General features: G+C 35.8%; 1 protein-coding gene across 3 annotated transcripts; it reads left to right on the top strand.

The window, feature by feature from the left end:
* Positions 1-24,255: 24,255 nt before the first annotated feature.
* Positions 24,256-67,480, top strand: LOC106637235 (3'-5' RNA helicase YTHDC2). 3 transcript variants are annotated; one of them, XM_014349948.3, is made up of 7 exons: positions 24,256-24,552; positions 24,989-25,182; positions 63,100-65,227; positions 65,909-66,295; positions 66,446-66,696; positions 66,897-67,240; positions 67,306-67,480. In XM_014349948.3, the coding sequence occupies exons 1-7, from the start codon at positions 24,359-24,361 to the stop codon at positions 67,312-67,314; spliced, it is 3,507 nt and encodes a 1,168-aa protein (XP_014205434.2). In that variant the 5' UTR covers positions 24,256-24,358; the 3' UTR covers positions 67,315-67,480. The 3 variants fall into 3 exon arrangements, with proteins under 3 accessions (XP_014205434.2, XP_089448022.1, XP_089448018.1); XM_089591896.1 differs by having other exon boundaries at positions 24,486-24,552; positions 63,234-65,227; XM_089591892.1 differs by lacking the exon at positions 24,256-24,552 and having other exon boundaries at positions 24,563-25,182; positions 63,234-65,227.
* The last annotated feature ends 4,609 nt before the right edge of the window (positions 67,481-72,089 follow it).

Below are 72,089 nucleotides of genomic sequence, written 5' to 3'. Positions count from 1 at the left end.
TTACTCGAATTTATTTTTCTATCTTTAGGGCCTTTATTCTTATCTTTAGATGAGGTATCAATCAAATTTATTTTACTATCTTTCAAGTCTTTATTCTTATCTTTAGATGAGGTATCAATCAAATTTATTTTTCTATCTTTAGAACCTTTGCGTTGGATACGCTGTTTGTGGACGAGTCGAATTTGTCCAGCACATTTTTCTATCAAATTAAACAGGTCTAACATATCTTGATTGCGATGTGCATCTCCTCCCAGATATGCAACGGTTTCATTATTTACGGAAAATATGGCCTGGTTGTTTTTACGAGTTACTACCACCTCGTCTAGTTTCCCTAGATCGTCTTCAATCTTTTTATATGCGTCATTTAGCATATTGAGGGCATTTTGACCTAAAATTAACAGGGAATAAATGGGTAAAAGTATTTTATATTTTGTTATCGTGTGCGTTAGGCTATTAGTTTTCTTGTGGAAGTGACACGGAGATCGGGCGTAAGCAAATGTGAAGGAAAATGGCGCTAGCATCATGTGTGACATGCATAGAGAAAGAATTAAAATGGCCGATCAACATCGTTTACTACGACGCGCGCCACCAGCCGCAGCATGAGAGGACGCGCACACTCAGTTCAGCCGAACGCAAGCCATAACCAAGACGCGCATCCCCTCCTCGCCTCGAGGCGTCCCCCTTGGCGGTGACTGGCAGGTTCATCAAGAAACGCGCTTCCTTTGTCACGATGCGGGCCTCTCCCTCACATAAACAAACGCGTGCCGGCTCTCTCGAGTTCTGCGAATCTCCGTAAAAACAAAGGAAAGCCTTCTAATCAAGGGAATCTCAATCTTGCAATCTTAAGTGAGCTGTCTTGCTCCATTTTAAGGCAAGACACCAATTTTTGTCTTTAGAGATTTTAAGCGAACGTGACCCAACGACAACAACACCTCACGCAATTACCGAGTCCTCAAAACAATATCTATTTCTAGTACTTACTACTGCTCACTCTCTTCTTAACTTCCTCTCTTCTTACAGCTCCGCCCGAAGCCTCGATAGTAGGAGCGACGTCCGTATCTCGAGGCGATTCGGCCGTTGTGCCTCCATCTCGATCCCGATCCGCTGCCTCCTGGGGCTGTTCTTCTGCCGCTTCGGTGGTAGTCGGGGTGAGGGGACTGCCAAGCTCTTCCATCTCGCAGTGCTCGCTGCCCGATATAGAGCTCCCGGTTGCTTCCGCCATTACGTTTCCCGCGTAAAAAAACAGGTGAAAAAGGAAGCACACAGAGAACGCGCGACAAGCTCAAGCGCGGAGCGGAAAAAAATAAAAGAGAAGAAGAACACAAGACGCGATCGAACAAATTTCACACCCACACTACCAATTAGGGCCCATAACCTGTTAGCAGTATGGGATTAGGCGGGTGACTTGGCGAATAAAACACAGTGCAAATATCGAATCGAACTTAAAAACGTTTATTTGTACTATCTTAAGGTTTGACTATCTTTACACTTTACTATCTTGAGTACAATGAATAAGCGAACAGAAAAGGTAAAAGAAAAGCGAAGACAGAGAATGCGTGTGTACAGACTGGCTGACTGCGCGAGAGTGAACGAAAATGAAGTTACTAGACGCTGAAGTGCAGCGTCACAGCGTCTCGTCTTCTTGCTGTTGCGCATGCGTAATAATTCAGTTACGAGCGCCAACAATACATCTAACAATATATTTATCCTCCTTCACGAAGCTCTTCGATGATAGATCAAAATTTCATTGTCAAGACTTGTATTTCCTGCCGACTTTTCAGCTATTAATAAGCGTAAGCGATTTACTAACTCATTAGGATCATCCCAGTGTGAATAATCTACTTGTTGCATTATTCGAGCAGTATAATAATGAAGTAGCAGCGATCCACCTTTTTTACGAACCGTGAGATCGAACATTGGAGCAATCATTTTAATAAACTTATTACTATTATAGGTTCGTATAGCTCCGTTTTTTTAAAACCCTTTTCTGTGAACATTTGACATTTTTAATAATACGCAGTAATTTTCAAAATCCTCCTGTGTCAACAGAGATTCATTAGGATGCTTTTTGATGAGTAGCTCCATTAATCCCGGAGTCATTGGATACTTTAAATCATCTATTTTGATATGATTATTTTCAAATTCTATTCGCGAATCGACAAGTTTTTACAACTCATTTTCTTTCCGCAATCCATACTTTAATTCTAATAAATCTTTCTGGTTTTCATCAAGTATTTGTAAATAAAAATTATTTAATGAATTCTTACTAATTTGCACTGAATCAACTAATTGATTCTGAATAGCATTATTTCAATCAGTATCATCATCACTTTCACTAATGGCAGACTCGAATGCTATTTCACTTTCACTAAACTTTTCTCTGTCTTTTGGATGCTTTTCTTTATCAACTTTATTATTTTCTTCATCATTTTTATTATAAAAATAATTATAAGTAACAGAATTATTACAATTATTTTTTCGTTTTTTTGTTTCGGCAACAATTTCCATTAGAGGGTCTGTAATTGGTTTAAAAGTTTCACTAAGCACTTTTTCAGCCTCATTTTTCCCAAACTTCAATAGTCTACTTTTTTCTAACAGCCTCACGTGCCTTCACTAACTGATGTAGAACGTCTTTCTCTTGTTCATACATAATGATAATGATGCTGACGATGATAATGATGATGCTTCAATGTCTTGCGACTGACTGTAATGATTGCACTAGGTAAGTCCTAAATGTACAGCAAAATTATCAAAACCTTTTCTGTAGCAACCATTATTCATTTGCTTATCTTTGTTTATAACAACAAATCAATGTTTATCATCATTCCAGCAATTAGTGCATAAATTTTTTAATTGGATGTATGGCATATCTGAGTTTACATGGTCATCATACGCATGCTTGAAATTAACTTCTTCTTGACGGAATAACACTAAAAAATTGACGTTATCCCTTACAAGATGCTTTGGGACTTGAGCATATGACTGAAAAAGATAGAAGCAGTCAACATTTTTGTGTCTACCCATACAAAAAAAGGCCTTTACATTGTCTTGTTTTTTACAAGCTATATCATCAAAAATCATTATAGAATTTGGTAAAGCATCATCGGGCGAAACTACAGTCTCATGTTCGCTGAAAGGTAAGTATTTCACACCCTCTATAGGCTCCAATAAATCTTTTAAAAACTTGTATTTTGGCTGATGCAGCGATTTAGAATACACATACACATTTTCAAACTTAACACCATTGGGATGCACGATTGAAGCCAATAAGCTATAAGTTTTACCACAATTAGATGGACCGCAAAATACTGTGCGAATACTATCGGGGAGTAGTTCACCATGTCGATTTGAACGCTTTTCTCGTTTTACAATAGCGTCAAAATTCGGAACTTGTAATTTTATGGATTGTTCTTTGAATTCCATGTCTACTCGGTATGAAGGATGAGCGACAACTAATCTTTTAATTGAATAGTATAACGCTTTTATATTTTGAGCTCTTTATTGTAACGAATTCGTCTACTATAAATACATTATTTGTTTTCTCGAACGCTTAGTCATAATTCAACCTCTGAAGACTAATCATCATCATGTATCATCATTATCATGCATCGTAAGAGAGGACGAGGTCTTGTAAATAAAATCATAAATTCTTTACCAGTAGAGCTTCATTTGCCTGGATATCAGTATTGTGGGCCTGGTACTAAGCTTGCTAAGCGTCTTGCTAGAGGAGATCCAGGAGTTAATCCGCTGGACGCCACGTGTAAAGAGCATAATATAGCATACTCAAAAAATCGACAAGATTTAAAAGCCAGACGCGAAGCAGATAAAATTTTAGCTGATAAGGCTTGGCAAAGAGTTAAAGCTTCAGATTCAAGTATTGGTGAAAAAGCAGCAGCTACCTTTGTGACTGGCGCTATGAAGCTTAAAAGTAAATTTGGTATGGGGCTAAAGAAGGAGAAGAAGAAGAAGAAGAAGAAGAAGAAGAAACATTGTATTAGCAAAAGGAAAAGAAAAAAGAGTAGCTTAAAAAAACAAGGTAGTGCTTTAAGTGCCATTATTAAAGCTGCTTCACAAGACATGAATACCAATAGCAAAAAAGCTCAAGATGTTATTAGTAGTGCTTTGAAAGATGCTCGTACTGCTGTTAAAAAATCTGGTGGTAAAAAGCATGTTAAAATGTTCCGCATATTACGCCTTCCTACTCAAATTGGCGGAACTCTACCTCTGATACCCTTGTTTGCTGGTTTGAGTGCAACAGGTGCTATAGCCAATGGAATAGCAGGAATTATTAAAAGCATCAATGCTACTAAGTCAGCCAAAAAGAAGCTAGCTGAGAGTCAGAGACATAATCAAACCATGGAAGCTATTGCCCTCGGGAAAGGTCTTTATCTCAGACCTCATAAAACTGGATTAGAAGTCTATTTAAAGCCTTACGTTGGAACAGGTTTAAAGAAAAAAAAAAACAAAAAAAAAAAAATCAAAAAAAGTTCAAAGCAGTAAAATTACCTGATTGAGCTCTGATCAACATAGATTTGATGAAATATTCTAAAATCTTAAAAATCCCACGTTTTCGTGGAGTATTTATGAGAAACAATTTACCTGCTGATGGCCCGCGGTTTTCTGAAACAGCTATAGTAAATCTTGATGATAAGAATGGACCTGGAACTCACTGGGTAGCTTATCGAAAACGTGGTAATTATGTTGCATATTTTGACAGTTTTGGAGATCTTCAGCCACCTATTGACTTTGTGTTATAACTAAAAGTTGATAAGGTGAAATATAATCATAAGCGTTATCAAAAATTTAACTCTTACAACTGTGGTCATTTGTGCTTAAAGTTTCTTTCAAAACAAATGTAACTTTCTTACATCAAGAGAAACCTCTTGGTTATACTTTGACAACGATGGAAGAAACATTAACATTAAGCCTTTCTGGTACTTCTTCTGTTTTAGAAGCACATGTATTTTCCACCTATTGAATTATCGCCAAAACACAGCTACGTTCTTGGCTTAGTAGAACTTTTGTCATTCAACTTAATTCCAAACATTGATGAAAATTGTAATAAATTTTACGTTGACAATCAAGTTATTGTATTACCAATCGGTAGTTATGAGATCGAAGATATTAAGTCATTTTTAATTGAAGTATTACAACCTCGCAACATAACTCTTGATATTACGCCAAACAATAATACGCTTCGAAGTGTTATCAAGTGCAGCCATACCATTGACTTTAGACCTAAGGATTCCATAGGTCGTCTATTAGGTTTCACTCAGCGAGTTCTTAACAATAACACCACTCATATTTTAGACTTACCTGTAGCTATTTTAAAGATAAACGCATTAAGAGTTGAATGTAACATTACGAGAGGAGCTTACATCAATAGCAACAAAGTGCACACGATTCATGAATTTTTTCCAGCAGTACCACCAGGATATAAAATTTTTCAAGTTCCTTCACAAATAATTTATTTACCGATTATTGGATGTATTATTGATCATATTCAAGTACGTATAGTAGATCAGGACGGTAATTTAGTTAATGTTCGTGGTGAAGTCATAACTATAAGATTGCATATAAGACCCTCTTCATAATGGGTATCATTTATAATCAAACAAATCATACAGGTAGCTCAAAATGCACTCCAGCACTCAGTCAACGACGAGCTCTCAAACCGTTGAGACGTCAGTCCATAAAAGCATCGAGTCATCTAAGAAGACAGCCAATACGTCAAAAATTAACTCATCAAAACATTCAGTTTATAAAAAGTCTCGGTTTAAAAATAAGAAACCCTGGTGGAAAATAAGTTGGGTACTTTTTTGTTGTATAAAAAATGGACGAGATTCTAAGTATTCAGTCTCCAGTCAAATTTGATAAATCTATTGCGCACTATGAGATTCATGCTCATCAGCCGTATGCATTTTCAACATATGGTAACAGCGATGAAATTCGAATTTCAATTCAACATCAAGATCTGTGTCTTTTACCATCCAGAAGTTCTTTACATGTTTATGGAAGATTGGTCAAAGCAGATTGAAATACAGCAGTAACAAACACTGCTTTGATAAACAACGCAATCTGCCACTTATTTGAAGAAATAAGATATGAGATAAATGCCATAGAGGTCGACAAGTTCAAAAATGTTGGATGAACAACCCTTATGAAAAATTGGTTTTCACTTCGTCCTGATCAAAAATTTATGATAAATGCCGGTTGGCTTGGTGTTGAAGAAGAAGCTGATGTTCTTACTTATGATAACAGCTACTTTGATATCATGCTTCTACTGAATATATGATTTTGGGTTTTGCTGAAGACTATCGTAAAATAGTTGTTAATGTAAAACATGAGCTTATACTTACAAGAGCAAGAAACGATATAAATGCCGTGTTGCAAACTCCAGTTAATGCTAATGCTGCTGATCCCGCGGCCGTAAAAACTTGGGAAGACTTTAAAATAGTAATATTGAAGCTCGAGTGGCTTATGCCATATGTGGTAATGTCAGATTCTCATAAAATTCGTTTATTAAATTATCTGCAAAAAGACAAGTTTATACCTATGAGTTTGCGAACTTGGGAATCATATGAGTGTCCCCTGTTACCCAGCTCATCCAAACATATATGGACAGTTGAAACATCAAATTAGTTGGAAAAGCCTCGTTACGCTATTTTAGCCTTTCAAACTAACTGTAAGAATTTAGAAAAATGTAAGCGCTAGTATGTTTGATCACTGCAACACAAGAAATGTGAAACTCTATTTAAATTCACAATATTATCCTTATCATGATATGAATCTTGATATAACGCGTAATCAGTATGCATTGCTATATCATATGTATGCCAATTTTCAAAATTCATACTATGACAAAGATTGTGCACCTTCACTAGGCAAACATCACTTTCTCAATCGAATACCTTTAATCGTTCTCGATTGTTCGAAACAAAACGAGTCATTGAAAAATGCTCCAGTAGATGTGAGGCTAGAATTTGAGTCGCATACAAATTTTCCTGCCAATACGTCAGCTTATTGCTTAATTTTGCACGACCGTATAGTTCAATACAGTCCGATGAGTGGGGATGTCAAGAAACTTGTGTAGATATAAAGTTGATTCAGGGCTTTGCTAGCATTATTTTCAACCACAATGGATAAAGGTCGGAGCAACAGCTGGAGTAAAGAAGAAGCAGGAAACAAACGACGACAAGAAGAGTGGGAAAAATTTATGAGAAGAAACGAGAAGAAAGACATAAAAGTTGATGAAACAAAATCTGCGGAAAAATCGAAAGATAAAGACTGTAAAATTGTTTGAAAATTAATATGTTTAATAAGCTTTACTTTAATAAAAATGTCACATAAACCGTGTACGAGTAATTTTACAACTAATGTTAAGTATCAAAAAATCTCAACTAAGGATGATGATGATAGAAATAAGAAATCTGGGCTGAAAAACTTCGTCGATAAATATTCAACCAACAAAGGATCTTGTCCTAAAAATCAAGGTTACGAAAAAATAAAAAAGCAATAAAATTAAATACTATAATTGCGAAAGATGGAGTATTTTGTGGACATGCAAGGTTTCAAGAAACGGGGTAATGATTATGTGCTCAAAGAATTGGCTATCCTCCCGCTCAATACAAACGATGCAGAAGCCCAAGTGTTTCTTTTTAAAGCACCCTTCAGCTGGCGAAAATTACCTCAAAAGTATAAACATGAAAATTTATACCTTGAACTTTGCTATCATGGACTAACCTGGAACTCGGGAAAAATTGAGTATACAGAGATAGGAAATATTTTACGGGAGAATCTTGAAAATGCTATAAAGATACATGTCATTGGAGATTTAAAAAAAAAGTGGCTTGAAAGATTTGGCTTTAAGGTCACTGATATGACAGGCTATCTACCGTTCGAACTCCCAAGATTAGTTACTACTTGCGTACATCACAACGGAGCCTACAAATCCATGTGTGCTCTTCATAATGTGAAGCGAATGAAAAAATTTTACTTCAATATGGAATGGGTTGATGTTGATGATGATTATGACGATGATAATAATAATAATAACATAGAGCTATAAGAATGCATTGTATTGTATTTTAAGAACACCATGTTTAACAAAATCGTTTTGTAAATCATGTACATTTTTCATTTAATATAAACTGATTTTAAAAATAAAACAAAAAATGTTTAACAGTTATTTCCCTACCACTCCACATCCAACATTATCATGCAACGCGCTCGCTAACACAAAAAAAGTTTTGTATGCATATACCTACCACGTGCACAAGCTGCACACGGTTTCGCACATTCAAACAGCGCGCGAAAATCAGCGCTGCAGACGACTTACGCACATTGCATTGAGCGCAAACTCAAACTGCGTTGCACGTTACCAGCTGGCGCACGCGGCGCTACAGGCGCTAATGCACATTGCGCATAAACTCAAACAGCGCGCGCAAACTCAAGCAGCACTGCAGCTGGCGCACGCAACCTCAAGCAGCGCACGCACAAGGAATGGGAGGAAGCCACAGCTCCTGCTCGCCCATTGGCTGCAGCAGGGACCACTCCACCCGAAAAGAGGGGCTGCTCGCCGCGGAGAGGGAGTGGGCCGGAATCGCCATAGCTTATCTACTGTAGTCTTAATGAAAATAACCTTGGTCGAAGTAATGTCATGATCGAATGAAGAATATTATCACGTTTTGTAACTGACCGTTTAGACTTTTCTATATTACTAAAAAGTATTGCATCGAAAAAGTCTTGCAATGATTTTGGCACATCAGAATTAATTTCGTCTAGAAATTCTTCAGCAGGAGGGTAACGGTTTGATGTACTAGTTATTGAGAGGACATCGGTTTTTAAAATTTGAACCGCCGTAGTTAAAATGACATTTTCTTCAAAATTGCTAATTTTCTGTTCTTCTAAAAACCACTTCCTGAAAATATTTTCTGTACTAGAAATTCCATAGTACATCACAGGCTGTTTGCCTACGCTGTGTACTATAAACATTTTTTCTTTGTAGTGAGCTTTCAATCTGTCGAATAAGGTTTTTCTGGAAACTACATCATCAATGAGTACATCAATTTCGTCGATGTAGAACTGAAATTTACCACTATTTTCAATATGCTCGCATACTTTTTCTACAACTTCATTAATTTGACTGGTGTCTTTACGTATTTTAGGAGGTTCTTTAACACGCGCAAATAAGAAACGGCTTCTACATGTTGCATGATACAAGCACCGAGGATACCCGAGACGTTCACGTTGTCGTAATCTTTCTATCATAACTTTATCATTTTCGTCATTACTTCTACTGCGAAAATCAACATAATACTGTAGTACATTCCCGTTCGTTATTGTGTAAACAACGCCTTTTTTTTATCGGCTGGTAAAGCACAAATAAAACAGCAATCTTGGAAATTAAAGTCACTCGGTTGGCCAAGAGCATCAATCTGGGCCGGGAAATCAAGCATGTCTGTTTCTGATGGTGCCGAAATAGCGTCAAAATCATCTTGCTGTAAAGTGAGTTGAACATCAATGTCTTGGGTTACTTTCCTTTTTTTTTAAGGTGGTTCTGCTTTTTTTTTTTTAATAACTTCTCCTACATTTTTCGTGCAATTTTAAAACTTTTTTCCCTTCCCACTCATGCCAATAGTTATCGTCTCTCATTTGACTCTTTGCTATAAAACTTGATATCTGTTTTTCTTTAATGTCAGTTAAATCATCTAAATAAAACATCTCTTGTTTACATATCGAGCATATCTCCAATTCTTTGGATATACTATTCATGATGTATGATACGTATTGTAATGATATGTATTTGACAACATTGAATAGTGAAAAACAGAATGTAAAACTGAAATAACCGCTTTTTTTACTTATATGTAAAATCAACAGGGCAATGTCTCAAAGAAAGAGCGCCAATATATGATCCACGTATTCTGACTAATCTCGCAGGTACCCCAACGGAAAAAGTTAGTGTAAAAAAACTAGCAAACCGTAACTTTCTGTGATGTAATGTACAGTTTGGTTGGATTTCGGACCACAGTTACAGTTTGTTACGTTTTATTATAGTCAACTACAACCCAACACATTGTCTTACGATTCGTTACATTTTATTATAATTCTAAAAAGACACTTGAATCTCGTGAAAAAGCAACTGTAGTAAACTCTAATAAACTGTAAGGAAGTGTTGTCACCTGTAATGTTTTATAACAGCTTACAGTTTTTTGCAGTTTATTGCACTTTTTTATATTTTATTATCATTGATAACTTTTAGACACATTTCCTTACATTTTCGAATAAAATTTGCCTTAAATAAAAAAAAACTTGAGTAACTATTATAAAAAAGTGTAAGTGTAACAGCATGTGGTAAATCATATTAAGAAGTAAGAAAATGTAAAAAAACGTAACACAACATAATAAAGTGTAAGAAACGTCCGAAATCCATGAGACTATCACAGTTCCTTACATTTTCTTACATTTTCTTGCGGGTTACGGCATATTATTACACATGTTCACTTTTTCTAACATTTTGTTACGTTTTCAAATTTCCACTGGGGTATAACTCTAAGTAACCATAAGATGAAATTGTTTATGAGCTTTCGTGGACCACTCACAAATTTTTCACGGTGTCTGACTGCTCAGTCAGTTAACTCAAAAAGGATATACGAACGTGGAAAAACTATACCTGTTTTCAATATACCTATTTGATTGAAAAAATAGTCGGCGATACTACTTTAAAATTTCTGCTGCATCTTCGGCAGCAACCTCACTCCACTGTTGCGACCTGTGACTGTTCAGGCACACTTTCGAGAAAAACGCTGTCGTCAACCCCAGTTTACCAGCGAGCTTGATCACAGTAACCTAATAGCACAAGGAAAAGAAAATTATTGACATCATGACAAACAAAAGTGCATAAAGCTACCGTTCTGGAGATACTACACACTACCCGCTCGTCGGACAAGGAGGTTCGGGAGTTTTTTGAGAATCACTGAGAGAAAAAAAAAAGTAGATAATTAATGTCTGATGCATATCAGATAGCAGAAATGTTTTAAATATTATTTTACCTCGCAAATTTTCAAGAAAAAACATCATTAATCTCGTATTACGTAAGCGTTTCTATGATATTTGATGTAAAACTATGGATGTTGGTAATTTTTTTAGAGTACAAAATAGTTTATGTAGATAGCGTAACACTTAAAAAAGACACTCGTATTAAAAATAAGCCCCTTGCCAAAGATTTAAAAAAGAAATAAACTACGTACTCAAATCCCGGCCTCGACAAATCATGTGAAAATCACGAAAAAATCATACGATTATCTTATGATGATCACGTGAAAATCACGTGATTTTCATGTGATAATTTCGACCGAATAATCACTTGAAAATCACGTGATTTTTACGTGATTTTTGTCATGAGTACAGTAAAAAAATCCAATTCAGATTCAGATACTTTTCTTTGTTTATTCATTTATTCACCACTTCTATATATACTCAAATAAATACAGGCTAAAGAAGACAAGTTTTCAGAATAATTAATAAAAGCATGAGAATTGTCTTTTAATTTGGGCTTATTTTAATTTAAAATATAAAATAACATAGTAGGCCAACTATTTGATAAATAACCAACAGATTACTGTAAAGTAAGTTCCAAAAAAATATTTTGATAATTATATTTTTCTACACATTCTAATACAACATTATAATTTAATTTTAAACTTATAAGTCTTAATAATAGGCACATGTAAGATGTCCGTTCAAAAAGGGAACTACGCAAGATTTTTTATAAAAAAGCAGTCATTTATTTTTTTAAGTTTTCTAAAGAACTTATTACTCATTTAATTTTGGATGTTGAAAACTTAAGATAGTAGATAGAAAATGGACGACAGCAAGTACTGAAACGGGAAATGTAGCCAAAAAACATTAATTTTTTGGGGTTTTCGGGTTCTTTGAATACTCATTTAGAATTCAGTTTGCCATGATCAGAATATTAAATTTACTGTAGTCGTCAAAAATTCAGTAAAAGAGACAATGAAGCTGTAAAAAGCGTCTTATGTATTTCGGGATAAGGGTATATAATTATATTATTAGTTAAAACCACTATTTTTTTAATATATACATGTTTTATTGTTGCCAGTTACATTTTTCATCTTGTATTTATTCAAAATGACATTTTTTGATTTTCTTTGTCAACAAAATTTTTTTAATGATTTTTGTGTTATTATTTATTCGTCTTCCACAAGTCAAATCACAGTCCTTAAGCATAAGCGTTTCATAAATAAACGAAAATTTTTATAACACATGTTCTCTACCACCAAAAATTGAATACATCTCTTTTTCATGTGTATATTTAGTTACGAAACTGTTTTTAATTATCATTTTCTAACTTTTTTTAACGAATAAATGATCAATCTCATTAAAATTACAGGTACAATGCTTTGGAATAGTAATAATACTGTTAACAATACCATTTGCAGTTTACTTTGGTTCGTACTCAGTATTAAACATTCAAATACCACTTAAAACTAAATCAATCTCCTTACTTTAAACTGCAAAAGTGTTCTTATATCTATTATGCAAGCCCTTACTGAAGCTGTCTGCATATTTATTGCTCCAGAATGCTACAGAAAAGTCTCAAAGAAAATTTGTGTCTAAATCTAATTTGTTGAATGTGTATCAGCCATTGTAGGCGTTACCAATCGGATGATAACATCATAGCTGGAGAGTTCAAGGGTTTTAAAGAATTTTTTTATTAAAAATTATTTTTTTATCTGCAGTTTTTCAAAAAGTGTGCAAAACACTTTAACTCTTTAGTTTTGGTGTTATCATCCGGATGATAACGTTTACTAAGGCTAATATACCTTTAATAAATCAGATTTAGACAAAAATGTTCTTTTGCAAAATTTGAGCTGGCCTATAGTCTGCAGGAGAGTCTGCACAATTCTAGAGTAAGAAATGTGCAGACGCATGTCTGCAGACTTATTTGCAGACAGCTTCTGAAAGGGAGTAGTGAATTTTACAGTTGTAAGTTTCATAGCATTTATGCAAGTATCACTAGCTTAACCTTAAACATTTTATTCGTAGGAACAGTTAAAATACTACCATTTTCAGGTGGATTAGCTTAAACTTAGTTTGAACATTTTTTTTGTTTTTGATTGTACTTGAAACTTAAAAATTTTTCTTTTATACCACAAACGTATTTCAAGATCTCTCATTACATCATTAAATTTTACTGTTGTACGTTTTTTTGCGCATAACATTTATGCGGCCACCCTTGGCTAACACTTCATTTTTCCTAAGATCTCTTATGATGTATTTTAATCGATCAATTACCTTGAGTATTTCTTGGATTTTTTCTTCCTTAGATATAAATCTTGATTGCTGAAAATAATCATAAAACAGGCCTGAAATGGTAGAAAATATTTATAGACCATAATTTGAGAATTACAAAGAGGTTACTGTAAATTTTTTACGGGTATTCTAAAATTTTTTTTTTTCTCATACCCCACCGAAAGTGCCACATTCCTCTCAGGTAAAAAATCGCATGCACTGCTCATAGGAAAAGTATTGTGCCATCCTCTGCATAATTGCCACCCTCACCTACAGCTCGGGAGGCAATTTCCTCGCAGAGAATGCCAAAATACTTTCCCTAATAAGCAGTAAGTATATGCGATTTTTACCTGAGAGGTTATATTGCACTTTTCTCCTTCGAATCAGGGAACAACGTCGTATTTTGAGCGGAGGAAGAGAAAAAATCGTATACGGGCCTCGGGAACAAAGTACGGCATCATCTCCCAGGTGGTTTCCCCACTCACCTTCGGCTCGGGAGGCAATTACACACCCGGGAGGGAATGCCGTACTTTGCTCCCTTAGTGCGTAATATACTGTTTTTACAATCACAACTATAGCAGAGAAGTTCTACTGTGTCTTACTATTTTTCAACTTTTTATAAGTGACTTTATGCATTAAAGTTTTAAATAAAAGAATTCAGTTGAATTATTTCTTGCTTATTTGTTAATGTATAATAATATATTAGACACCAGTTGTTGCCTCATGCTCTGTGAGAAATTTAAGAAAAAAGTTTCAAACTAAAAGCTAAAGCCTATATTAGCACTGAGCGTCATATCCCAAGTGTCACGCTGCTTCCTGAATAGACCAACTCGAAATTCGCGGCATCGCGAACTCGATATTGTGGCAGTCAGATTTTTTTCATAGTCAAATTCATAAGACCGGACAGAATTAGAATATTCATATTTCCAGGGCACAATCTTGTCACAATTTGTTAAAACAATTTTTTGAAGTTATACTTCTACTGGCACGTTATGCGAGAGAGTAAATCAACGATTTCAGAATTTCGACCTTGAAAAAATATGTGATAGAAGTGAATTTTCATTTTATCTTCTTCCTTACCCCGTCGAGCCCCATCAAGCTACATCAGTCTCACCATCCCACGGCAGTCCCCTGCATACTCCCCCCCTTACGATGCTGTACCAGTCTTTCGCACACCTCCACTCATCCTGCCCATCTTGCCCCGCCCTACGAGTCCCTTCACATCGCATCGCTAAAGCCCACACACCAAGAAATTTATTATTTGATTTAAATTTTTTTCTACAATAAATTTTTATTCAATTTAAAAATTTTTTTTCTTCTGCTAAAAAAAAATCACTTTCCACATGATTTAAGCCTCCAACCTCCTGCATACACGCCGAGTGTCTTATCTACTCTGCTACGAGCGGTACCGACATAGAAAAGCCAGTTACTTTTTCTTATAGTATGGTTTGTCACTTATTTTTAAGTTCAATATTTATTCACTGTTAATTAATTAATTTAGTTTGATAATACGTTATGTTAATAGATCAATTATTTATTTAATTAACTATTTCTTATTTTTATAATTAAATAATTATTTTCCGAACTTAAATACAATATTTTTTTAGCAGCAGCTTTTCTATACATTGATGCATATTTAATTAGTTTTCATTAATTTTTATTAATTTTCAAATAAATCAATAAAAACTTATTTTAACGACCTTTTAATTTATTTCAAGTTTTTCAACTTTTTTCTAACACTTTTATATTTTTCTCATCGTTTTTCCAGTAACGGTTTATGCATACAAGGTTCTATATTAATATATTGATGAACGTTCATTGCATTTTATTCTTTAACAGTTTTTTTATTCGAGACTAAGGTGATTGCTTTGAGTTAAAAAAGTTCATCACTGTTAGTACAGGGGAAAATGAAGAGAGGTGACAGGAGCACAATTATAAAGCAACGCTGGCAATTATTTTCATATGGACATACCTATATATGCGATTTTACTCATACTTTGCCATATATTTTTTATTAAAAAAAAAAAAAACATTTTGTGAATCAATTTCAAAATTTTATAGGTTTACATAATACTTATGTATCATACAAAAACTTGGGAGCTTTCTAAAGATCACTTCCTTATATCTGCAATTTCACGAGATTCTTCTATAATGTTATATGTAAAATTGCGATTTTTTAAAATTAATCTCATAAAACAAGTTACAGTTAAACGATTTGCAATTTTTTGTGGCTATTTATTATATTATAACGAATGTACGTCTGATATTTTAATAATATCTATCAAAAAAACCTATGTGTAATGACTGTCCTGAAGCGGCATTAACTGGCACGTAATACTATCCTACTGAAGATAAAGCGGTACTAAAAAAGGTTTTTCCTTAGCATTTCATATATATACACTACTGGGGCTTCGTCCCCCCGCGGGTTGCCGACCATTCACCCGAATCAAGGTGTGAAAAAGTGAGAGAAAAAACCATTGTTGTTGTTGTTCAATGGACGTTGCCGTTCTCTGTAGTATCACTAGCCTATCTGCTTACGATGGCTTCCATATCCAAAGAATGAGTAAAGGGCAGACTGTTGTGCATGCGGGCCATGTACCGCATCCACAGGAGTTTTGTGTCCCTCGTTTACACTGTGCATCACGTTCCGTGCGTAGCGCCATTTAAGCCCGTGAGTGCGAAAGAGTAGCACATACACGTTTCCTCTCGTTTAATTTAACTCTCATGGGCTCAGTGTCCCTCCATATTAAACACGACGCATGGTATAAGTGGGGGACACAAAACTCTTGCGGAGCGACAAATGCGGAGACTCTCTAATTGGCCGACTAAAGTTCTGCATGCGTCGCTCCACATGCAAGTTCTGCAGAGTCTAATTTCTACCTTAGTTAAAAAAATGTAATTTCCAATACTACATTCAAAAGACTGTAAATAAATTTTGTAAATAAAAGTTATATTACATAAAAGCTCTAAATGATGTTAATTGCTGAAATAAAACATGTACATGCTACAAAATGGTGTTTTTTGTAAATATTTTATTTGCATATCTTATTCCGAAATCACATAGATATTATTATTCTCAGGTAAATAAGGTTATTATACCTTATCTAAATATTCTACACAAAAGATGTGTTTCTAGATTAAAGTAGCAACAATTCTTACAAAATCTGTATTTGGAATGAAATACCCATAATCTATTGTTAAAAGGCTTTGTAACCAGCGTTTTCGGAAATTCTAAAGAAGAACACTTAATTACTTATGTCGTTGGTGAATTATGCACTTTCACTACTTTATGGTTACAGCTGAAAGACATTTTTAATTGTCAAATCAGTCATTAAAAACTGTATCACTGCCTTCAAAAATAGAAAAAATATATCTGTAAATATTTGTAAGAGCACGCTGGGACTTGGTCGGCTAGGTTGTGGATCAGCACGCGGGAGACTGTGGTTCGATTCCCGGCCAGTGCGACTTTTCGGGCAAGTACCGCTGTGACTTTTCATATGTGCTTTTTCACAACGCAATGCTCCTCGGGAAGGAGATTGAAAAATAAAAGGCTGCTTTTCTATGAAACATCTTGTGCGGTTTCCTTTTTAAACGGACATCTTACATTTGCCTTGTTTTTTTTTGCTGCGACAGCCTATTAGCCTGGATGCTGGGGCCGCCGAGGGTGATCAGATCCGCTATTCCTTACCTATAACCCTAACACTGTTTTGCATTCACCCAGGCCCGAAAACCTGTGGGGCAAGGAAAAAACCCTGAAATTACTCTACATGAAAATACTACTGGAAAACCTGCCTCGAAACAACCGAAAAACTTTGCATGGGAACTTATTCCGGTGATAACAGTTTTTAAAAAAATCTGCACTCACCAGGAATCAAACCAATGACCCCTACAACAGCGCTGTATCAGTAACAAGCACGCTTACCACTAAGCCTATGCCACTCTTCCATATGACTTATTGAAACTTGTAAATTTAAAATTAAATTTTAATGCTTTATAAAATTGTATACAAAAATGTAATAATAAAAATATTTTTTTTGGAACTAGATTTACAGTAATCTTTTGGTTATCCATTAAATAGTTATAGCCTACTATGTTATTTTTTATTTTGAAATTTAAATTATCGTAAGCCCAAATTAAAAGACAATTCTCATGCTTTTATTAATTATTCTGAAAACTTGTCTTCTTTAGCCTGTATTTATTTGAGTATATATAAAAGTGGTGAATAAATGAATAAACAAAGAAAAGTATCTGAATCTGAATTGGATTTTTTTTACTGTACTCATGACAAAAATCACGTAAAAATCACGTGATTTTCAAGTGATTATTCGGTCGAAATTATCACATGAAAATCACGTGATTTTCACGTGATCATCACAAGATAATCGTATGATTTTTTCGTGATTTTCACATGATTTGTCGAGGCCGGGATTTGAGTACGTAGTTTATTTCTTTTTCAAATCTTTGGCAAGGGGCTTATTTTTAATACGAGTGTCTTTTTTAAGTGTTACGCTATCTACATAAACTATTTTTTACTCTAAAAAAATTACCAACATCCATAGTTTTACATCAAATATCATAGAAACGCTTACGTAATACGAGATTAATGATGTCTTTTCTTGAAAATTTGCGAGGTAAAATAATATTTAAAACATTTCTGCTATCTGATATGCATCAGACATTAATTATCTACTTTTTTTTTTCTCTAAGTGATTCTCAAACACTCCCGAACCTCCTTGTCCGACGAGCGGGTAGTGTGTAGTATCTCCGGAACGGTAGCTTTATGCACTTTTGTTTGTCATGATGTCAATAATTTTCTTTTCCTTGTGCTATTGGGTTACTGTGATCAAGCTCGCTGGTAAACTGGGGTTGACGACAGCGTTTTTCTCGAAAGTGTGCCTGAACAGTCACAGGTCGCAACAGTGGAGTGAGGTTGCTGCCGAAGATGCAGCAGAAATTTTAAAGTAGTATCGCCGACTATTTTTTCAATCAAATAGGTATATTGAAAACAGGTATAGTTTTTCCACGTTCGTATATCCTTTTTGAGTTAACTGACTGAGCAGTCAGACACCGTGAAGAAGTGATTATTCGGTCGAAATTATCACATGAAAATCACGTGATTTTCACGTAATCATCACAAGACAATCGTATGATTTTTTCGTGATTTTCACATGATTTGTTGAGGCCGGGATGCTTTTGCTCTCCTCGCAAAAACTTACGAACTTTCTTAAAACTGTTCAGCTGCATACGCACACATCTTGCAGCTTTTCAATGCTGATGCTTGAGGCAATGAAAGCTTTAACTAATTTTTAAAAAACCATCAAATGTACGTACTTCTAAAAAAAAAGGTCAACTTCGCTGATTATACGTTTTGCCGACAGAATTGCCCTCAATGTCACCCCACCTAAAAGAGAAAGACGGAATTCCACGTGTGATTACTTCTGTAATACCTTCAGGAAAGCCATGTGGCATTACATATGGTTTTACGTATGGCATTACATAAGGGGTTTTAGCTTGGTAATGCCATATGTAATTCCATTTGAAAAAACTCATAGAATTACAAATTGGAAAAAGGAAAAAAATTTTGTCATCTAGAAATAACTGCAGAACACTGTAATGCGTCATTTACTGTCAACAATTAGTGTTACCATCTGGATGATAACTCGAAAACAAGGGAATTCAAGTTATATTTCAGGAATAAAAAAAAAAAAAAAAAAAAAATTTTTTCTATAGAAGTAAAATCAGCTGAACCCCCTTGTTTTAGAGTGATTATCCTGATGGTGAGACAAATTGTTCATTGCAAATAACTTATTATGGTATTTTGCAGTTATTTCTAGATGATAGAAATTTTTTCTTTTTCCAATTAGTAATTCCATGTGTTTTACCATATGGAATTACATATGGCATCACCAAGCTAAAACCCTTTATGTAATGCCATATGTAAAACCATGTGTAATGCCATATGGCTTTTCTGAAAGTTTTACAGAAATAATATTCTACATAGAATTCCGACATTTTTTTCAGGTGGGACTTCACTGCCGATGCTTGCTGATCGATGAACAGTACACTTCAAAAATAATTCCTGACACTCATGTGTAAACTATCACACGCGGTCTACCAAAAAAATTTATCGATGGTGCGTACGTCGGAACAAAAATTTTTTTCCCCGGGGCCCAGAGAGCAAATTGAAATGACCGGTACGTTGCGTTGCAGGTTAATCGTTAAATTGTTTACTATGAATGCATCCGATTGAAGTTGACGCTTTCATTTGCGCAGCGACGTACACACAGTAAGATTACTTGAATTTAAAAATCGAAATAAAAATCTTTGGAAAACAGTGCAGAAAATAGTTTACGATACTTAATTGAAAATAAATGAGTAGGAAAAAAATTTTTGCTTGATAAACCTAAAAAAGGTGATAGTCGCACGAACATTGTAATAACGGGAGTGGTTCGGCTAAAAAGAATATTCGAGATATTTGCAATGTTTGAATTGCAAAATAATTTTTTTTTCCTGAAATATTTTTAAAAATGCAAAAATAATATCTTTCTTTCATGTTCATGCACAATATGCTTAAACACACATGTTTACCAAAGCCAAATAACAATAAAGTTCGATTTACTACTTCTAGAAAGAAAAATAAAAAAAAAGATTATTTGATACTATTACTAATCGATAGGAAATACAAAGAAACGTAAAAAAAAACGTTTTCCTCGGAGACTTTATTTTTCATCATTAAATAATTTTTTAGCAGGACTTAGAAAAATTCTAGTGAGCGGCCCGCAACCTGAAAAAAAAAATTCGATCCAGCATTTGCTTTCGCTGCCGTTTCCCCTCTTGCTTCACTCTCTCTCTCTCTCTCTCCACGCACCACATTCTACGTATACAAAGCACGCATGTATAGTAGAGCATGGAGGGGGAGTATGACTCGTAGGCTTCGTAGCTCGTCGTGGCTGCCGCTCTCTCCTTCTCACTCACTCTTACAGCAAGTGTAAAAAATGCTTAATTAATTTTTTTAGCATAATTTCGCACTTGTTTGAACATATATAATACATCAAATCGATAGGAAATTTTACGCCCTACACGCTGGTATTTTTATTTTTGTCGTATCTGCTACTGTTAAAGAGATATAAGCGAAATAAACTTGAGACACGATTTTCATATTGATCCATTAATTTAAAAATTTTTTTATAATTTTTCCCGTAATCAGCGGACAAAAATACGTTAACAAAAATTAAACGCCCGCTTGAACAACAAATTTCTATTTCAGAGCTGAAGCGAGTCGTCTAACAGGAAATTTTAGTGAGCTAGTGAGCGTCAAGGGAGAGAGCAGGAGAACCGCCGCTGTTCGTTGCAAAATCTGCAAGGCGTATACATATATATATACATATATATGTACTTAGTAACAAAGAAGGAGTGGAGTCCTGTATTAACATAGAGGTAAAATTTACTACGTAACAGGGCATCTATCTTTGTCTGACAGTTATTTTATTGGTCGAGTCCTACACGAGATTAATTTAACTGTAGGATTCAGGACGAAGAATCAGCCAGTAACGTGGCTTTGGCAACTAAAACAGATGCCCCGTTACATTTAATTATGCTGTCGCTGCCGCTAATGGGTTAGTATAAGGCTTTTCCCCTCTAATCTTATACCTCTATCCTCTATGGCTTCGAAGGAGTGAGCGGACAATCTTAGAATCATAGACATATAAAAAATAGACTCCTCGTTTTTGTGTACGGCGCTGAAGCACGAGTAAAAAGAGACACAATATTGAACTTGTATATCTGTCTCTCTCTCACGTTGCCAACGGTGGGGAGGATGCATTAGCTGGCCTTAGTTTACTGACCCCCACCGTTTGCAACGTTCAAGAGAGACAGATTTACACGTTCGATGTTGTGTCTGCTTCTACTTGTGCTTCAGCGCTGTACATAAAAACGAGCAGTCTATTTCTTATATGTTTATGTGTATTAGCTAGGAGCTGAGGCCCGAGGGTGGTCTAAATTTTAATTAGCCGCCACTTTCACCCGAATTGGGGAACTTTATGATTCATTAGGATTTAGGATCCGAGATATTTCGGTCATATTTTATTGTGGTAAAGATTTATGTGGTAATTCAAGTTGTGCTATTCGCTATGCGCCTATGTCAGGTGGCGCCGTCGAGTGAGAGAAATTGGCCCTCACTAAGATCGCCAGAATACACGAAGCCTTATAGGGAAGTTTTCTAATAAATTAAAAAAAAGGTTACTAAGAGTGGATTGACCAAATGAATCCGTTATTTGATCGTGTATAATGTTAGTGTACAGTAAAAAAATTTTTTTGGTGTTTTTCATGTGTACTACAAGATTGGAAAAAATAAAAACATAGATTGCTACAAGATTGGAAAAAATAAAAACATAGATTGCGACTCTGATAACATAGCATATAATATATATACAAGTGCATTATACATGCTTACACTTGTGTAAAGCTTAAAGGATACAGGATACAGGGTATTATTTAAGCTTAACAAAAGTGTAAGCATGTATAATGCACTTATATATACATATATAAATATTATATGCTATGTTATCATAGTCACAATCTATGTTTTTATTTTTTCAATCTTGTAGTACACACAACAACACCAAACAAAACTTATTACTATACACTAACATAATACACACTAAAATAACTGATTCATTTGGTCGATTTACTCTTAATAACCTTTTTTTTTAATTTTTTTAAAAATTTTCCTATAAGGCTCCGTGTATTCTTGGGCCGTACCATATAACTTTTTTTTGCTTCACAGGCCTATGTTATAACATAGGCCGATGTACAGAAAAATAGTTATGGTACGGACCCTGGCCTGACGATCTTATAGCGAGGGTCAATTTCTCTTACTCGACGGTGCCACCTGACATAAGCGCATGGTGAACATCATCTTTCTTATTAACCAGCCGCAACTCACATTAATAGATAAATAATAAAAAGTTGTCTACTAAAAATGCCATTTGCGGCAAGATAAGAATGCATCTTGTACTCAAAAATTGACCTTCAAAAAATAGACCCCCTGCCGGATCTTATCTATAATACTCATCTAAGAAAATAGATAATGTATTGTACATAACATTATAGATAAGAACATAGACATTATGTACGGCACTTAAGTACAAGTAGAATGAGACATAACATCGGACGTGGATATGTCTCTCTTGCACATTCCCACCTTTGGCAATATGCGAGAGAGACAGATATCCACGTTCAATATTGTGTCGCTTCCCGCTTGTGCTTGAGTGCCGTACATAAGAACAAGCAGTCTAATTTTCTTATATGTCTATGGATAAGAATACAATATCTATTTTTTTGGAGGTCGACTTTTGGATACAAAATGCATTTTAATCTTGCCGCAAATGGCATTTCCGTAGACAACTTTTTATTTTCTATCTATTGGTGTTTTTTGTGGCTGGTCACTAAAAAAGATCATATGGCACAACTGTAATTACCACATGACTTCTTACTACAATGAAATATGACCAAAATATTTCGGATCTCCACGAATCATAAGGTTCCTAAATTCTGGTAAAAGTGGCAGCTGGTTAAAATTTTGACCACTCTTCGGCCTTAGCTCTTGGTGATATACCCTGCTATAAAAGACGGATTCAAGTCGATTCAAATCGATTCAAATTGAGATTTGTTCAATTAAGAGGTCCAAACTCTAGCCCGAACCCTGAACACGCAATCTTGCTTCGAACTGCTTTACACGTGCTCATAATCAGGCAACCCAAGGAAGCCATAAGAGACCAGCTATGAATTATCTTAACCTCTTATATGTAGATATTTACTTACATTATATGACAATAACATCGGGCACTACTACGGATTTTGTGGGTTACCTGGGCCGAGAGCACGTGTGGAGCAGTTGGAGCGCTTAGAAATAGACTGCTCGCTCTTATGTACAGCGCACAGCGCTGAAGCACAAGTAGAAGAAGACACAACATCGAACGTGGGCATCTCTCTCTTTGGCAGTGCGAGAAAGACATAGATCAACGTTCGAAGTTGTGTCTCCTTCTACTTGTGTTTCAGCGCTGTTCATAAGAACGAGCAGTCCATTTTTCTTATTTGTCTATGTTCATAGCGCTTTGTCGACGGTGGGGATGTTGCGTTAACCAGACTTTATTTACTAGATTCGTTCACCTTACAATCCAGGGACGGTCGGGGACGGTGTGAGCGAGTTGGAGACGAAAGTGAACAAGTGCTCTTCTCCGATCGTCCGCGATCGTCCCTGACCGTACGCGATGCGCAGTTGTACACGTTAGGTTAGATTAATGCTGTATGTAAACAATAGTTTGTAAATAAAGAAGTGCAAATACAAACAAGTTTGTTTACTTTTTGCATTAATCTAACCTAACGTGTACAACTGCGCATCGCGTACGGTCAGGGACGATCAGGGACGATCGGAGAAGAGCACTTGTTCACTTTCGTCTCCGACTCGCTCACACCGTCCCCGACCGTCCCTGGATTGTAAGGTGAACGAATCTACTGACTAACTGACCCCTACGCCCCCATTCCTACTGTTGTCAATTTGCGAGAAAGACAGATACTCACACTCAATGCTGTGTCTCTTTCTACTCGTGCTTCAGCGCAGGAACGAGTCTACACTATGTTTTTCTCATATGCATAGAGGTTACTTCTTATATCTCTATGCTTATAATATGTCTATGTTCACAGTATAAGGCTGCAGTCACATGGAGCGCAATAGAGCTTGCAGGATAGCATTGTTCCCATAAGCGACTGTCTTAACCCTATGCCTATGCGCCGCGCAATAGAGCTATCCTGCAGCGCAATATAGAGTTAACAAGCCGCTTGTGGGGACAATTCTATCCTGCACGCTCTATTGCGCTCCATGTGACTGCAGCCTAAGAAACAAGGATCAGAGGATTCTCAGTCAGTGTATGAAAATAAACCTGATGTGTTGGACTAAGACAAATTAAAGATTTCATGCCTTTATCTTCGAAATCGTATTAATATAGCTCCAGCTTCTGATTGCGGGTGATATTCTTCGGAAATGCCACGTAAAAAAAATCATTACTACCGAGAGATCGGCGAGGACACGAGAATAGCTGTCAACTTGACTATCAAAAAACTCTTGGAAACTCTTGAGCAAACAGAACTTGAATTCCCTTCTTCGTACACAGCTGAAGAGAGAGCCTATATTCATAACTTGGCTCGGCAAATGGGTCTGAAATCAAAAAGCAGAGGGTGAGGGTAAAAGTCGCTGTACCTAGTCATGCTTATTGACAAAAGCCTACCTAATTTATTAACAGATACACTCTTTTTATAAGCCCTGCCTCTATCTAAACGCTCGTATTCCTTAACTTTGAGAGCTTATTCTATCTGTAGTTATGCTCCAGCTTTGAAACTGGATGTTTTGTTATAATTGATATAAAGGCAACTCATACTCTATATTACCAAGTCCAAAAGCTGAACTTCGCAGAAAAAGAGCTTCCAAACATGGAATACCGTTTAGGCTCTAGGATTAATATTTATTTGATATTATTTGTGAAAATGAAAGCCTCATTACAATTGAATTTGTAGGCAACGCTTTAGTTCACTGAAATAAGCTCTTAGTCAGCCCACTAATTATTTTATTGATGATTGCTTTATCCTATCATAATGCACGCATCTCACTTTGCAGTCGTGGAGCCAATAGATTCCTTACAGTTTATAAAAGAGCAGGCTCAACAATTGTCCAAGCCGATGCCATTGTTAAATTACAAAAGCTTTCCAGGCAATCCATTTATAGTTTGGTTAAGAAATTTCCACTCGACAATAAAGAACGGCGAGACCTTGTGCCTCCTGTTGAAAGAGAGAGAACCTGTGAAGCTGAAGGTAAGACTAATTGTGACTTTTGTATTGTGCCGTACATTTTGATGTCTCAGTTAATCGTACTTGAGAACAATTTTAAAATATGATGATACATGATGTAATGAATGTATATTCATAAAATTACATGTAACTGTTTCTAGTGTGGTCGCGGTGGCGCAACGGTAGAGTTGCAGTTTCGTCGATCTCTGAGGTTAAGCTGCATTAGGCGCGGTTAGTACTTAGATGAGTGATCGTCTGGTCTGGTCACCATTCAAGTCTCGCCCTTTCGCCTGTACTCTTGATTCTCGAAGGTCGATTAACTGTTTCTCTGACGCTTCGTCCACGTGATCTTCATAGGTGTGACTGAGTTGGTCCAGATGTTTATATACGTATATAAACATCTGGTCATAACTTGGTGCACCGATGGCTAATTAACACTATGCTTGTGTAAAAGAATGCCATGTCTGAGCCAACGGACGATGATGAATAAAAAAAAAAACTGTTTCTAGTGATCATATATCTGAGTAACGTAAATGTCCCTATCAAGGAATATTGTCCCTATGGCGGAACGATTTCTTATTTTTTGTACCAAAATTTTTATTGCTTATTTATAAGTTTACAAAAATTACAATAAATAGCTTAAAATATCTTTAAAACTTTTTTAAAAATTTTATCTGAATTCACCGATATGAGAAGTAAATAAAAAATAATTTAAGAACGTGCACTTTCTGCATCTAAAATTTATGAGGATAAGTGACACTTACTATGAAGAGAGAGGATTTCTTTACCCATGCTGTAATAATTATAAAGAATTATATGAGCTCGGAGTTAAATTTTTTTGCATGTATTGGAGCTATACTTTCGATTTATATGTATAGTTTGATGAAAAACTGAATATTTTTATTAATTTTTGCATGTTCCGTTCCATGTTCATTGTCGGTCAAAATGTACATTAAAAGGAACAGCCAAAATAACGCGTTCCTCATTACCTGCGTAAACAAGACATCTTGTCCCCATCGTGAAGCACACTTTACTGGTCGTTATTATAACGTATTGAACAATTTCGCAGTGTTGAAAGTACTATTTGTTTGTTTAATAAGATCAGATTTGTCATTGCTCATCTTAAATTAATTGGTAAGTAATGTTAAATCACAATAACTTGAAAACATAAAACTTAACCTTAAAACTCTATTCAACATAAAGTATCACTTATTTATTTTAGATTTAAGTATACAAAAATGGCAAACATGGGTGCCAAAAAAACAAAAAAAAAAGCTGAGTCTTTAAATTTAAACTCTCCTGAGATACAGTTGCATTTCGACGCCTCGTACGAAGACCAGCACAGTTTAGATTTTGCAATGTTATTTTAAACGGGAAAATCTGAACTGTACTGATCTTCGTGCGAGGCGTCAATATAATATTGCACCTTAACTTGGTATTTTAGACCCCTACAAATTATTTTGAATAATCACACAAGAATTTCAAAAAATATCTTTCTCTCTGTTTCTCTTACTTTGTTTCAAACACTTCAAAATAATCCAACATACACGAAAGCAATAAATCTTTGGAAATGCTTAACAACATTTTTACACTGCCTGAAAAGTGTTTGCCAAAAAAAAAAAGGAAAAAATTAAAGGAAAAGTAAAATTTGTCTCTGCATGCAAATCTGATCCGTGGTATAACATCGATAAACAAAAGGAAGATAAGGAAGCTGAATAAAAAAGATGCAAGAAAAAAAGAATGATTTAGTTGTTAAAAAAAAACCGATATAGAAATCAAGGAGATCGAAATTAAAATATTACAAAAAACAGGTGATGGGAAAAAAAATTGCAAGAAGAAAAAAAGTCTCAGAATGATACAAAGAAAGAGTTAGACTTGCAAATTAAAGCTATTTTATTAAATATCAAACAAGAAAAACCGTAGATAGTTTATTATAATTTATTTGAATCTAAGATTTTATATTGAAATGTACTCAAACTAGAAATATTTTGATGAAAAAAAAATTTAACTAATGTAAAAAGGAAATAAGAATAAACAATAATTTTAAGTAATAAAAAGAAATAAATACGAAATTTATAAAGTAGAAAGTAAATTATATATATTTCACCTTGGCTGACTCCCTCTCAGTTATTATTACCTTTAAATTATACATAAATAATTTGAAAAATCTATATATATTCATTTCAAATCATGTTCCGTGATGGGGACAATGACTGCGGAACAGTGCTGCCTAACTACTGCAGACGTTCCGTTTAATGTACATTTTGATCACCTTCTTATTTATCACATAAATTTTTTAATTCTGCTTAAATTTTGATACAAAACAGCAACCTACGTTCAAAAACAGATAACCCACCATTATTGATCGAAATTTTATGATTAAACGTTAAAAAAAATTTTTTATCTGTAATAAAAGTAAATCGATACCAAAATTCGTTCCGTGGTAGGGACATTTACCTTAATAGTTTTGTTCGGTTATGCGACTCGCGGGGCCGCTAGCTAATCGGGTCGAGCCGTCGAGGTTTTGACCATAAGCTTAGATATTGGCTCCGTGCATATAGTGAGCTTTCAGGGAGTGAGAAGACACCGTTGGGACCGGTGCTAATTGGCCAGCCGCCCAGTGTTGCCAGATCAGTTGATGTTCATGTCGACACTCACCAAACCAAAACCGCCAATAAGCGCCACTTTCAAATTTCTCAAAATTGCCTATTCATATATACGGTTAGAACCTTAAATACTTGAAAAAATATGTGTGTGAAAGGGTTGTCAAAATGTTCTTACATAAATGAGTAGTTTCAAAATCCAATACAAGAAGGTTTTTTATTCACAATATGATATTTATAATAAATATGTAGACTAATATTAACTTCTCAAGAGTCTAAGCATATATTATGTTTAATTTTATTTGAGATCGTTGCATTTATAAATGTGACTTTTCTTACCCCTATAAACACATTGATACTTATTTAAACATTTTGGAAGTCGTAAGTTCAGAAAAATCTTGTAAGAGTTATTTAAAGAGAAAACACAAGTACTAAATAAGGTACCGTTACCTCATGTCTCTTTCCCATGCGGTGTTATAAATCCTCTTTCTGGGCAACATTTTTAAAGGACTGACCTTCTTTTTACACTCATTTAAAAAAAAAAGATATTATAAAAGCAAAAGGCTTTTTTTATATTCTTTATTGCCCTCATCATGATAACGAAAGCAATGTACTATTAGTACAAAAATACTCTAAATTTTTCAATAAACACAATACCTTCACGTAAAAAGATGCGCACAGTCAGATATATCATCTGTCACTGAGACCACAATATGTGCTGCAAGCAGCAATCGAGCACGCACGCCGCACACAATAAGTAAAATTATTCGAAATTGAAATAGGCGTTATATTACTTAACGCTGTTCACATTCACGGAATATATATTCACAAAATGTCCATGCACACACTACTTAATTTACATGAGTGGATAAATGCATGCCTCAGATGATAGGAGTAATCGAAGATCGAACCGGCACTTCCTTGTCAAAACTTGAAGGTCTTTACAATGAACGTACTTATTATGCTATATCTTATCTTACTAATTTATAATGCAAAGTAGCTAAAATTGTTGTAATCGCTAACTGCGAAAACTACTGAACCGATTTTGCTGAAATTTTTCATACTGATTCTTGATGATTCCGAGATGGTTTTCGTATAGTTTTTTTCTTGAAAAAGTTAATACCAATAGCGTTAAATAAGCTTAAGGTTTTTCTAAAATAAGCTAGCTTTGCCCTTTAGTTCAGTAGGATCCGCTAGGTGGCGTGGAGGTAAAATTCAAGCCACCCGCAATCAAAAATAGTGAAAAGTGGTTATGAGATGCCCCATCGAGTTGACGATTATCGTAGTCGATCATCGGCACTACATCGAGAACAGAGTAGTGCGCCGTGCAGCTGGGCATTCCGGCTACTGATGACACTCTTCTTTTTTTATGGGTAAGCGAATTAAATCGGATTAAACCCCGGATTGCGATGGCGCAACGTTAGAGTTGCAGTTCCGTTGATCTCTAAGGTTAAGCTGAATTCAGCGCGCTTAGTACTTGGATGGATGACCGCCTGGTGACCATTCAGGTCTCGCCGTTTCGCCTGTGCTCTTGATTCTCGAGGGTTGATTAACTGTTTCTCTTTTGCTTCGACATCGTGATCATAGGTGTGACTATAAGTTTTTCCAGATGTTTATATATGCGTATAAACATCAGGTCATAACTCAGGTGCACCGATGGCTGGAAAAAACTATTCTTGTGTAAAAAAAGCCATATCTGAGCCTACGGGCGATAATAAACAAAAAAAAAAAATAAAACTATATATGCCAACACTGACTGCAGTATCTCGTGAAAGAACACATTACATTTAAAAAGCTACTGCGCAATTTCAAGTGCACAGTTTAAATCGTGCTCGAGCACTCAAAAACACGCTCTATTTAAAAAACGTAACAGTGGATTTTTAAAAATACTAATAAATTAACCACGTTGAATAAAATTTTGAAAATAGACTAAAAATCGCCATGCAAATATCCTTACCGCCAGTAAAAATCGCTATAGCCACGTAAAAAAATTACGTCGCCAGTATAAAGTAAAAATTGCCACTTTGGCTATAAATCGCCATATCTAGCAACACTGCAGCTGCCATTTGAGGCTCATGGGGACTTTAGTCATATACTTGTGTATATGTTCATATCCATACATATATTTGTATGTCGTGACATATATATGCTAAATGCTACTTTATTAAGCTAACGCCTCACGCCTTTCCCCATGAGCCTCAAATGGCGGACATTGTCTCCTCACTCCTTCGAAGCTCACTACGTACATACACCGTGCTGCTTGCCGCCTGCCCTCATTTCATACCCCTGACCCCCAACCCGTGTTAAATATTATGGAAGCATATAGAGCTCGGCGAACTCCGCGAGCAACTGGTCAATTTTGACTCGAAAAAAAAACCCAAAACTGTGGAATCGTTAGCACTGCTTGTAACCGCTTTGTAAAAAACTGTTGGATCAATTTTTTGCAAAAAAATTGAATGTGATGCCATCGTGCGAGAGCCATGAAAAGTATCTCCTCTACCCTTTGTAGTGTGTCTATACTAACAAAATTGGTGTCAATCGTTTGCAATTCAATTGTCGTTTATGTTTAACAATTATAAATTGTCATATTTTTATGTATAGCTGGTAGAATAATTGTTTTTGTCCAATGTGCGATTTTTTTCTCTCATCACAGTCATAGACATACAAAGAAATGTAGACTGCTTGTTCTTACGTACAGCGCTCAAGCACAAGTAGAGCGAGACGCAACATCTGACGTGGGTATCTGTCTCTCTAGCACATTGCCAAAGGTGGAAATGTGCGATGCTGTGTCTCTTTTCTCATATGTCTATGATCACAATCCCGAGTAGAAATAAAAGTGGGTAGCCCAGCTTAAATGCATGGTCCAAATCAAGCAACCAAGCCTGGCCGCAGGTGGGTTTGTAATTGGATTACTTGGCATGACTTTCGCCCAGTAATCACCCACTTCCGTCTGCACTGATATTGGGTTATACAAGCATGCTTGTAAGTTTATATGCATATAAGTTAATATAAATATTCATGTGTGTGCTGCGAGCGCGCATATCATACTATACATTTGTATACTTATACATAGACGTCTCTGTATTATACTGATCTGCAGCAGCGTTGGGTTAGGCGGATTCAATATCGGAACTTTTTCCCTAGATCGTATATATAGCTATACGATCTAGGGAGAATGTTCCGTCGAGCAGACAACTCAGCAGTGAAGGGGCATTGCCAAAGACACGCGAAAATTCAAAATTGTAATATTAATAACACAAGTGCCTATCACCCAATGACCCGGGGCGCTAACTGGCCACTCTGTTAAAGAAATAATTATTGAAATAACACAAGTGCCTATCACCTCATGACACGGGGCGCTTACTAGTCACTCTGTTAAATAAATAATTATAAATAACACAAGCGCCTATCACCCAATGACCCGTGGCGCTTACTGGCCACTCTTTTAAATAAATAATTATTAGAATAACACAAGCACCTATCACCCAATGACCCGGGGCGCTTACTGGCAACTCTGTTAAATAAATAATTATTAATAAATAACACAAGTGCCTATTACCGTATAACCTGGGGCGCTAATTGCAAATCAAGTAAATAAATAATTATTAATAAATATGTCAAGCACCTTTTTCCTGATGATCCAGGACACTTATTTGCAACACTATTAAATAATAAAAAGTTGATCGATAACATATGTAAACATATCACAATTTTGATTGCCTATCTAGTACCACAAAGATCTTTTTAAATGGCGCTATTATAATTTCTTGATAATTTATTATTCAATAGTAGCCAGTAAGCGCCCCGGGTCATAAGGTGATAGGCGCTTGTGTTATTTTAATAATTATTTATTTAAAAGAGTGGCCAGTAAGTGCCCCGGGTCATTAGGTGATAGGCGCTTGTGTTATTAATAATTATTTATTTAACAGAGTGACCAGTAAGCGCCCCGTGTCATGAGGTGATAGGCGCTTGTGTTATTTTAATAATTATTTATTTAAAAGAGTGGCCAGTAAGCGTCCCGGGTCATGAGGTGATAGGTGCTTGTGTTATTTTAATAATTATTTATTTAACAGAGTTGCCAGTAAGCGCTCGAAGTCACTGAGTGATAGGTGCTTGTGTTATTTTAATAATTATTTATTTAACAGAGTTGCCAGTAAGCGCTCGAAGTCATTGGGTGATAGGTGCTTGTGTTATTTTAATAATTATTTATTTAAAAGAGTGGCCAGTAAGCGCCCCGGGTCATTGGGTGATAGGCGCTTGTGTTATTAATAATTATTTTTTTAACAGAGTTGCCAGTAAGCGCTCGAAGTCACTGAGTGATAGGCGCTTGTGTTATTTTAATAATTATTTATTTAACAGAGTTGCCAGTAAGCGCTTGAAGTCACTGAGTGATAGGCGCTTGTGTTATTTTAATAATTATTTATTTAACAGAGTTGCCAGTGAGCGCTCGAAGTCGCTGAGTGATAGGCGCTTGTGTTATTTTAATAATTATTTATTTAACAGAGTTGCCAGTAAGCGCTCGAAGTCACTGAGTGATAGGCGCTTGTGTTATTTTAATAATTATTTCTTTAACAGAGTGGCCAGTAAGCGCCCCGAGTCATTGGGTGATAGGTGCTTGTGTTATTTTAATAATTATTTCTTTAACAGAGTGGCCAGTTAGCGCCCCGGGTCATTGGGTGATAGGTGCTTGTGTTATTTTAATAATTATTTATTTAAAAGAGTGGCCAGTAAGCGCCCCGTGTCATGAGGTGATAGGCGCTTGTGTTATTTTAATAATTATTTCTTTAACAGAGTGGCCAGTAAGCGCCCCGAGTCATTGGGTGATAGGTGCTTGTGTTATTTTAATAATTATTTATTTAAAAGAGTGGCCAGTAAGCGCCCCGTGTCATGAGGTGATAGGCGCTTGTGTTATTTTAATAATTATTTCTTTAACAGAGTGGCCAGTTAGCGCCCCGGGTCATTGGGTGATAGGTGCTTGTGTTATTTTAATAATTATTTATTTAAAAGAGTGGCCAGTAAGCGCCCCGTGTCATGAGGTGATAGGCGCTTGTGTTATTTTAATAATTATTTCTTTAACAGAGTGGCCAGTTAGCGCCCCGGGTCATTGGGTGATAGGCACTTGTGTTATTAATATTACAATTTTGAATTTTCGCATGTCTTTGGCAATGCCCCTTCACTGCTGAGTTGTCTGCTCGACGGAACATTCTCCCTAGATCGTATAGCTATATATACGATCTAGGGAAAAAGTTCCGATATTGAATCCGCCTAACCCAACGCTGATCTGCAGACAAAAGTGGGCGATTACTCAACGAAATTCAGGACAAGCTGCGCCCAAGTCATTGCCGTATTACAAACCGCCTGTAGGCCAAGTCAGGTGCTAAGCTGAGGCCAAGGTGGGCGGCAGGGCAGCCAAGCTTGGGCCCAGTTTCCGCCCACTTTCAATTACTACTCAAGATAATTTAGATAATACACATTGCTGCGCATGCGCGTCAATACAGTTTAGTTCTATAGTTCCATTGATTCGTTCCATCAAAATGGTTCTTGGTTCAGTCCACGGTGTAAGAAATACAGGTGGTCCCATTGCCTATGTTACATACATAGAGATATAAGCATGATGTAAAAATACAAGGTGTGGCGTTGCGCATCTATTTTGATTGACCAATCAGGAAAGCTTCCATCGCGCCGCTATGTCTGTCTGCGAGTTTCAAACGCTTTTAAAATATAAAGCATATTAACATCAAGAAACTCGTGAAACATTATATATTTTTTATTTCAATATTTTAATTCCAGTTGTTTCAGTGACCAAACGCACAATTCGTGAATATTTACTCAGAAAAAACTGACGTAATACACACAGAGGAAAAAAATGGCATCATCGCACGAGAGCGTCGATGCGATGAACCTGTGCGGCACACCATGCGCTTATACTGTAACTGCTATGAGCTAAGCCCAGGCTGCTATGTAGCTATGACGTCGCCGTTGTCTATGCCGTAATGTCATCATGAGACGTGAGCCTAGCGCCAGAATTTGATGAATTTAAAGCAGAGAGTCAACATCTTGAACGCATTGACTATAGCTATGGGCAAAACGCAAAGCGGCCATGGAGTTTTTTCCGTTGCCGTCTTGCGTTTGCTTCTCCCAGTTTTTGTTTTTACACTATATGCTCTCTCTGCAGCAGGCACGCACTCGTTGCCTGCGCAGCTCATAAATACCTATATATAGGGAGAATCACGTCAACTGTCCCAGCGCCGCGGTGGACGGCCCGCGCGGTCGTCAAACACGACGTTTTTAACTCGTCGTTTCGATGTCAAAACTTTGATAAAAAAATAATCTAAAAACATATTCTTTCGTATTTTTTCCTCAGCTTTCCAGTGGTGGCATCAGTTTTTCGAAAATTTGCTCCCATAACCCCGAAAAATGCACTTGTTTGAAAAACACGTTTTATCTCCATGATCTTTAGCTTTTGAAATTTTTTTGATAGTCTAGATCGAAAGATGAGACATTTTTACGTAGATATCGACAATAAAAAAAGAGGGGTTTTTCGTTTTTATAACGTATTTAAACGACGAACGAGACGATGGGAGCCGCGGCGGCCGGGCCATGCGCGGCAGGAGCGCGCCGTCTGCTACCGTCTCTCTGACTGGATGTAAACAAATACACCTAACCGTGACGGTTTGCACTTAGCAACAAGTTTCGATTGAATAATAAAATATTAGTATTTATTATTTTTATGACTTGAGGTTGTGCTATCGTAAGTCGAAGATTTCGTAGGTTTTACTGCAAAGAAACGAAGGTTTTTTTAGTAGCAAATCTGACTACGAAGAAACTTCCTTGAGATTAAAAGACGAAATTTCCAGTGCGAAACTGATTCCAGGGACACTGAATTATCATGCGTTTATCCCCATTAAGGATAATAAATTAATGTTGAAGAAAACTTCTTTGCGTAACCAGTATGAAATTTTTCCGAAACTGAAAGAACGTAAAACAAGTGTCACTTCGATTACCATGCCTAAAAAGAAAAAGAGAACGAAGTAAAACAAACTTGTTTTTATTTTTTGCTTTATTTGTGTAAATATCTAATATTTAATCAATATTAATCATTATTTATTTCTTTATTATAAAATTGTTGTATATATGAAAAAATTTTATCAAAACATTTATTATTTATCCATTGTAAGCCCTGGTTAACTAATTGTTGTTTACATCGCCACTACTACATTATATATTATATAGCCAAACAGACTCACCGTAGCAGACGACACACGGCGGACGCGCTGCTGCCGCGCGTGGCCCGGCCGCCGCGGCTCGCATCGTCTCGTTCGTCGTTTAAATACGTTATAAAAACGAAAAACCCCTCTTTTTTATTGTCGATATCTACGTAAAAATGTCTCATCTTTCGATTTAGACTATCAAAAAAATTCCAAAAGTTAAAGACCATGGAGATAAAACGTGTTTTTCAAACAAGTGCATTTTTCGAGGTTATAGGAGCAAATTTTCGAAAAACTGATGCCACCACTGGAAAGCTGAGGAAAAAATACGAAAGAATATGTTTTTAGATTATTTTTTTATCAAAGTTTTGACATCGAAACGACGAGTTGAAAACGTTGTGTTTGACGACCGCGCGGGCCGTCCACCGCGGCGCTGGGACAGTTGACGTGATTCTCCCCATATATGCATATTCAAATTTGTGTGTACATATATACTGCAGCTGATAGTCTTGTGATATTTAGAAAATATAATTATTGTAAGCACCATTTATATATAGATCTATTTTTGACACGAGTATAGCAAAGCTGCACAGCAGAGCTAAAATTTTAATGAATTAAACATGAAGAGCATCAAGACTATCGTATCAGCTACAGTGTATATATACGCACAAATTTGAACACGCATATACATAGGTATTTATGAGCTGTGCAGGCAACGAGTGCGTGCCTGCTGCAGAGAGAGCATATAGTGCAAAAACAAAAAGTGGGAGAAGCAAACGCTAAACAGAAACGGATAAAACTCCATCGCTGCTTTGCATTTTGCCCATAGCTATAGCCAATGCGTTTAAGGTGTCGCCTCTCTACTTTAAACCCATAGTGTGCCGCACAGGTTCATCGCATCGACGCTCTCATGTGATAATGCCATTTTTTTCCTCAGCGTGTAGGTAAACATTTATCAATTGACGTATACGAAGGTCTATATATATATAAACATGTCTCACTTCGAGGAAGATGCGGAAGATAGGTTTTAGTTTCAGCATTGGCCACTTTGTTTCATTGTACAGGCTCTTTAGCGCTGTAGTAGTCACATCCCCCTTAAATATGGCGTCGCGATAGAAGGCGCAGAATGGCACGAAAATGAGATCTTCGAATGCCACACCTTGTATGTTTACATCAGGATATAAGAATAGAGTGCGCTATCCCCGCATAACCCTGTACCTCTTGCTCCCATAAGTGCGAAAAAGACCGTTGCCGAGAGGCACCACTAAACTCATGGTAACTGGGCATGATGTAAGTTAATAAGGTGTGTGACCCAACTGATTCAAATTGAGACTGTTCCTGCGCACATCCGTCATTCCGCCATGTTAGAATTGTGTAGTCTGCTTTGTTTACTTGACGATATACATGCACTCATGACACTTACTTGAGAACTCGAGTGGTGTAATAAATTAATATTTACAATATGCCATCGTGTTCACTTATATATAAATATTTTTACACGAATGAACAAACAGTCAAACATTTTTCTATCGTAGGTAGGGTATGCTCTGTACATTTCACTCATGACAGTTACGAGAAAAAGCCAGAACACTTAATCGTCCCTGGTGATACAAATATGTTTGTTTTATCCAAATCAGCTGTTCCAACAATAAAATTTGACTCCATATACGTACAGGAGACACTGTATTTTTTTACAGGATTTTTTTTTTATCTAAGAAATAATTAAATCTCATGTAGTAATCTCAGATATGCAACTAAAAGAAAGGTACAGCTTGAAGCCTCACTGAATACAGCAGCCCTTAAAACATTGAAAGCTCTGTGATTTTTTAACTATTGTTGTACATAAGTATTAATCCCTTTAAAATATTATCTAATAGTAGAGTTAATTTGTTATCAATTTTAAAATTTTTATTTATTTTTGTTATTGCATTACGGGCTGTTTATATTTTTATAAGCGGATGAGAACAATCACAATCAACTAAAATTCATTCATTAATTCAAAAAACATTACGATATACTTATTGATGATTTTTTTACCATAAATACGTACGTGACTTACTTCAAACAATTTCATTCTTAAATCTGGCAATAATTCATTTTATTGTCTCATCACTATTCGAAATCATTGTTTAATGATGTTTTCTCGTTTTCAGCAACAATTTTTAAGCATCACTTTTAACATTGTAATGTAAGCTAAAACCTTTTTGAAACTATTGATAATCACATATTTTTGAAATACCGCTACATTCAGATTGGCTCATATCCCAATATGGACGATGTGCGGATGAGGCACGCTATTGGAGAAACTCGGACTCATCGAAAAGTTGCGCCATCACACACCTTATCTACTTACATCATGGTAACTGGGGGGTTAAGTTATGAAACTTTAGCTTTGTTCGGGAGCTCAAGTCCGGTGACATAATGGTGACTTCCGGTGTCTTATTATTGGCAATGGCCGAAAATAAGACACCGAAGGCACCATTATGTCACCGGATTTGAGCTCCCGAACAAAGCTTTTCTCTCTTGCATGTGGTATCATTGCACAGTACAGGGTTGAATGGGAATAGCTCACTCTATTCTTATACCTCTATGGTTGGCGACAGCTTGGCCCAAGTAAGGTCTAGTTAGTCGAGGTGAGGTCAAGTGTGTCCTTGTATCGGGGGGACTTAAGCACAAGCTTCTGCCCATTTGCTGCCTAATTTCGTCTGCTTAAAGGATGACCCAGTTTTCATTTAGTTACTAAACTTTAAGAATAGCTTTGGAAAAAATTAAAGCACGGGAAGGTGTGTAAAACTAATAATTAAAATGATTTTCAAACGTTCAACTCTGACACCTTTCCAATCTCTGGCAATATTAAAAAGAATCTTAAACTATGAATACAGTATTTTTTCCGATTTTTAAGCAGAATCTGGACAAGAAACAAATTATTCGCCAAACGAAAAAATGATTGTTTATCACCTCACACTACTTTAAGAAAATCTTCTTGCATTGATATGCATATAAGACTCGCTGATTATATGATTTACTCCAAGTTTCCCGATTTCCCCTTTACAATTTTACATATAATAAAACATGTGGTAGTGTGCGTAGTGCATACGTCTCACACAAAGGTTACTAAGACATTACACACACTGACGCACACATCACTCTTGTAGGTCAAACATATATGTATACTGTAGTGCATATTGTGTAGACAAAATCAGGCGGTGGCTGGCATAGGCTTATTCAAATAGACTGCGCGGCCCAACGAGCTGGCTGATGCCAAGACCACAGAGAGAGCGCAATACATACCGTATCTCTCTCTTTCTAACCATGAGAGTAGTGGGGAGACTACGGGAGGAGCCCTCTCTCCGCACGGGTGGATCAGGTGTTCTCCCACAGTCTCCCCACTACTCTCATGGTTAGAAAGAGAAAGATATACGGTATGTTTTGCGCATTCTCTCTGGTCTTGGCGTCAGCCAGCTCGTTGGGCCACGCAGTCTATTGGTATTAATCTATGGTGGCTGGGGAGAAGCATGTGCGCTCTATTACAAGCCAATCTGTGCCCAAGCTGAGCTGCCTGTGCCTGTGTTGGTGCACACGTCTAACTTGGGTAGCTCAATAAACTTTCCAACTGGGCGCTTTCTCACACTAGGTGTCACGTAGGAAACGAACACCAAGCAGACCTAGTAGTATAACTATACATGGTGATGTTTGCCAGTACAAGTAATACAAATATATATCGACGCCTCAGACGAAAACAAGCCCAGTTTAGATTTTCCCGTTTAAAATAACATTGAAATATCTGAACTGAACTTGTTTTCGTCCGAGGCGTCGATATGGTAGCGTTGGTCAACACTAGTAGTACAACTATATATGGTTAAGTGTATGTACATACCTTTAGGTCAGTACCCTTTGATATATAAAAAAACTCTATATGGTGGTGTTTGCTAGCACTAGTAGTATCACTACCCGACAATACACCAGGCCCTGGCCAGTATTGTAATGAGATTATCGAAAGGGTATGGTCAGTCCCTGATCATAAAACACGTATAATATAGGTATACTATATAACCTTCGACCTTCGACTCCCTTCGAGACGTGACGTGACACATACATTTACACATGAAACGAAAGTTAAATGACTAAAAGAAAAAAATTAGAAGAGTGCACAAATTTTGAAAAAAAATTAGGCTTGATTTACTTAGTATGATTACTACGAGTACGAATACGACAGAAACAAATAACCAAAGTAAGACTGCTTTTTAAGTGAATTACTTACAAACAATTTGATCAAGACAGTATTTCTGAGTTTGTATCTATAGTGATACTAATGTAAAAATAAAAATATTAGATTTGTCAAAATTTAATCATCATTTTCTTGTAAGCTTCTAAAAATTAAACATTATATATTACTAAACAGTGTTCAATAAAGCAGCGATAATCTACTTATAAGATTTTTTTCTTATCATTTGCTAAAATTATTCATCGTTGTTTCATACTGTTTCGTACCTGGCATCGATGTAAGGCTTGCCTGGCCAGGCCCTGGTCCTAGCTTTTAGACCACGTTCTTGTCGGGTATATGTATTATCTCATTCGCTGTCTGCTAGAACTTTCATGAAACAGCACAAATGTTTCACAAAAATTATGCCTACACAAGACCACCTGTATTAAAGGTGAGACGTGACTACTAGCGCCGAAGAGCCTGTACAAAAAAAAATGAAGTGGCCAAGTTGGAACTAAAACCTGTCCTATTTGACTTGTTAAAAAAAAAAGTGCTAATTTAGGGCTATTTTATATTGAGAAAAATCATCAATCGGCAATAACTCATCCTAAAACCTGTCCTACGAGTATCACCTTGACATCATACACCGTGGTCCAGTCCAACACATCTGGTATAGGTCTACTCGTTTTCTGTGTTTCTGCTAGCAGACAGATGTCGAGAACGTATACCTTTACCTATACCATGCCTACACTAACGTATTATTATACTTAGTATAATAATACCCCTCCTGACAAATATCACCAAAGATCTCATCTGATATCTCATGTGATTTCTCACCTGAGATCTCAGGTGAGATCTCATGCCAAATGATCATCTGAGATCTCAGGTGAGATTTCTGAAAGAAAAAGAAATAAAAAAATTGTGTGCGACGATTATAATTTATACATCAATAGAATGATTACCTAAAATATCAACAGTTGTAGGAAAAAAAAAAAAAAATTCGGCTTATATGGAACACGAACTCGAGCCCCCAGTTTATCTGGCAAGCATCGTACCTATGAGCCAGAGAGGATGGATACCAGTCCGACAATTAACGTCTATGTGAACTGTAAGTACCATGTGTTATTGTTTTTCTTATTCACAACTGAATCATACAATTATTAATAGATATAATTTTTCCCAATCTTAATTCTGATAGTTAACCAACTAGATAATATTCAGAAACATTATTTTCTTTACAAACAATATTTTTCTCTCTTAAAGTTACTCTTGAGGGGGTTTTATATCCAAGTAAAGCATACGTTTTTAATAATTATTATAAATTTTTATTTAAATATAATAATAAAGAAAAATTACAATATAAAACAGGGGGACTTGATGTGTTGTGAATAAATTATTTTAAAATAATCCAAATTACTTGCGTGTACATTATCTTATTTTGAAAAAAACTTATAAAAGTTGGAAATCCTTAAAGCTATTCATGTTATTCCAACTTCTCAAACTTATTATACTCCTTAAAGAATTTTAAATAGAGTAATTACTGTAAATTTTATGATACAATACATGTGTAATGAGTTAGGTACAATTGTTTATACCAAACTGTAGGTTTTCACTCGTTTTTTGCATTTTCGGAAAACAATTACATTTAACTCACTAAACATGAATTGTATCAACAAATTTCCAGTGATGACTTTATCTGTATGAATAGCTTTAAGGATTTCCAACTTTTATAAGTGTTTTTTCAAAATAAAATAATATAGATGCAAGCAATTTGGATTTTTTAAAAATAATTTACTCACAACACATCAAGTCCCCCTGTTTTATATTGTAGTTCTTCTTTATTATTACATTTAAATAAACATTTATGATTATTATTAAAAACTTTTGCCTTACTTGGATATAAAGCCTCCTTAAGAGTAACTTTCAGAGAGAAAAAATTGTTTGTAAAGAAAATAATGTTCCTAAATATTGTCTAGTTGGTTAACTATCAGAATTAAGATTAGGAAAAATTATATCTATTAATAATTACATGATTCAGTTGTGAACAAGAAAAACAATAAAACATGGTACTTACCTTTATATAGATGTAAACTGTCGGACTGGTATCTCATCCTCTCTGGCCAAGCGGTAAGATGCTTGCCTGATAAACTGGGGGCTCAAGTTCGTGTTCCATACAAGCCAAATTTTTTTTTTTTCCTATACCTGTTTATATTTTAGGTAATCATTTTATTGATGTATAAATTATAATCGTTGCACAAAATTTTTTCATTCATTTTTCTTTCTGAAATCTCAGGTGAGATTTGTCAAGAGGGACGTTATTATACTAATTCGAGGTGATACGCGTAGGACAAGTTTTAGTGTGCGTTATTGCTTTTTCAAATTATAAAGTGGCGCTAAATTAGCGTTTTTTTTTTTAACAAGTCAAACAGGATAGGTTTTAATTTTATTTATGGCCACTTCATTTGTTTTTGTATAGGCTAATCGACGCGAGTAGTTGCGTCTCACCTCGAATACCAGATACGTTGGACTGGACCAAGGACCACACTGATGGAACTTACAACATATATGTTGCTTCCGTGTGCAGCACTTTGTGTGGGAGTATGAGGGTTTAAATAAGAGAACACTGATATGTATAAATCTAGAATAATAACTTGAAGCGTACAACAATCGATTCTTGATACGTATAAAAATTTCTCATAAGCACTGATAAAGGATAATAAAAATAAAAGTCAGTTTAATAACTTTTTCGTTAAAGTCTCTCCGTTCTTGAACTTCACTGCTGCCCAAGCTCCTCGTACTCGCATCGTGCAGCCAGCGTTGGACGTACTTCCAGATCGAGGGCCGTGAGGGGACAGAACGAGGCGCCAGCGTTGAGTCCCTCAGCTGTGGGTGCCCATGGCTGATGTTATAGCCATTAAAAGAAGACGGGAACATTCGCAGAGCCGCGGTGATTAGGCGCGGCGATACTACTGCTCCGCCATTGGAGGAAGTGAGACAGAACCTTTGTCGTCCGCTCAGAAGAGCTCTCTTGGCGCCAACTCCTGCTTACGCCGACGGCGTATTAAAGTTGGACCTGGTCGCGTCGCCACAACTATCCCCTCCCCCAGTGACCAGCTCGTCCTCTGCTGGGAATGATACATGCTGCTTCAGCTTTGGGTGAGCAGGCGGAGCGGCTTGAGCGTTGTCCAGGGTAAGTTGTGGTGGCTCGCTGACCTTGATAGCTACTGGCCGGAGTTGGTCCTCGTGAGGAGTAGGCTGCTCGTCTTGCTTCTTTTTCTGATCTTCTTGTTTGGTGGGTTGCTCGGGAGTGGAGTCAGTTGCTTCGAGATATGCAGGTATCAGCTGGTCAATTGAAACGACTTTTTTCTGTCCGTTCTCTTCAATTACGTAGGTTTTTTGCTCGGTACGACAAACGACTCGGTGAGGTCCCGTGTGGGGTTGCTCAAGTGGTTTTCTAATACTGTCCACTCGTCTGTAGACATGCGAACAGGTTTGCAGCTCTTTGAAAACAAAAGGACGATGTGCTGTATGCCTCGACGCAGGAACCGGGCGAATTGACCTGAATAGTCGCAGACTTCTGACACACGTAGATTTGTCTGATTGTAGAGTCGCCGATACAAAAAACTCTCCTGGGACTCGCAAAGAGGTCCCGAACAGCATTTCAGCTGGAGAGGCCTCCAAGTCGTGCTTATATGCCGTCCTCCGTCCCAGCAGCACCGTTGGGAGACTATCCAGCCACGATTGCGTGCAGCATCTCAGCGCCGCCTTCAGAGTTCGATGAAGCCTTTCGACCATACCATTTGACTGAGGATGGTAGGCCACAGTATGTATAACTTTTGCTCCGATGCTTTTTGCCAACTCTCTAAAGAGCTCCGACTCGAACTGCGCTCCTTTGTCGGATGTAATGAAGAGAGGGATCCCGAACATACTTATCCAGTTATCATTAAACGCCTTTGCTACGGTCTCGGCCTTGATGTCTGCCAACTGAATCGCTAAAGGCCACCGAGTAAACCTATCTATAATGGTAAGACAATATTTCATACCGCGGATTAAAGGCATTTTTATAATGTCTATATGTAGATACTCAAAGCGATTTCTGGGCTCTGTGAATTTACCAAAGGCAGCTTTATTATGTCGGCTAACCTTTGAACGCTGGCAGGGCTCACACTGCCGCGCCCATGTGATGGCGTCTTTCTTAATACCTGGCCAAACAAACTTTTGTGACAACGTCTTTGACGTTGCTCGGCCACTGGGGTGAGCAAGCCCGTGCACCACGTTGAAAGCCATGCGTCGGAGAGGACCCGGGAGGTACGGCCGAACAATCCCGCCCTGGGTGCCGCAGTAGACCGGATGTCCCTCAATTTGCAGTTGCTGGAGACGCAAGGACGACTCCTGCAGTGACCAAAGCTCATCGTCTAACGCTTGGGCCTCCGCGATCGTTGCTGCATCCAAGGAGGTAGGCATGGACACCGTCAAGGTGTCGGAAGTGGTGTCGGTGCTGGCCGTCTCGCCGCCGCTACGCTCGCCTCCGTCCTCAGCTGGCTGTGTCCGTGAAAGCGCATCAGTGACAATATTGTCCTTTCCCGGTGAATAAACGATTTTAGCGTTAAAACGGGAAATATACTCGAGCTGGTGAACACATCTAGGCTACGACTTATCTGAACGCTGGTTCGGGGCGTAGGTGATTGGCCGATGGTCAGTATAAATCGTGAAGGTGCGCCCCTCGAGAATTCTTTCAAAATATTTTATCACAGAGTAAATATCTCCAGCACCGCTCCCACCACCGCATCCGACGCATCCGCCCGAAGAGCCAGGATTACACTCGGCTGAAGGAAACTCGTGCGCGCTGCCTCGGTGATGTCGCTCCTGCAGCGAAGAAAGGCCTCATCTGCCTCCGGCGTCCAAGTGATGGTGGCCTTCTTGGGCAGACCCTTTAAAAGGTCATGCAGTGGTGCTTGGGTTTCTGCTGCATGGGAGACGCAGCGTCGATAATAGTTTAGCATGCCGAGCAGGCGTCGCAGCTCCGTGGTGGTGGAAGGTTTTGCATAAGCTTTGATGGCCTCGATTTCAGTGGCTGGTGGCTGGAATCCGTCCCTAGATAACAGGTAACCCAAATAAATCACCTCCGTACGACCAAAACAACACTTGTCACCGTTTAGTCGCAGATTGCACGCGCGCAGTACTCCAAACAGCTCCCGAAGATGCTCAAGATGTTCATCGTGGCTTCGAGAGGTCATGATTATATCATCGACATAGGCTCTGGCAAACGGAAGCCTGCGCAGGATGAAATCCATCGTACGTTGCATGGACTGGGTGGCGCTATGCAGGCCCAATGGTGTCCCCAGGAACTCGTACAACCCGAACGGTGCTGTCACGGCTGTTTTTTCAATGTCTTCTTCTACTACAGGCATCTGGAAAAATGCCTTCCTTAGGTCCAGCGTCGAGAAGACATTGCCCTGGCTCTCTTGGAGTAGATCCTCGATATTGGGTCAGGGGTACCGGTCGCGCGTTGTACACGCGTTCAGTCACCGATAATCTCCCATGACCCGCCACGTACCGGCTTGATGACGGGCGTATTATACCTTTCTCCAGCAGGCTGTCGAACGCTTCTCTCGCTGCTGCCAGTTTTTCCCCAACAAGCCTGCGTGGACGCTCGAATACAGGTGGGCCAGTTGTGGCTATTGTGTGCCTGACTGGGAGGTTCGGCGTCTGAATCGGCTTTGTGTTGGGTCTAAAAATGTCTGCGAATTCCTGCAGGAGGGCTGCATATCGATGAGCGTAGGCCTTGTCCTGCGTGTGCGACAGAGGGAGTACCGTGGAAACAGTGTGTAGTGTTGCCGATCCGAGCATACCCCTCGAGGACAACCTGGTGAGCGGGTCGATCAGGCGGCAATTTTTGAGATCCACTAATAAGCCATGCCTTGCCAAGAAATCCGCGCCGAAAATCGCATGGGGGACGTCAGCCAGGATAACCTCGCAATCCAAGTCGCGTCTCAAGCCCAGGTTCAACACTAGACGTTTGCTACCGTACGTGTGGATTGGTGAGGCATTTGCTGCGTAGAGAGTGAGCTGCTGCTGCTTTAGGCTCTCAGTGGACCGCGAAGGAGGCATGAGGGAAACGACCGAGCCAGTGTCGACGAGGAACCATACTGCATTGCGTCGATCACGAAGGTGCAGACGGACTTCTCCTTTGCCGTCCACCCCTGCCGCCTGCAGACGGGGTGACGTTAGTTTCCCGGCTTGTTCTGCGACTTTTTCTGGAAGTCGCAGGTTTGAAAATTTGCAGGATATTTTGAGCATTCTGCGAGAGTAAGGACTTCCATTTGACCTTTAACGTATCCTCATCGATCTTAGCACCGGCAAAGTCCTTCATCCTTCTCCACAATTGTGAGGGCTTCTTATCTCCAAGCTCAAGATCCGTCAAAAGACTGTGAATCTTTTGCTCTTCCGTTGCCGCAGTTCGCTTGAGTATTGCTTCTTTGAGCGATTTGTATTTATCGGATGCCGGAGGAGTCGCCAAAATGTCCGCAACGTCCTCAATAGTCGCGTTGTCCAAAGCTGCGAGTACCTGGTAAAATTTTGTGGCATCATCATTGATATTATTCGTGGCAAAAATAACTTCCACTTGGATAAACCAAAAGTTAGGGCGCTCGTGCAAAAATGGCGGCATTTGATTTCGTGCGCTCATACTAGCAATGGCCTCCCCCCGTGCGTCCTTGTTCGGAGGATAAAGTGGCGAGAGGTTACCTGGGCTGCTCGGTGTTGACGATGGTACCGGCGGCGCGCGGCGAGGGGAGCGGCTCACCGCCGCCACTATGGGTCAAATGGTTTTTTTTTGTTTACAACCTAATAACTTGAAAAGGAAAAAAGATTAATCAAAAATTTTTTTTGGAGCTTCAAGCTGAGATAATAGAGAATAGAGAAAAACTATAGAGAATGTCTCGTCGTTGAAACCTAACCTCAAAATTAATGAGAAAACTCGAAAAAACAGTATTTTTAGCCGAAAAATCACTTAAATCACTTTATAACAACACTGTCACTTTTATTCTTCAAACAATTCTAACTTTTATCACTAGAGTTTGAGTTTTATACTTCCAACATAACCTTAAAATTCGAGATTGCAGGTAACAGTGTCAGAAACCTGATATTATGTTAAGAATAAGGAATACTTCGAAAATTCTATTTAGAGCTTTTAAATATAGTAATAGAGAATAGAGAAGTAGTATGAAAAAATATCATATTGTTAAGCACTAACCTCTTATTTGATTAAAATACAAGAAAAAAATATTCTGAGCCAAAAAATCGTAAAAATGACTTAATTTTAACTTTATAACATTATTATTTTGAATGATCGTAACTACTATCATGAGATTTTAATTTTTGTACTTTTGATATAACTTTAATATTGGAGATTACAGGCTTGTAGTGTCAGAAATCTGATGTTATGAGGAGGAAAAAGAATAATTGGAGAATTATTTTATGAGCTCCGAGATGAGACGATAAAGAATAGAGAAGAAATATTGAGAATCTCAGATCGTTAAGTACTAACCTTAAAAAAAAAAATCTAAATATCGTTCTTACACGGAGAGAACTCTGACACTACGATAGTATAGAACTCTGTGTACTACGTGAGTATGCAGCAGCGCGCACTGTAGTAGACTCGTACTGTACTACTGTAGCATCTTGCCGTGCTGCGTTTGCTCGGGAGTCATACCAATTTGGTATCACTCCCGAGCAAACATAGCACGGCAAGATGCAACATGAGTACAGTATGAGCCTACTACAGTATGCGCTGCTGTATACAAACGTGGTACGCAGAGTCCTATATTAACGTAGTGTCAGAGTTCTCTCCGTGTACTAAAAAATGGTTTTAGTCCATTAGTTTATTCTCTCAGGTCCAGCTTCAGTAAATAAAAATATTTATATTTTATGTAAAAAAAATTAGTCATACGAAAGAGTTGAAATACATGAATAAAGTAAATTAATGGCTCATGAATAAATGACGCGGTCTTAAAAAATAATTTTTTTAATGTTTTCTTTGATTGCTAGTGATGTATCATTTTCATTTTAATTAAATGCAGTTTAGGAAAGACAAGAGCAAAATGGATATGTGACGGAAAAGTTAGCAAAATATTGCATACTATAGTACACGATGTACCAGAAAAATGTAATATTTATAGCTATAGTTTATATTTAAAATATAGTGACCAGTTTTATTCAGAATGTCCGTCTTACCTGGGTAGAGGTCTCCTTGTGACTAATACTCAAATGTTACAATACGTACTTTTATTTCACGATTTTTATACCACAGAAAGAATTTTAGTAAGCTTTAACATTACTAAATAAATTAAATTGAATAACAATAATTCTTGTTGACAGTTGCTTACATTTTTATGAAGTGGAAGGCTTTCTCAACTGAAAGATCAGCTCGAGCTATGTATGCAACATCACAACATCATTACATGGATTGGTGATTTAATACTATACTACTAGCGTGGTGTCAGTTTTTGTACATGGTTGAAAAGTTTATTCTAACTTTTCTTTTCATGAACTTGTTTTGTTTATTTACTGAATACATTTAATATTGTATTTGTGAGTATTAACAAAAAAAATTTTCCTCTTTCCAATATTTATCACATTTGCAGTTACACTTAAACACTAGCCAGCAAATTTTAAAATTCTCTTCAAGGTTGAGCATAGATCTAGGTCTTTAAACGAATATAATCATTAAACTTCAAAATCTACATAAGTGTTCGGATAAATATGTAATAAGACAATTATATATTGATCAAACTCAAAAATTGACTGGAAAACTGTGGAATTGTGTATTTTTTTAGGTTAGATATTGAACAAAATGTAGTCGAAAAAAGAAAAATAAATAATCTTGACCTGTCCTTCTTAAGAAAGTTAAATACATGCGTCTAAATTGGTTAAATTTTCGTCAGACTGAAAAATGGCTATTTTTGTTGTTTTTTTGATGTTAGGAATGCAAACTTGTGATAAAACCATACAATATTGGGACGAGAACTCACAAAACTAAATGAAATCTAACACGGTAATCGACATTATTTACGTTTACAGGACAGTGTATTTCACATCCATTAATTTATACTTATTTTTTAGGTTAGAAAAAAAATGTGACATGATGGAGCAATTTGGACATCAGCTTTATGTTCAGCGACCCCAAGAACACATGGTACATGATATGGCGTCTTTGTGTGTCAAAACTTTTTTTTGTGGTCCTGTGCATGAAACGTAATTATGCATGAAACGTAATCCAATAAAAATAATAGATGGATGTTATTAATCGAGGACAGATTGTATGACATACTAACATAATTGACATCGTTTATTCGGGAAAAACATTTTTATTGCTCTCTTTAAATTTATCATAACTGCGACATACGTAATGCATCAAATAATATTTTTCAACTTTTACGGCGTAATTTTTATAAAGTAAACTGTTATATTTAAATGACAAACCGTAATCTCTATCATTTGAGATTGCATATACCAAGCGGCCACTTTTGAGAAAAACAACTACAATAATCGCTCTGTCTTATGCATGTTATATATAGAGATATGGTATTTATATAATACATTCGTTATGTACATTTTTTTCCGTTATGGTAGGTATATATGCTATTGTATCAAAACTAACAAGCCATGTCGAGCTGCACAGTACTATATATATATATATATATATATATATATATATATATATACTACTGTTAAATGTTAAGTGCAGTAGAATAGTCTCGTGCAGTTGAATCCTTTTTTATGAGCAATAACAGTTTACTTCAACAAGAGGAAAAATTTCTTGAAAACTTACAATATTAAACTTCATTTTAGTAATAGTTATACGATATAATGTTCAGTATGAGTGTAATGTTTCATTAAAGCAAGGTAGTTAATCATACAAGTTAATTATTGTTGACTTCAAAGATGCACAACATTAATCTATATAAACCCTAAATCTTATAAGGTAAAGTTAGGGGAATTTAATTAAAAATTCCGTGGATATAAATATTACCGTTTGAAAAAAATAAAAGTTGATTAAGTCATTTTACAAATTTTTTAGTGAGAACGCTATTTTGATTTTTTTTTTAAGTAAGTGCTTAACGATCTAAGATTCTTAACATTTTTTCTCTTTTCTTTATTATCTCATCTTTGAGCTCAAAAAATAATTCTCCCATTATTCCTTTTCCTTCTCATTACATCAGATTTCTGACACTACACGCCTATAATCTCCAATTTTAAAGTTACTTTAGAAGTACAAAAATTGAATTCTAGTGATAGTAGTTAGGATCACGTGAAATAGAAATGTTATAGAGTGAAAATGAAGTCATTTCAATGTTTTTTCGGCTCAGAAAATTTTTTTTATGTTTTCTAATCAATTCAGTGGTTAGGGTTTAACGATATGATATTTTTTATACTATCCCTCTATTCTCTATTACTTCAGTTGGAAGCTCTAAATGGGGTTCTCAAATTATTCCTCATTCTTATTATAATATTAAGTTTCTTACACTGTAAACTGTAATCTCGACTTTTGAGGTTATGTTAGGAGTACAAAAATATAATTCTAGTAATAGTATTTACTATCCATGAAAGTAATAATGTTATGAAGTAAAAATTAAGTCATTTTTACGATTTTTTGGCTCAGAATATTTTTTTCTTGTATTTTAATCAAATAAGAGGTTAGGGCTTAACAATATGATATTTTTTCATACTACTTCTCTATTCTCTATTACTTTATTTAAAAGCTCTAAATAGAATTTTCGAAGTATTCCTTATTCTTAACATAATATCAGGTTTCTGACACTGTTACCTGCAATCTCGAATTTTAAGGTTATGTTGGAAGTATAAAACTCAAACTCTAGTGATAAAAGTTAGAATTGTTTGAAGAATAAAAGTGACAGTGTTGTTATAAAGTGATTTAAGTGATTTTTCGGCTAAAAATACTGTTTTTTCGAGTTTTCTCATTAATTTTGAGGTTAGGTTTCAACGACGAGACATTCTCTATAGTTTTCCTCTATTCTCTATTATCTCAGCTTAAAGCTCCAAAAAAAATTTTTGATTAATCTTTTTTCCTTTTCAAGTTATTAGGTTGTGAACAAAAAAAAAACCATTTGACCCATAGTGGTGCCGTCCGCCGCTCTGCGCTTGCTCCGCTCCTTGCCAGGAAAATTGCAGGGCTCCGGAGGCACGACTTGCGTCAAAAATCCCCTCAGTGGCTTATCCTCGCCGACAGGGACTGGGTTGAGCGAAAAATCGTACAGGACCGGGGAGAGAGGGCTATCATTGTCTCGAACCGTAATGTTGGCTGGGACGCCGCCCTGCAGGAGTTTACCCTGGATACCTCTTTCCTGGTGCTCGGCTCTCGAATGCTTGGCTCCACCTGCTGATTCTTCCTCCGGCCCCTGGATGAGCTACGAGTCTCCGTGTTTTTTTTTTTTTTTTTTTTTTTTTCCTCGGCACCGATGATCACGCACGCAGACTCTCGCACCGCATCATCACTCGCGGGAGAAAAAGAGAGAGAAAACTTGTGCTTATGAAAACGAAACGAATATCCATTGTCTTCCAACTTCATCTCTCTCTACCCACATGCACACGTGTTGACATGAGATTTCTTTTTTCTTTTGAAGATGGCCGTTTTTTCTACACGACACAGCTCTTCGGGTCACCACTTTGTTGCTTCCGTGTGCAGCACTTTGTGTGGGAGTATGAGGGTTTAAATGAGAGAACACTGATATGTATAAATCTCGTATAATAACTTGAAGCGTACAACAATCGATTCTTGATACGTATAAAAATTTCTCATAAGCACTGATAAAGGATAATAAAAATAAAAGTCAGTTTAATAACTTTTTCGTTAAAGTCTCTCCGTTCTTGAACTTCACTGCTGCCCAAGCTCCTCGTACTTGCATCGAACAGCCAGCGTCGGACGTACTTCCAGATCGAGGGCCGTGGGGGGACAGAACGAGGCGCCAGCGTGGAGTCCCTTAGCTGTGGGTGCCCATGGCTGATGTTATAGCCATTAAAAGAAGACGGGAACATTCGCAGAGCCGAGGTGATCAGGCGCGGTGCTACTACTGCTCCGCCATTGGAGGAAGTGAGACGGAACCTTTGTCGTCCGCTCAGAAGAGCTCTCGTGGCGCCAACTCCTGCTTACGCCGACGGCGTATTAAAGGTGGACCACATACACACCTGGAGCCTGGAGGCAGCATCGTATATTCTGGGTTGCGAGACCAGGTGCGAGAGAGAGAGAGAGTCCGAGCTCCAATACATCCTGTCTCTCTCGCACACGCTTCGTGATTGGTCGCCAAAAACTCGCATATAGTAATATCAGGCTAAAGTGGAAGAGATAAAAATGTTTGAGAAGCGTGTGTGAGAGTGACAGGATGTATTGAAACTCGGACTTTCTCTGTCGCACCTGGTCTCGCAACCAGTACGTACGATGCTGCCTCCAGGTATATTTGCTCTAAGTGATGGAACGAATCAATAGAACTATAGAACTAAACTATGTACGTGGCCCATGCGCAGCAATGTATATTATTGTGGTGAGAGAAAAAATAGCACATTTGACAAAAATAATTATTTTACGTGCTATACGTAAAAATATTACAATTTAGAATTGCTCGATACAAAGGATGATTAAAAATGCTACTAATTTTGATAGTATAGACAAACTACAGAGATACTTTATATGTCTCTCGCACGATGGTATCAAATTTTTTTTTTTTTGCAAAAGTGATTGATCTGACAGTTTTTTCAAAACTGTTGCAAACGTTGCTAACGAGTCCACAGTTTTGGGTATCTTTTTTGAGTCGAAATTAGCAAGTTGCTGGCAGAGTTCGCAGAGCTGGCAAATAGTACCCGTGGCAGCGACCGGCGACACCATATCCCCCTTTCCATTGAGAATACGTGTTAAAGTGACAGCCAGCGCCAGCTCTCCCCTCCAACTTCATGCACGGAGCCAATATTGTTGCCCCGAGTCACTCGGGTTAGGTTGTAGTAAGAACGGGTTAGGTTGTAGTAAGAACAGATGTTTGGTTATTATAAATCTGGAGCGCTCCAAGCTCCTGGATTGCATATTTAAGCGAACAAAATAGTCCATGGCCCGATCGTACGGCAGCTAAGAGGGTTTTGGTAGCCGATTGACTTCCACGAAAACCAATAAGCATTATTGATATAATTTTTCCTGCAGAATCCGAATCTGGAACTCGTTTTTTCGTTAAATTATTCAAAAAATTGTTTTATCAATTTAAATGTTACATTGCGATCAAAAACAGTAAAAAGCGTGTATAAATATAGTAACTAAAATATTTGATAACTTAACTGACAAGAAATTTTCCCGATCAAGAATTTTTTAAAATGTTGACTAGAGCTAGAGATATTGCAAATTTAATGCAAAAAATTTGAAGAACAGCGGTTTTCAAAACCATTACGCTTATAACTCGGCTTCTCTTCAAAATATGAAGCTTTAACACCTCTCATTCTTAAGCTGAAAATCTTTTAAAATGAATTATAGTAGTAGCCCGAAATAACGTTTAGAAAAATGTGTGATCACTTTAAAGTAATATTTTTTCATGAAATGAGCTGAGTAATTTGTTTATAAGCATTTTTACCATAGATACATAAAAAATATTACTATAATTGCTCTCAACAGTTGTAGTACAATTAAAAACGAACATTTTTCAACTGAAAGGATGTATTCAAGTTGATTTTTCTCGGAGATATAATAATTTTAAGGCTTGCGTATGGTGCGTACGCGGTAGCTGCTTCACGCGGTTACAGGCTCGAGAGGATGGCTAGCTGGAAATATCTCCGGCTATTTTTTTAAATTTAATATATTGAGTTTTATGGACAAATGCGTAAGAATACATAACAAATGTATACTGTGATGATTAAAAAACTACGTAATATATCAAAGAATTATTTTCATTTCTTTTTTTTTTTTTTCTTAAGTGTATTTTTTTGTGTGCTTACTTATTTTAAATTGCATGACAAGTTGAATTATAAAAATTATTCAGTATAATATAGCTTTTTAAGTACAAAGTAATATCTAAAAAGTTACTATTTTAATTTTTTCAACATTAAATTAGATATTTTAAATCCTCAGAACTTTGGGTGGATAAAACAAGAAAATCTAGTTTTGCCTAAAAAAATTGTAATCTGTTACCGTCAATAACAGAACTTAAACCAAATAACAATTGTAAAATATGTGAGACTAAATGGTGCATACGTTTAACATACATTTATTATTTATACGTATACATTTTGCCAGAAACCTCCATTTATTGAATTTCAAAAAATAGCCGGAGACATTTTCAGCTAGCCGCCCTCTCGAGCCTGTGACCGCGTGGAGCAGCTACCACGTGCGCACCATACGCACGCCCTAAAATTGTTGTATCTCCTAGAAAAATTAACCTTAATACATCCTTAAAGTAGCAAAATGTTCGTTTTTAATCGTGCTACAACTGTGAAACAATTATATTAACATTTTTCATAAATCCATGGTAAAAATGCTTATAAACAAATTACTTAGCTCATTTTCATGAAAAAATATTAGTTTGAAGTGATCAAACATTTTTTATAACGTCATTTCGGGCTACGACTATCACTCACTTTTCACTTTATTATGAGAGATGTTAACGCTTCATATCATATAGAGAAGCCGAATCATGAGTGAAAAGACTTCGAAAATTTCCTTCTGTTCTTCAATTTTTTTGCACTAAATTTGCAATATCTCGAGCTCTAATCAGCATTTTTTTTTATTCTTGAACGGGCACATTTCTTATAAGTTAAGTTATCAAATTGTTAAGTTATTATATCCAAACACGCTCCCTCCTGTTTTTGATCGAGTTATAAACATTTAAAATGTTAGTAACAATTTTTTCAATAATTTAACAAAAAAATGAGTTCCAGATTCGGATACTGTGGGCAAAAAAACATCAACAATGCTTACTTGTTCTCGTGGAAGTCAGTCGGCTACGAAAATTCCCCTAGCTACCGCACTACGAAGGATTTTTCAATCTTATGTTTTTAAGTAAAGAAAAAATTGATCAGTCTCATTTAAAATTTCCTCAAAAATACGGAAAAAATAGTTTTGTCCAAATCAAAAGTCGGCTTCATTTATTTATCTTACAATTGGTAAAAAAATGCCAATTTTTTATTTATTTTTTTGCTTATATCTCTGCTTCTATTGCTCTTAAATACATTCTTCGACCACCAATTTCTTCGTCATCAATTTTTTATAAAGTAGACACTTTTGCAAATCCATTATTAATTGTTGAAACATGATAATGGCAAAAAAAGTGCGCAAATAAATTTTAGATCGACGTGCAAAAAAACTATCGTGTTAATTTCAACATAACGATGCAAAAATATAGATATTAATTTGCATAACAAATATCTATTCGTAAAATTGCAAAATAACAGTTTTTGTAAATTAATTTGGTAAGACTATGATTCCTGTAGCGACACAAACTAAGTGTAGTTTTCAGTAAAAAACTTGTCTAGGATTCTAGGATTGTGGAAAAAATAATTAAAAAATTCTCTCTCGATCCGTTATTGAGATATTAAACTCGAAAGTCCAAAATGATCGTTTTACGTATAAATGCGATATTAGCGTGATTTCTTGCTAATTTGATAATAAAATGTAAGAAAAAAATTATGAAAAATTCGTACTTGCTTACTTTTCAAGATGTTGCGTCTCACAAGTCAAAAATTAGGTTTCATATATCTTTAATTTTCATACAAAAATATTTATTAAAGTCATATTATTTATTTAATTAAAAATAATGGAATTTAATTCAGTTTTACTATGGCTATCCGAAAAACTGACACAGATCAAATTAAATTCTCTATTCTTAACAGCTTGGTAGCTGATACGACATCTATGTAAGGGTTATTAGGCCTACTTCAACAGTAAATCGATAATCTGTGCGAAAAAAGAACAGCTTCGGTAATATAATCATTAATAGCTCACTTGTTCGCGTTGTATAAAATAACCAAATCCTATGAAGTACCGATAGTAGAGTAGCCAATCACATATATGTGGAACTAATAAAAAAAAAGTTGAAAATACAATCAGTAATGGCTCCCTCCCGAGCTTCGCTCGCTCGCTCGCCTTGTAAAAAATAACCAAATCCTACGAAGTACCGATAGTAGAGTAGCCAACCACACATGTGTGGAATTATTAAAAAAAATGTACATTACACATGAGATGCTCAGCAGGCAAACTCTTCGAGGTGCATCCTGGGTAATGCTGATAGCTTGCATAAAAATTATTATATTAAAGTAATATATTTTGATATTTTTTACAATTAAAATCATATTTTCTGCATCTAAATGTTAAACTCGAATTTTCGTACTTTCGAGTTCGATATCTCGAAAACTCATCAAGATAGAATTTTTTAATTATTTTTACCACAATCCTTGATAAATTCTTCATTGAAAACCACACTTACTTTTTGTCGCCACAAGAATCGTAAAATCCCCATTATTTTTTTAAAGTGAAACTTTGAAGTGATATTAAAACTCAGTCAGTTTATCAACATTTTGCCTGGATAAAAACATTGTAATTGATATAAATACAAAACGACAAATAAAAAAAAAACTTATTTTCGTGAATTTTGACGTTTTGCCTGCAAAATATGTATTTTGCAACTTAAACTCTTGAAAATATCTCAGTCAAATTTCCATATTTTCTTTCTTAACAAACGTTATTGGATTTGTCATAAAAAACACGGATTCAAAAAAAAAAGAATGCTCTAGCTTACTCTGAAGCCGAGATACAAGAAATTGATGTTTTTTGCAATAACGGACTAATAACTGACATTTTTATTGCGAAAAATTTGTGTATGATTTTCATGTATTTCTGCATCACACTACCGGAGCACTTTATTAATTTCATTGTAAGTGAAGCTAAAAAAATCAAGAAAGTCACATTTTCATAGCTAGGGCAGCTCAGTTAGAGATGAGTAGAGAGATTGCTAATGCTAATGCTACGATGCAAGACGACTTTTTGGCACTTATCGAAGTGACCCACCGCGGTCAGCCGTCGAACCGGGCGCACATTTTTTGAAAGTGCGAGACTCGATCGAGACATCAGATTTTTTTTCTCTTACATAGGATGATTTTTTGGAAGTTTTAAAATGTACGAATTATACTCATATCCTCAAAAAATTATTTTATTATTATGGAATTATGAAATGGCCTTGCCAAAGAGAAGTATCAACTTACCAAATTATTCAATAGAATTAGTATTAAAAATAATTTCATTTCGACATATCCGAAAAAAAGTTTTTGCAACGTTATTTATAAATTTAAAGAAAACATTGATAAAAAAAATTAAACCAGAATGACATAAAAATGAATGAATTGCATTAAAAAAAAAAAAAAAAAAAATCTGCAGACAGTTAGAATCAATCCCAAGATAGCAAAACAATTCGAGCAGCGGCATAAATCTTGACCATCTTAGCTATCGAAACTTCGGATGAAATAGATCTTAAAGCCTTATATGTTCATTTATAACCTCTGGAGCTTGTCTTACAGTTCATAACAATTATGATAAGGAAATATAATGCATTAGTGGTTACATAGGTGATCTACCGTCCTTAAAAAAATAGCTGAATATTTTTTTAAAATAATACTGTATTTTAAAATAAACATTAAAAGTTCGGGAAAAATAAAAAAGGAATGTTTTGAAATTGAAAGTCTGTGCATTTAATAATGAGCATTTAGTTCCCCTAGTTCAGTAAATAAGATTTATAGATAACATTGAAGCAAGAGCAAGAGCAAGAGTCAGTTGAATACATAGCATGTACTTGGTTACAATCAAAAAAGAGAAAAACTAGTGTCGTCGTCGCTTGCTTTGGCTGTGCGCTCAGCTATGTATAGCTATAGTAGACATTTCCACTCCTCTTCTTGTAGGCGCACATTCGGTATACACCCCTTTTACTTGTCACCAAAACATGCGCCTATATGCTCATTTCCACGCGAATCCACTCCTCTTCTCCTTTGATACGAGTCTCGCACTCTCGAAAAATGTGCGCCCATTTCGACGGCTGGCCGCGGTGGGTCGCTCCGATCAATACCAAAAAGTCGTCACGCATCGTAGCATTGGCGTTAGCAACCTCTCTATTTATCTCTGTCTCAGTGCTCCTGCTTGTACACCTCTCTTGCGACTAGGTGGGCGACCGCGACCGCTGACCGGTTGCAGTGCGCATATGTCAAAACATGGGCTACAGCTGGCGTTTGAATTTAAATAAGATGTTTTACATAATTATACACTTCCAAATGTAGTATTCAGCATTAAAAATGCTTAGTTAACAAATCTTTACCAAGTATATCTTCGTTGTATTACAGGAAAAAAATTAATACACTAAAATATAGTAGTTTTCGTCAGATAAGTGCCATCGTCTCTGGGGCTATTTATCATCCTATTTTATCATCCTATTAGAAATCATCCTAAATATAATTTATTTTATGTTACAAATTTTCCAATTTAGAGATTTACAATTTGAATTCATACGTAATGTTAATTTTAATTTTTCACCGGTTACCTCTTCGATATTTATTTTTTTATTTTCTTGATAGTTTTTAAGTATTGACCTTTTTTTTCCACTTTTTATATTTTTCTTTTTAGAACGAAGTTCTTTATGTCGTGTTACTCGGGGGGCTGGAATTTTAAAACCGACAGATTTTTTTTTTTTTGAAACGAAAGTGGTTTCACCCGAAGTCTCTTCCTCTCAAGTTTTCCCCCTTACCCCATCCCCCTCACCTACTGGTCTCTATACACTTCCCCTCTCCCCACTATATATGTATATCTGCCAACCGTGCCGTGTTACTCTTCTGCACACCCGAGGGATCTGCGAAGCAGGGCCCAAGGGACGTAAGGTAGACGCGGAGCGATGGCGCGTATGTGGTGAATCCTATTTTTCCTACCGAGGGCACACCCAACCCTCAAAAACGCCTGAGGTCGGAAAAAGATTTTTTCCGCCCTCGGGTGGTTTTGGGAGGCTGGTACTTCCTCGGGCGAAAAAGCAGTTTTCCGGAACTCGTTCGAAAAGTCTCCTTTACGAACCTCGTTACGTCCCTCGCCTTCGGCTCAAGCCGCAAACCTCTCGGTTCGCAAACAAAGACTTTTAAAACTCGTAGGAAAACTACCATTTTTTACCATGGGCACAAAGTGCAACTGTCGCTTTGCGCCCTCAGGACACCTTTGCGCCCTTGTAATCACTTTAGGTCCACGGGCAGAAAAGTTTTCATCGTATATGCAGTCTCCTTCATTATTCGAAACTTCAAGGTGCTCGATATTAGAGACATTTTTTGGCCTAGGGCAGAAAAGTAGTTTGGGCCCGGAAGACGCAAAAAAAATTTCTGCCCTAGGGCCCAAAGTGATTTACTGGGCTCACACTGCTTCGTAGGACCCTTGGGCCACAAAATAGCCTCGGGGCGACGGCACTTATCCGACACAAACTACTAATCATCTTTCTAATGCAGTAGGCAGTTAAAAGTTGAGTTGGCATTTTTTTTTTTTTTTTATACATTTACTTGAAAAATCTTTCAGTACAATTAAATACAGACCTTAATAGTACAACTCGCACAGGAGTAAATAAATACTGTTCAGCAAAAAATTGGTCTAATATAGAGCACCTTGAAGTTTCGAATAATAAATAAAACTGCACATACGAAGATCGCCAAAATGCATGGAGCCTGATAGGAAATTTTTTAAATAATTTTAAAAAAAGGTTATTAAGAGTGTATTGACCAAATGAATCAGTGATTTAAGTGTGTGTTATGTCAGTGTACAGTAATAATTTTAGTTTCGTGTCGTCATGTGTACTACAAGATTGGAAACAATAAAAACATGAATTGCGACTGTGATAACACAGTATATATGAGTGCATATACATTCTTGCACTTATGTGGAGCTCGATAAACACAAGTACTGCTTACATGTATCTATTTAAGCCTATTTAAGCATGTAAATGCACTCAAAGATGCTGTGTTATCAAAGTCGCAATCCATGTTTTTATTTTTTCCAATCTTGTAGTACACGTAATAACACCAATAAAATTTATTACTGTACACTAACATAATACACACTCAAATCACTGATTTATTTGGTCAATTCACTCTTTATAACCTTTTTTTAAATTTATTAAAAATTTTTCCTATAAGGCTCCGTGCATACTGGCGATCTTAGCGAGGGACAATTTTTTTCACTCGACGGCGCCACCTGACATAGGCGCATAGCAAATTGTAACGCAAAAGTTTGTAGACTAACGATAGTTACAGCAAAAGTTGATCATAAAAAAAAAAAAAAATTTTATTTCATCAAAAAAAGTTAAAATTCATTGTACACGAAAATTTAAATAAATATACATTTTTTATTGCAATCACTTTTTGTATTTAATTTGTTAATTATGCATGTTCATTATTGAATTCTACGTTTGTAAGTTTATACTTATGTAAAACAACTTGTTGAAATTCAAACACCAAGCCCACCAGCTGTAGCCCGTGTTTTGACACATGTGCAATGCAACCAGTTGCCGGCAGTTGGCCACCCAGTCACAAGTCGCAAGAGAGTGGTACCGTTACCTATTGGGAATATGCTTGTACCACGAGACATGGCGATATATATGACACTGAGAGGAAAAGTAGTACAAGTCTCATGGGAGAAATTAAGTTTTTTTTTTTTTTCGAGGTAGAAAAGGTGTTGAACACAATAAGTTTCCAAAGTACATATTTTTAACATTGTAAGAGTTAGATTTTTTTTTTGTATCATAAAATCGTTCATTAAGGCCGAAAACTTCTTTTTATAGCTACGAAGTACAGTTTAACCTAACATCAAGCTGCTTATTTACATCTGAGCAAGCGCAACAGCGACAGCAGCAGAAGCAGAAACGAGTAGCCCAATGTAGGGTTAACTGCACTGCGTACCTTCAAAACGCTGTTTACGGCCTTAATAAACGATTTCATCGTATGAAAAAATAACAAACTAACTCTCATAACGTTAAAAATATGTAATCCAGTAAATTTTTGTATTCAACACCTTTTCCACCACAAAAAAAAATAAAAACTTAACCTTTCCCATAACACCTCTTCTACTTTTCCTCTCAGTGTCATATATGTATCGACATTTTACGTGGTACAGGCATATTAAAAAATTGGTTAATTTTTATCGGCAAATTTTGTGGGTACATTTTTTGCCATGACACAAAGTACATGGTGGCCTTTTTCATGCACAAGTACATATATTATATTGTAGCCAAAGTATTACATAAATTAACAATGTATTACAAATACATAGGACATTTGTTGTGTAGAGCACATATTATTTTGTCATACGGACCACATTTTATTTTTGTCTTCTCAAAATCATTTTTGTTACGCATAAACGCATTTTTCGGAATCATAGATTCTTTTTCCGACGAGAACTCACAGAAAAAAATCTAAGTGCCCTCACTGGGAATCGAACCTGCGACCCTTCGAACGTGTTGTTTCCGAGGCTAGCACGCTAACCACTGAGCCAACGCCGCTCTATGTACAGGCATATTTCCAATAGGAGCACTGAGCTGTCCCCTGCTGCTCCAGCGGTTAATATGTGACTTTCTTGATTTTTTTTAGCTTCACTTTCAATGAAATTAATAAAGTGCTCCGGCAGTGTGATGCAGAAATAGGGTAACTGTGGGTATTACTGGTACTGCTCCAATTACTGGCAGTCAATAGAAATAAATACATACAAAATTATTTTATAATGATGAATATACAAAAAAATTTTTTTCGTAAAGTAGATAACTGCACAAATATTATTCAATCGCATATTAGTACGAAACATAAATTTGAATTATTTTATCAATGATAACATAGACAGGTGATTATTTTCTTTGTGATTCTTTCCCAAAAAATTGAATTTTACAGCAAAAAGCGACTTGCTTGCAATGGTATTTTTGTTCATAAACATGGCAAAATCACACAAGAAACAATTTATTGAATTAAAAAAAACCTTAATTTTTCGATAAATGCAATGAAAATTAATTTTGAATGTTTTTTCTTTTTTAAATATTGATGCCAATATTTGGTACAATATTTGTCGCTACTGTTGAATTACTGGCAGTGATTCGGTAAGGTACAGCAATCTAACCTAACAAAGTCATCAACCACTAAAGCCTCTTGCTCAGTATTTGTCTTGGCCTTCTGAAGATATTTTTCAATCAGTAAACAAAAAGAAGAGTATAACTAAAACTCCATCAGTTATATCAGGTACTCTGTGGCAAAAAATCAGTAAAGAAAAAAAAAATAAAGTTGTTAAATTGGAAACAGCAGCAGAAAAAAAAATGAGATCAGAGAAAACACAAATGTTACAAATAAAAAGAGAAAACGACAAATTAATCAAGCAAAAAAAAAATTTAATGAAACAACAAACTAGAATCGAAAAAAAAAAGACCAAACTTGTTACACACCAAAAAAAAATCAATGAAATTGAACAAAAAAATAAATTTTAGAGAAGATAAAATTATGTAGATTTGTAGAACCAAATAAGCAAATTGCAAACAAAATTAAAACACATTGATAGCTAAATCTTATTATTTTTTTTCAATTATCATTGATTTTATTAGATTAGATAGATTTTATTGTGATTTTACGTGATAAGGGTTGAAAATTATATTTGCCAGTATTACACGGCCAGTAATTCAAATTTAGACAGTATTGGGGGGCCAGTAATACGTGCGTGGTGTCAGTAATAGGGGCATGTTGACTGTTCACAAAAATATTTGTTATTAATAATATGATCTTATTTATGTCACTTAATGATGAAAAATCACTTATTGTTTGTTATTAAATAAAGTTAATAATAAAAAAAATGTATTAGATTGATACATTTTTCTTTTTCATACCATACATTAAAGTAGCCTAAGTCAAAAAAGTGCCAGTAATACCCACAGTTACCCTACATGAAAATGATACACAAATTTTTCGCAATAAAAATGTCAGTTATTAGTGCGTTATTGCAAAAAACATCAATTTCTTGTATCTCGGCTTCAGAGTAAGCTAGAGCATTCTATTTTTTTTTAATCCGTATTTTTTATGACAAATTCAATAACGTTTGTTAAGAAAGAAAATATGGAAAATTGACTGAGATATTTGCAATTGTTTAAGTTGCAAAATACAATTTTTGATGGCAAAACGTCAAAACTCACAAAAATTAATTTTTTTTTATTTGTTATTTTTACCAATATAAAGTACAATGTTTTTATCGAAGCAAAATGTCGATAAACTGACCGTGAAGTTTGTTGTATTACTTCAAAGTTTCACTTTGAAGAATTAATCAATGAGAAACTAACAATTATTTTGCAATTTTACAAATAGCTATGTGTTCTGCAACTTACTATCTATATTTTCTAGAGACTATGTTTAAAATAACATGATAGCTTTTTTCCGTCGATCGAAAGTTTTTTGGTATAAAAAAATTTATTCTTGCACTTTCTTGCCATCAACGTGTTATCAACAATAAATAATGGATTTGCAAAAGTATGTATTTCATAGAAAATTTTATAACAAAGAGATTATCGGTCGAAAAATTTCTCTAAGAGCCACTGAAATGGAGATATGAGCAAAAAAACTAATTAAAAAAGTGGCATTTTTTAATGAATTGTAAAATAAATAAATGATGCCAATTTTATGATTTAGACAAAATTACTTTTTCCGTATTCCTGGGGCAATTCTAAAGGGGAATGACCAATTTTTTCTCTACTGGAAAACATAAGATTAAATCGTATTTTTTTTTGTCTCCGGGCAATGGACTATTCTTCAACTGCCGTAGGTGTGTATATAGCTATTATTTGTTAATAGTAAATGTTACAATAATTTTTCCTAATTGTTATATGTTGTAATAAGTTTTATTTTATTTTAGTGAATTTTAATACCAAAGCAATGGGACTTCTTAATAACACAATCCCACAAGTACCTAAATTAAAAACAAATTATGATGTACTCAGTTATCGCAATTCTCTATGTATCATGGCTTGGCGTGATGAAATTTTACAGAGAGTGGCTTCTAATCAAGTCATCATTGTTGCTGGAGAAACAGGCTGTGGTAAAACTACGCAAGTACCTCAATTCATCTTAGAAAATTGTCAGCAAAATAATCAAGCATGTAGAATAATTTGTACTCAGCCAAGAAGATTGTCTGCTGTGTCAGTGGCTGAAAGAGTAGCTTATGAGAGAGATGAAAAAGTTGGTCAGACTTTTGGTTATCAAATTAGGTTGGAAAGCCGAGTTGCACCAAAGACTCTCTTAACATACTGTACTAATGGTGTGCTTTTGAGGACTTTAATGGGTGATGATTCCGCGCTAGCTATAATTACACACATAATTATTGACGAAGTGCATGAAAGGGATAGATTTTGCGACTTCCTTTTGATTGCATTAAAAGATGCCCTTGTTAAATATAGAGCCCTTAAAATTATTTTGATGAGTGCCACCATTGATACTTCTATTTTTGTTAAATATTTTAACAACTGTCCGGTAATAAATGTGCCTGGTCTCCTGCATGATGTTGACACTTTTTACTTAGAAGACATTTTGAGGCTTACAAATTACACAACAAAAGAAATGCTGGTCAAGATGAAAGAATTAACAAGCAATAAGGATCGGTGTAAACTGTTAGAATCATGGACACAGCACAAGTCTCAAGAATCAACCCTCTCAATTCCATCAAACAGTGAGACAAAAAATATGTTTGTAGTACCTATCTTGAAACCAAGTCAGCAGCAACAGCGAGACAGTTTAGCTGAAACAAGTGTCCAAGACACCATTGAGCCAGAAGTATGGTTAGTTGAAGAAATGGACAAATTAATAGCAAATGCCTGGTTGAATGGTAGTAATGAAAATTTTTCTCAAATTTTACATCTGATTCATTCAGAAAATATCTCTGTGGACTATCAACATTCAAAGACATTTGTGAGTCCTCTCATGGTTGCTGCTGGGCGTGGATCTTTGAATACTGTTGAGCAGCTTCTTAGTTTTGGTGCAAATTTAAATATTAAGTCTTGCAACGATTGGACTGCCTTAGACTGGGCAAAGAACATGAATCAGACTGAGTGTGCTGAATTAATAGAGGCTTACATGGGGACACTTAACTGCTCAATCACGTTACAGAAGTCACAAGAAACGTCTAATGCCAAGGACGCTTTATTGTCGGAAGACGAAAAACTTCTACTTGACGCCTACCATTACAGCTTTAACGATGATAACGTCGACTACGACCTATTGCTGGCATTAATCGTGTGTATTCACTCAACAATGCCTATGGGGGCTGTGCTGGTATTTTTACCGGGTTACGACGACATTGTTACTATGAGGGAAAGGATTAATAGTGAAAGTAAAATGAACCACAACCTTCGCTTCAATTTGTACATATTACACTCCAATATGCAAACCAGTGATCAAAAGAGAGTGTTTCGAGCTGTGCCGCCAGGCACGCGAAAAATTATACTGTCTACCAATATTGCGGAAACGAGCATAACGATCGACGATGTCGTGTACGTGATTGACTCAGGTAAAGCGAAGGAGAAATCATTTGACGCAATATCCAGTGTTTGTACACTCAAGTCAAATTGGATATCTCAGGCCTGCGCGAAGCAGCGAAGAGGCAGAGCTGGTAGATGCCAGAAAGGCGTATGCTATCGGCTTTACTCGTCCCTGCGTTATAACAGTATGCAGCTTTATCAGACCCCTGAAATGTTACGTTTGCCATTACAGCAGCTTTGCCTTTACACTAAACATTTGGCTCCTGGAAACACTCCAATTGCTGAGTTTCTTGAAAGAGCAATTGAGCCACCTGCAAACGTTATTACCCGCAATGCCGTGCAGCTGCTGAAGACCATAGATGCGCTAGATCCTTGGGAAGATCTCACCGAGTTAGGAAACCATTTGCTTGATCTGCCGATTGAACCACGCTTAGGAAAAATGCTACTCTATGCTGTTACACTAAAGTGTCTTGATCCTATTTTGACGATTGTCTGCAGCTTAGCGTACAAGTAGGTATATTGTCTTTTGAATTTTTGTTACTTCCCCAAGCGGAAATAATTTTGTTCGATAAGTTGGTAATAATTATTTTTAAAAATTAGTAGGAAATATAAAAAAATAATAACAGTTTTTAATGTCTAGATTGGACACAAGTAATAACACTTATTATTCACAATTGTCTGTCACAAGTTGTTATTAAAACTTTTAAATACTTATTATTAGTTATTATTTTTTTTTTTTTTGTTCTTGAGATCGAACGGTACAACCGTGCCCATAAAGATTATTATTTTTTATTATTTTCTTTTATTTTTTCCTATCTGATACAAAATATAAAACAGTAACCATAATCTATTATTAACAATTATTAATAGCTATTCGTTTTTTCAAAATCTTAATAGTCAAGTATTAAATAGTGATCATTGATCATAAAAGTTGTTTCTAGTTGCTACTTTTTTCGATGTTTCTATAATGACATTCATGACGAATAAAAAAAAATAATACAAAATGATAAAAAATAATAACTAATGATAATACTTACTAAACTTTATTATAGTCTCAAATCTGAACTTTATAAAATATTACTATAAGTTATTATTTTTTTTTTTTCGTTACTTAATCACAAAAAAAATTTTCGCTTGGGTCTGCATGGTCGTTTGAAAAACCAAGTTTAAAGTAATTTTTTTTTTCTTTAGAGATCCATTTGTTGTACCATACCAGCCACCAAAGAAACAGTTAGCTATTTTAGCCCGTAAAGAGTTTGCAGCTGGTACTTACTCGGATCATATGGCTGTGCTGCGAGCCTTTCAAAATTGGCAAAATGCAAGAGCTAATGGATGGGAAAAAATGTTTTGTGAAAAAAATTTTGTATCCTCTGCTGTTATGGAAATCGTTGTAGGTATGAGGACTCAGCTTTTAGGTCAATTACGAGCATCTGGTTTTGTAAAAGCCAGAGGCTCTGGCGATATTCGCGATTTGAACTCTAACTCCGAAAGTTGGGCTATTGTCAAGGCTGCTTTAACCGCTGGGCTATATCCAAATTTGATCCGAGTGGATAGAGAGCATGCTCAGTTACGAACGCAGTGAGTATCAGCTTACATCATTTTTGCTTTTTAATGTCATTTTAACTTTTTAAATATATATGGGAAAAATCCAACTATAAGTTTGAAATTTTGTATACATATGTAAAAATCAGTTGTAAATATTAAATTTATTCTCGAATGCATCCATAGAAAAGAAGTCAAGGTATTTTTTCATCCATCATCAACCTTAAGAGACTATTCAAATTCAATAAAAACAACTTCAGCTCAAGTGCATGCAGCAAATGTGCAATCCTTACCTTGTGATTGGATGCTATATGAAGAAATGAGTCGTTCTGGACGATTTTATCATGCTAGAACTGTTACCTTAGTAAATCCACTTACTGTTGCATTATTCAGTGGACCAGCTCGGTTACCTATGGAAGTTATACATGAGGCAGAATGTAAATTAAACTACAACATGTCATTTGATCACATTCATTTATTTACTAATTAATGCCATTGTTTGTTTTTTTGCTATTATATTTTTTAATTTTGCATTTATTTTTTCGTTTATTTAATCTCTGACTTGATTATTTATATTTTATTGCTGTTTTTTTATATTAATTGTATTTTTATGTCAAAATTGTTTTTGTTTTCTTAGATGCACCTGAAAGTGAATCTGATTCAGAAATGGATGAAAGCCATGAAGGTTCTACTCTGTTAAAGCTTGATGACTGGATTGTTTTCAAGTTAGATCCTGAAGCCGCTCAACTTATTTTACATTTAAGACAAAAATGGAATGCTTTATTCTTGCGCCGCATGAAAAATCCCAACAAAGCTTTGTCACATCAAGATGAGCAAGTTATAAAGACTTTGGTATCCGTTATAATGAATGAAGAGCAATCGTGTGGGTTAAAACAGCCGTTAGGTATTGGTCAAAGACCTCGACCGCTGCTTGTTGATTACTATCCTGCTAGTACCAGACGCACAGATAATCATAATGATGTAAGTCCCAGTTGCTACATTTTCTACCTGATCGAGAATTAACTTTCTTGCTTTTTTTATTACAGAAAAATTGAAGCATTTGGACTTAACTTGATTCATGACTGCCTTGTAAATCAAAAATGTTACACTTTTGATCTCAGCACTTTGGATTAAATCAAATAAAAATATATTCGTATCTTAAATTTATATTCTTTTTGTCTTTTTTTTGTACGAATAAAAAGTTATGTAATATATTCTTGGAAAAAATCAAATTACAATACTAACAAGTAGCTTAATTTATGTCAAAACGCAGTTTTATAAGGCCTTTATTTATAAGGCACGACTGATAGAAGGGAGTACGTTACTGTTATTACCATACTGTGTCAAAAGTAGGTACTTTTTGATACATGATTGGTAAAAAAATTTGTACATCCCATAGGACGAAGAAAAGCAAGCCTCAGAATATAAAGATTATTGCCCTTAGATGCAGGCACTAGAAGCCTTTTATATGTATCTCCTTATATTATATAGTTGTATTAACGAACGTGAGTCTCAGCCCCCCCCGCTCCCCCTCGATTCACATAGTTATTTGCTTGTTTTTACGTTATTTTGGATCAAATTATATTTGAGTAACCTCCCCTCGCTCCCCCCCCCCCAAAAAAAAATTATTTATAGTATATTTTACCATCTAAAATGTTAAGAAATATATGTAATTTAGTACCCAAGTCATACTTCGTCTTAGAGTTTTTCAAGTCACTGATCATAGGTCCCCCTCTGTCTATTCTCTCCCCCTTACTCACTATATGTCTCTGAAGGACCATTATTTGTTTAACTTGATTCAACTTTTACTGCTGGAATCTCTTTCTGGTCCATGTGTACTTTACCCAAGTATAAAATTGTTGATTAACTGAGGACTTTATTTACAAAATAACAGCATTCAAATAAAGGTATAATTGAATAGATAAACACAATTAAGCTTTTGAAACAATAATTCATACTGTTAATTTAATATTGTGACATTTAATGTGTCGTTTGAACATATCCGTTCTTTTAAAACCCTTTCCACATTTTTCACATATTTTTTTTCATGGTTTTTATGAATTAACATATGTCTGTTTAAATGTGACGATTTTTCAAGTTACATATTTTTGAATTATTGAGAAATGTCTTGCTAAACAATATTTTCTATTTCTGATTTATTTTCAGCTTTAATTTTAATAAAAATTCTTTTTAGATTCTTACATCCTGATCAAGCAACATATAATTGTCCGTAAGAGAATAAAGGTTTTTTAATATACAATCCTAAGAAATCAAAACTCTGTCCTTGTGATTTGTTGATAAACATAGAAAATGCTAATACAAAGAAAAACTGTTTTCTATAAAAGAGAAAAGGTAATGATGATGAGGTGGCAGTATTCAATGTTATTCTAGAAATGTAAACTTTGCTTTCTTTTTTTGTCCCGTTATTATTTCTGCTTTTATATTATACTTAAATAATTTTGTTATTTTTAATCTTGTGCCTCTAAAGAGACCGTCTCATATACTTAAATTTCTTATTAACATTACTATAGCATTTATTTTCAATTTTAATTCTTGTGGTGGAAGACCTTCTCTGATATTATTTAAACATTCTATTGGAAAACTAATATTTATTTTATCATCTGTTTTATCAACTCCTTCGTGAGTCGCGTATTCGGCTATTGTGAACTCATTCTCAGCCGGCATTGATAATTACACGGGTAATATCATTATTTTGTCTACTCAATCTGTTAGTGGGGAGTTGGCGCGTGGAGCGCGCAAGAGGGCGTCAGCCCCACTGGTGTGTATATATGTATATAAATGGGGCATTCTTTTTAATATTTACCCCCCCTGCTGTCCAAAAATGAAAGCAGTTAAAAAATTATAACAAATCACTATTTTGTAGCTTGAAGCCTTTAGTTTACGATAACGAGTGGCTCTTTCCGAAAATAAAAAATGGCGGCTGATGGCATGACTCTGACTGTCGATGAAGACCGCAAAAAATGTTAAAATAAGCAAATATCTTGAAATTTTATCATATTGCAAGCCAAAAAAGTGTGTAAACATGTTTTTTTTTTGGTTGTTTTAGTAAAGTTAAACATGTGCGTTTTAGTATAAGGTCATATTTTGGTTCTAACCTAAAAAAACAGCTGTAAATTGTATTTTTTTGTTAAAATATTCCATGTAGCCATCGAGATAAGCACAAAAATATTTCTTTCATGCGAATTACCTTTAATAAACCTTAATTTAATAAGGTCATTAGTCTGTGAGAAAACAAAATCTGTCCGTAACCTATATAAACAGTCATTAATGTCTATTTTGCTAGTATGATGGCATATCGAAAAAAGCTCATCCATCAGATGGCGCGACTGTGCCTAAGCGATTCACGTGGACTAGTGTGTCCATATATAAGATGGTTCTACGTATAGACGACATATAACACCATCGTATATATAGGTACACTAGTCCACGTGAATCGCTTAGACATCGTTGCGCCATCTGATGGATGAACTTTTAGCGATGTACCCTTATAAACTTCATTTATCGTTCTAAGATAAGTGACACACTAAATTTTGTACGAGATGAATTGTAAAAATTTAGCCAGTGAGAATTTCAACCATACACATTATTAAATAATACTTATAAAATATTATACACCCTTCCTCTAGAGATCCTGCAAGTTTTCCTGCAGGATCTTTTGGTATATGTACTAGAGAAAAGTTCCCTTAACTCAAAAATTGTTGCATGGTTAATTTCAACTTGATATGAACACTACTTGAATAATATAGGAATTCAATTTCCAATAGTATTCTATTGCTATTAAAATCAAAGTACTATATTTAATTTAATTAAAGTACTCATTTGTGCTCATCAGATTCTAAAATATTAACTGAATACATAGCTTCTAAATATACATTATTTAATCATTCACTAAAAACAATAGGACTTAATTAACAATTTACTTATATTAAGTATTACTACTCTAGAGTATATATTATTTTCTAAATGAGAAAAATTATTTCGTATTTATTAACGACGTACCTAAACTGACACCACGCTAACTACAAACAAGCCAGCTAAATGAAAGAACGCCGATAATCAAGAACTCACATGTGTTATATTTATTGTTCATATTCACAAACTTTTCTCAACCAGGATATATTCGCCAGAATTATATATTTTTACAAGTGCTGTTTGTTGTAAGTATATTTTGATTGTACATGTAATTCTACAGGCCCGATTTGATAAAAATGCGGTAAATTATGCCATGATTATCGCTTAAGTATAGCTGTTTTATATACATACATTGATTTACTCTATACTTAAGTAGCAAGCACTGTGTAACTTGAAGAGACGCCCGAAGATAAGCTGTCAGCTATTTTATGCGAATAGTTATTTGGAGTAAAACATACAAGAAAAATATATGTTCTGCATTGGTTACCTTTTTGTTGTACCCTAAAATTTTTATTTACTTTGTGGTTATCCTAATATTTACAATTAGAATTAGGTATTGCAATAATTAAATTTTGATGAAAACGTCCTCTAAATAGAATCATATACTTGTGTTTTTGATAAGTACAAATATTTTTTTAATATTTAAATTTCTGATTTGACTTCGATCTGCATCTTATAGATTTGTCGACTGTTTCTAATATTTATTGATGCTAATAAATTTTCTTGAAACTAATTAAAACAATCCACTGGAGGAGAAGAGGGTGATACCTAAAAATTTTGTTCATAGCCGATATTACGATACAGTCTTTCATTTTCCATTAGACCTCCGACAGTTTTTGATACAAAGTAAAAATTCCAGATTTCGACAATGGCAGATAAGATTCATCGTGATCGATGCATAAATCCGTACGCAGATGAAGGAGTACAGCCACATAAGGGCTCAAACTTAAGAAAAATTTCATTGGATTTATTGAAGAAGAAGCTCAATCTGCCAAACGATAGTCATGTATGTAATAATTGTCGATTGGGGCGTTTATTAAAACGTGCAAATGATAGATCAATTGATACTCTTCGTGCAAATGCAGACATAGACAGTGATGATACAACAGAGATCGATCTTAACGATTCTTACGACTATTGTAGAAATGTGGATAATAGTTCAAAGCCTTTTCTTCAAGAAGCAGGAGAACTATTTCAAGAGCTAAAAAATAAATTTTCAGGATTAATAAGTACCGATCCATTGAAAGTTCGAATTCTCACTTTATGTCCAGAGTCCTGGAGTATCAACAAAATAGTGAAAGTTTTCGATACAACAAAATATTTAGCAAGAAAAGCTAAAGAACTTAGAAAAAGCGGAGGGATTTTTGGTGAAACAATCACATCAGCACGAAAACGTATATCAGATACTCACATGATGACGATAAACAATTTTTTTAATGAGGATTCCATTAGTAGAATTATGCCTGGAATGAAAGATGTTGTATCAGTTAAAATTGATGACAAACGTACTCATTTTCAGAAACGTCTTATAATGTTTGGCCTAAAAGAACTGTTTAATTTATTTAAAGAGTCACATCCCGATGTTTCAATTAGTTTTAGTGCTTTTTGCAAAACTGCGACCCAAACATTGTATTTTACCAAGAGCAAGTGGAACTCATTGCTTGTGTGTTTGCACTATACATCAGAATGTAAAGCTTCAATTAGATGCAATAGATATAGTAAACGTGACGAAAAATTTTGAAAAACCGATTGAAAATTACAAGGATCTTTTAAGTTTGATTGTTTGCAAAAATCCAACAAACTCATGTTATTTAAATGATTGTCAAAGTTGTCCAAATATTACACAGTTATCAGGTATGTTGACCGAAGCCTTCAGGAACTTTGGTCTGGAGCAAAT

The sequence above is a fragment of the Copidosoma floridanum genome, unplaced genomic scaffold (assembly GCF_036245765.1).
Source record: "Copidosoma floridanum isolate Cflo_tuat_1 unplaced genomic scaffold, Cflo_Japanese_pri ptg000001l, whole genome shotgun sequence".
Lineage (NCBI taxonomy): Eukaryota > Metazoa > Arthropoda > Insecta > Hymenoptera > Encyrtidae > Copidosoma > Copidosoma floridanum.
This window is presented reverse-complemented; position numbering and strand designations above follow the sequence as displayed.

What these genes read in the sequence shown, in the direction of transcription:
- LOC106637235 (XM_014349948.3), top strand. Translation starts at nt 24,359, where the DNA reads ATGCCACGTAAAAAAAATCATTACTACCGAGAGATCGGCGAGGACACG. An exon ending in CTGAAATCAAAAAGCAGAGG is followed by an intron (nt 24,553 to 24,988) that starts GTGAGGGTAAAA and finishes CTCACTTTGCAG; the next exon opens with TCGTGGAGCCAATAGATTCC. An exon ending in GTCTGCAGCTTAGCGTACAA is followed by an intron (nt 65,228 to 65,908) that starts GTAGGTATATTG and finishes TTTTTTCTTTAG; the next exon opens with AGATCCATTTGTTGTACCAT.